The sequence below is a fragment of the Nymphaea colorata genome, chromosome 4 (assembly GCF_008831285.2).
Source record: "Nymphaea colorata isolate Beijing-Zhang1983 chromosome 4, ASM883128v2, whole genome shotgun sequence".
NCBI lineage: Eukaryota > Viridiplantae > Streptophyta > Magnoliopsida > Nymphaeales > Nymphaeaceae > Nymphaea > Nymphaea colorata.
In genome coordinates, this window is record NC_045141.1 from 10472279 (window position 1) to 10544367 (window position 72089).

Sequence of the window (72089 nt, forward strand, 5' to 3'; positions counted from 1 at the left end):
TAATATATGATGTGTTTGTATGATATGTCCACATGAAGCAAGAGGCTTCAACAAGAAACAAAAGATCTCAAGCTCATACCCTCTTACACAGACATGTACACTTGGGGAGACAGTAGACGCGCATGCAAACACAAACAGAAAGTTAAAGTTCATCCTTTTAGCAGTTATTTAAGATGAAGCAATACACATACATAGATAGTAAAAAGAAATGATAAGACGATACCAACTTGATTGCTGTGTAAAACAAGACAGGAGTTATGTATTTGCACAAGTGGGTGTATATGCTGCATAGAAATTTCAGAGGAAGGGAGATGGACCAGGGGAAGACTAGATTCATCATGCACTAATATTTATTATTTTATTACCTTTAGCACTTGAAAATATTATATAAAGATGACAGCCATTACTTTTAAGCTGCCCAAGATAATCTTGCAAACTGATAAAAGTATGCACCAGACTATACTAAAACTGTAATTCCCAATATCACCAGAACCTTCTCAAAGAAAGTGTATCAGTTGCAAATCAAGGCAATATCCTGAAAGCCACACAAGGTGTAACATAGTAATTTAGCTGGTAAAATTAGAGGTAAGCCTCATAAACTGCATGGCTTATATTTCGTCCTACACAGAGTATGTGGTCGCAGCTCTCTCCTCTCATGGATCTCTTCACGGTAAACATTATTCAAATTTAACTGTGTAAAATTAGTGCTTCAAGGTTCTGAATCAATATAACATCTGGCAGTTAAAAGACTCTGCTACAAGAATGTCAAAATTAATATTAGCACAACTCAGAAAACAGAGAAATAGATACTCACATGTTAGTTTTTGCATGATGCCTGTCATGTTTGAAGCGCCATGGCTCATAAGGATATATGAGGGGCAAAAAGGCTAGAGTTCCAACAATATCTTCCACCATTTTGTTCTTCGAAAATGACTTATGCGCACAATCATGGCCTATGACAAAAAACTGGAAAAAGAAGAAAGGAAATTTGTATAAAACTACCGAAAATAAAAAAATTATGTTGCTTCTGAAGAAAAAGGAAAAGTCGCTTACTCCCGTTACTGCAGTGCCAGTCCATGCCCAAGCTAGAGGAAGCAAGTACCATGGTGATTTTGCAATCATAAAAATTCCCAGAGCATAGGAAGTAACTGATATCAAAACCGATTTCCAAGATTTGTATTCATCAATTTCAAATACCTGAAATAAAATTTGTCAAGCCAATTGACACCAAATGAAAAGAAAGGACCCAATAAAACCCAAACAAAGCTCTTCCCAACCTCCTTTGGGAGTGTATCAAGGACATCCTTCAATGTGATATGGTCTGGAAGTGGTTCCCCAATATTTGTGAAACCATATCTCTCTGCCAAATTTTTCCTATTCTCTACACTGTCCAGATAGGGTGATGAAGCTGGAGCTGCAACTGATACTCTGACACAATTTCGCCTCAAGGTCATGGATGCACGATTTTCCATGACATGTTTGTCCAAAAGGCTTCCCCATTTAAGTTTGCCCGTTCCTAAATGCAAAAATATCATGTCATACGTAAGCAACAAACTGAACTACAGAAAGCTATCTGCAAACACACCGAAGTAAAATGTCATGCAGGAAAAGCAAAAGCCTCCTTAACCACTAAGAGAACTAAATAGAAAAAGAAAATTGAACTCGGTGAAATGTCATGCAGGAAAAAGAAAAGCCTGCTTAACCACCTAAGTGAAGAAAAAGAAAATGAAACTGAGAGTCGTAAGAATAATGGCTTCTACACTATCATCACTTCCAACTAAAATCATGCTTTATAAAAGGAAGAAAAAGAACGAGCAACTTGAAAGACTGGAAAAAAAGACAAAAAACAAGCCAGGGAAAAAATCGTACAACTTGGATTGCGGGTGCAAACCATTTGGTTAGCATGCCGGTTTTCCCTTCCATCGGCTGTACTGAATTCAATTTCTTATACGATTAATTTGCACCCTTAGCTTGCATAAGTAACAGGTGAAAATCTTAAAGCAAGCCACACTGCATCTCCCTGGGTATTCCTCGTTGACCCAGTTTGTCCAATTCTGCATCATTATCACGTATGAAATACAAACTCAAAGCATTCTATTAGTCGTTACCCTCGAGGTTCTCACAAAATTTGGTGGCAGTTGCATGCATGATCATTGGCTTAACTAATAAGATATATGTTTTTTTTTCTCTCTGCTCTTCCACTCCTTTTATTTGCTTTATGTCTGTAACATCAGGCAGTGAGCACGTTTACAATTAATATGTTTGGAACTTTTAGGTGAAACAGAAGATTTCACAACAGAACCTGATTGTCGCATATTCTGATTCCACAGCTTACAGTTCACCAAGGTGCTCTACTTTTCTGTTGGCCAAATCCAATTTTTCGCCTAGAAACATATAATATCTCTATCACTAAGGACATTTTCCAAATCTGTTTTCCAACATTGCGATTGAACGCCTACACCAACTCAAACAACAGAAGAAAAAACGGATAAACTCACACACACAGAGAATTGGAGAGAAAAGAAAACAATCGACACTCTTTATGTTGCAAACTGCAACTTCGAGCAAGCGTTATACGCTCGTCATTAAAAGAAAAACTGTGGAACAAGTAATGGATTGTCGTTTTTGGAAGAGGAAATGGGGGAATCACAATAAAAAAAAATTAAAAGGACCGTCCTCTTTCCAGCTGACAGGCACCATTAAGGAGAAAGAAAGGATGGGTTGTAATGAAATCGGAAATTAAGGCATTTATCTTTAGAGGAGAAGTTATTTAGTTTTATAAAGATAAGATGTGTCGAGGACAAAGGAAGAAGGAAGAAGAAGAAGACCCTTTTCTTACCAGCTGACCTCATTAGATACAGCGGACGTCTGTGCTGAGCTGCCTGAGGACCAGAGCTCTGCATCGCCACAACACCAACCAAGATAAAACACAATGTCAGTGGCATTAACAAAAATCATCTCTCTCTCTCTCTCTTACAACTTACCACTGAGTGGAATACACAGCCGGAGAGTCTGGAAGCCATTTGGGAGTTTTCAGAGAGAGAAAGAGACAGAGAGAGGTCTTCCCAGCAACTGAGACGGAGTGTTTCAATGACTTGGGAAGACTCTTCTTCTCGCTCCCCTTGAGCTTCTCCCTCGCCCTTTCCCCCCCTCACTTTGGAGCTCGTCGCCTACAGATGAACGAGAGGCGGAGAGAGCTCTCCCTCTCTCTCCCATTTGTCTTGCTTCTCCGGGGCCCAGCCTGCCACCATCCCGTGGCGGGCGGCCGTCGAGCTTGGATAGCGGGTCTTCTCCCTCGTCCTCTGCCACGAAAAAAAGACCGCCACGTGAGATTTCGTGCTGCAGAACTCCAGACCGGACACGACCCACCCGAGCCACTCTCGTGGACCCTTCATTAGTTTTTACCCACAAAACAAAATGAAATTTTTATGCAGGGAATAACAAAAAATTACCCTTAACTTCGTATTTTCTTTCATTTGTAACCGCTTAAATTAGGTTAAAAACAGTCAGTTAAATTAAATAAATTCAAGTTTAAACAGATTTTATGTTATATCAGCATGACTGAATGAGTTGACCTCACTTCCCACGTAGGGATGGAAGCAGGTCGCATGTGTTTTTCAAGTTTTTCTTTAAAGAATCTGTGTAGAACAGAATCCAGATCTAAACACAAGAGATCTTACTAAACCTGCCGACCTGGTACTTTGCTTTTACATGGAGAGGCTGAAGTTTGGTTGGTGCCTTGCTGGCGGGTTTGGTCAGCGCCAAAAACATTCACATTTTACATATGATTTCTTTACTTTTAAGCGTGGTGGGGCTTTCTGTGATTGCGATTTTCCGATTCTTTCATACTTGGTGACCATGTGAATCCGTCTCTCAAGTGTATCAAAGATTATTGTATTTGCATTGGACATATTTTTCCCCTTCCAACTTGTTGGTTTTCGTAGGGGAGGACATCCCCGCTTCAATTTTTTTTTTTTAAATTACAAAATGATATTTTGGTTTGTGTCAAAATTTAAAATTTTTAATTCGACCCTCCAAATGGTAAATTTCTAGCTCCACCCTTGGTTATTACGTAATTGATGTCAAAATGATACATCTACCCAACTCTAGACCTAGAGTGCAGGCGGGGGCAGTAGGGTTCCCTATCACTAGGCAATGGGTTACTGCCACTATCGCTTTTGCATTTCCAAAATCCTGGATATTTTAGTTTATTCCAAAATGACAACTAGGGGAGCTGGATTCCACAATCCTGCCTAGGTGGATGGTGCTCCTTCATTTTTACAAGGACGGACTTGCTTGAACTTTCAATGGCGTAAAACTTTGAGGATAGAACGCTCACCTCCAATGCCTATGCTTGCTTAAGCTTGTACTGGCCAGTAGATGGAACTTTAACTGCTTTTGGAAGAGTAAAAGCCTAACCCATTGAATCAATTTACAAAGTGGGCAGGTTGGGGTTGGTGGCTTGCTTTAAATCCTCTAACTAAAGGTGACTTCAAATTCATTGCCAACATTGTGTTTTACTTTGTGATTTTCTTCGGGTTTAAGACGAAACAAGTTGGGAGACTTCTTAGTTGCACTGCAAGTGGTTTTATAACCATGTGAGGACTCATGGTGAATATTATAATTCATTAGCAAAAGGAAGATAGTGTCATTAGAAAAATTTGAGATTTTTATAAACTAAGTTGAGAAGTCATCTTTGCCTGCACTTACCCTCCATCTTACGCCTAGTTTCCACAATGTGTTGTTGTTGTCTGCCTCCTCAACGGGCTTCCAGTCCCTTTCAATTTGATCTGAATTTTCCCTTGGCATGCTTCCCTCCCCTTATGCTGCAATTTAGTTCCTCAACCATTGCACGCTTCCCAGATAGATGGGCTTCCACCTAAATTTGATCTTACACTTATGGATTCATGCAAATAGGATGTTCCTGACTTCCTAATGAAATTCTCCTACAACCAAGTTCTGCTCAATGAGTTTGGTCGAGCTATTTTGTAGGCTTATCTCTAAGAAGGTTGGTCCCACTCAAGTTCGCGACTTTAGAGCCATTTCTATTCTAGCACTCCTTGTCATGCCGCTCTTTGCCTTTCACTTGGTGCTGCTTGTGCCCTCTCTTGCTAGTCCCTTCCTAAATGGCACCCCCTCCAGATTGCCATGAAAACATGGGAAAGACAAGAAAAATCTTAATGTGGTTCAGGGTACACATCCTTTATGTCCATGATACCTTCTCTCAACTTAGTTACCAAGAGATTGCCACTATGAGAATAAAATAGAGATAATACAATGGAATGAGACGAGAATGTCTCCATGACTTTGATATATTGTTGCAGGGATTATGACAATTTTTACAAGTTATTATTCTTTCTTTACGAGCTTGAACCTTGTTATTCTCACTGTGATGGTGCATCGCTTCATTACCTCCTTTATCAATATCTTTCAACCACTTTCCTTGATTGGCTGACCTATACAATTCTTGTCATCACTTGGTTTGGTAATTTTATCTTCTCTATTGGCAAGATATTGTTGCCAATCTCCACATTCTAAATCTGCATGCTTAGATCTGAAGCCAATATTTTACCATCCTCTTTGCAAATTCAAAGTCCAATCAATGATGAAAAAATTGAAAAGAGATTTAACAAGAGAATCACCAAGTTGGTGTGAAGATGGAACATGTTGAACTTGCAAATGGCATTGTGCAACATGATGACAAATAAAATGAACGTCGATCTCAACATGTTTACTTTTGTGGTGCATGACAAGATTAGCTGACATTGAAGCTTATCACACCATATGATAGGAGGTTGTTAAAGAGTGATATGGAGGTCTTTCAAACGAAATTGCAGCTGTAAAAGTTCTATGACAGTTTTTGCAACTAGCATTTTTTGGTTTCAGTAGTAGGTCTAGCTGTTGTTTCTTTGAAGTCCAAGAAAGTAAATTAGGTCCAAGAAGGGTATCATAGGCTGTTGTTGATTTTCAATCATCAAGGCACCCTACCCAATCTACATTATAATGGGCATTTAAAGCCCAATTTGAGCTTGTGTGCCGCATTAGAACATAAAAAAGAATAAGTTTAAGAGATCTAAGAATGCACTTGATAGTTTTTCAGTTGTCAACCATGAGAGATTTGCATGAACTGATGAACTTTGTTAACAATAACAACAATGTAAAGTTGAGTCAGTGACAAATATTGGAGAGCCCCTACTATCTGACAATATAAAGTGGCATCTTGAAATGGAGTGTTTTTTTAGTAAGCGTTCCTATGACCGACATGGGGGTTTAAATATGTTTGGTTCCATGCATATGTGTGTGTCCAAAGATATCAAGAGCGTATTTTTGTTGAGATAAAAACAACTCATTTGTTGTCAAGCTAGTCTAAATGCTCAAGAAATAATGCAACAGTCCAAGGTGCTATAGAGAGGACCATGTGATTGAAAATCAACTGTTAAGCATGGGAAAATGATAATCTTATTGATCAAATGTCACCAAGGTACACCATGATGTATATGATGAGAGTTCCAATATGTAAAACAAATAAATATGTGTTTATTGAGGTCATGTGAAATCTTGTGTCAAGGAGGGCATTACTAAGTTCATCATGCCAAGCTCGTGGAGCCTGCTTGAGGCCATAGAGGGCTTTGTTTAATTGGCACACATATGAAGGGTGTCACCAATCTTCATATCCTAGTAGTTGTACCATCTAAGACTTTTTCCTCAAATGCCCATATAAGAAAACATTGTTTACATCCAATTGTCTTAAAGACCAGTTAGAAGAAATAACGATTAACAAAGTATGAATATAGTTGGTTAATGAATGGACTAAATGTATCAAAATATTTAACTCATGTCTGATTGCACCCTTTAGCGACTAGTCATGCTTTGCACGTTTTTAGAGATCCATCAGCTTTTTTGACTTTGTAGACCCATTTGCAGCCTATGACATGTTGTCTCAACAATGAAAGCTTAAAATAGTGTAAAAAGAAGATGGTAAAAGATTAAACAATAGCAATAATGAAGTTAACGTCTATCATGTTTCATCTCTACACATGTTTTACAACAATCATTAGTTCATAGACTTAGGCACTAGGCATCATATTACTAATAGTTTCTCCACAACTCTTACATCTTGAATGATAGACTCAAGATATGCCCATCATTAATAAGAAATATCAACTTTCTCAGTCATCCCCCACTCCATTGCTCTCTTCACAAGGAGTTGTTTTGGATGCCACTGATGACTTTAGTCTTCCAATCTCCCTTTTCTCCATCCCTTTCTTCTAAGATCGCTATAAGCACTATGTAATGTCCAAGATCCATGGTTGGCAAGGTAACCTGCTCTCTTCTGTGAGTAAAGTCATGCTTGCTAGGCATATTACATGCCCTTTCCATCTTCTAGCTGCTTGGTTTCATCATTCATCCTATCAACCTTCTACCTTGCCATTCATCGAGGGTATTGATCAACCATCCCACAACCTTAGCACATTTGAACATTGCTCCTAGGCTCTATAATCTTGATATTGTTGTGCAATGGATCTCCATAAGCATTAATCTATCTTTTTCAATTCCTAATGATGGATGCTTGCCACCTCTGATCATCCATCCTTTTATTACCTTTGTCTTAAATACTTGCTCCAAGTGACCCACCTCCTTGTGTATTGTTTGCCCATTTCTTCAATCATCCTTCTCCTAGAGCACAATCTTGAATGCCCTGTCATTTTTTCTCGACCGGCTCGTTCCTACTTCTCCCTATTGGCCTCTATCTTCATTAGGGGTTTACACCTCTCCTACTTGCTATAAGGCTACCTTTAGGCCCACCATCGCCCATGTCTAGCTATGCTCTCTAATTTTTATATCCTTCCTTGCATGTATGTTTTTTTACTTATCTCATTCTTAGTGGTCACTTCGACACGTTTAAATATCTACAATGCCCTCTTTGTTCCTTAGCCAATTTCTCTGCCACTTTTATGCCGTCATTTTTCTTCCATCATGTCCTGATTGTTAGGTGTCATGTATTCAATTTCAAGCTCAATGAACAACTGAAATGCTTTCCCCTTCTTCTTCATTTTTTATGCATGTTTAAAACTAAATGACATATTAGTATAAAATTCAAGTTCATTGGACACATTTCTTAGTGTTCTTTGGTATTTATTAAATAACTAATCAAGTTTTTTGGTGTTCACTAATATTTTGAAATAGATGATACATTCTTTCAATGTCATTTTGCTCATTGCTCTTTAGTGGACCTCCATATTTTTTCAGCTATTTTTAGAAAAAGAAAACCTTTGGTAGTGAACCTTGGGCTCCATCAAGGTGTTTAGGCAAGACATTATTAGATGGTTTGCCATTCTCCACTTTTTCTAATTTTTGTAATCAATATCTGGATTAGGTAGTGAAACTATCATGTACTCAAGTTTGAACTTCCTATTTTAATAAAACATACATGGAAGAATACTAGGCTAAGTAATTGACCTTGTCAAGCATGACCAAAGGGTTTTTGAGAGTGGTAGTTGATTGCTTATAGAAAATGAACTCTTCAATGTGGTGTTGTTATTGGAGAGTTTGGAGTTGTTTGTTCAATGTGGTGTTGTTATTGGAGAGCTTGGAGTTGTTTGTTTACATTACTTTGGCACTATTGTTTAGTAGAAATAAAATGAGGAAGAGAGAGTTTTATGTGATTTTGTCCTAAGACTTACGTCCATCACAAATGACAGCTTTAACCTTATCTTTTGCATTCATCTCTTTACTAAATACATCAACTTATAACTAGAAAATTGCTAAGGAAGCCAACTTACAATGGAAACCATTTTGAAACATTTGATGAAAAAACCAATATCAAGAAAAACAAGGAGACATGTTTTTTCATTGTGGTAAGTAATTAAGATTTTAATAATTAGCTCAAAAATTGTATGATCTTCAAAATAGTTGACAAAATAGTTTCGATTTTAAAAAGTAGTGAATCAGCTTTCTAATTGTATCCTTTTGCAATAAAATGTGTCTTACAACACTCGAGACTATTGTTAACTTTGCATTTTATTTTAAATACCTACTCGTAATAACATATAACTTGTTGATTTATTACAGTGATCTCATGTATCGAAATGTCATTCCAACAAACATCCTACATTTCAAAGTCAATGGCGAAACACTCATGAGGGTTCTAGCTAAATAGAATAATGTGTAAAGGATGAATTGGTGTACATGGTAAAGGATAGACTGAATACATGTAGATGTTGGAAAAGTGTGTTTCCTTTCTACAATATTGTATCCATAAGATGAGTTCAAGAAGAGGTTCTTGTATGAACAAAGGTGATAATACAAGTGAACTAGTTGAAGTGGTTGTTCTTTTTAGATTGATTTTAAAATTAGAATACTCAAAACATAATCTTAGATTGTTCAAGGTTAGTTGTTGAATGTTGACATTGACAAGAATATATTAAAAGAAATTAAACGAAGGTTTAGTACTGGGTTGACCTTACTAGAAGATGAATAATTTAAAGGGAAAATTTTAGAAAGAAATTACAAAAATATTTTTTATGTGACTACATCATGACATAATTATTCCTTTCATTGAACTGTAAACTAGAAATCCATGGCAAGAACATTTAAAATCAAGATTGTGATTTTTTTACGGCACAAGCTAAGGAGAGAGAATAACAAGAAAAAACTCAAGTTTTTAATTAAACAAAGCTTCAAAAGGAGATCTATGTCACTGATAAAAGTGAATAATACGTTCACTTTGAAGTATTCATTACAAAATCAAAACTTCAATATTTCATTCATAGTATGGATTGCTCCATCAAACAAAAGCTTGTGTTAGTCAAAAGTTCATATCTTCTATTGAACTATTTTACTTGTAAGTATGAGAACAAGTAACACAATGTCATGTCATACTCTTCGGAGGACAAGAAGTACAATTTCATACCTTACTTTCTTGAATGAAAAACTCTAAAGACTTGTATTCACCATTGCCACTAGTTTGTGAACATTATTTCAAATGAAAATATCCAAAGCACAAGCTTGAAAGATCAAAACACATTTATGATTTCAAAATTGTCATATCAATCATTGGGTGTCTAGAATAAGTATCTAAAGAATTGACATGATGCCAATGATGTTCAAGTCTAACAACTGGCGAACAACACAACATCTATGAAAATATCAACTCTAGAGGTTGTGAGGTCACATTTTTTTTTAATCTTAGAATGTCATTAAGAATCAAATTAAATTTTAAAATTTTAAAAGCTATTGGTACATAATATTAGATATAGTCACAATGTCCCAACTGCAATCTTCACATTATCCTAGAGAATGCATGAATGTCTTTTCTAAATCTTTCATCCCTTCTTTACCCAAATATCAATTCCTATCCTCAATCTTATTAGAAGGCATTTGTATCCGATCATTAATCTCGTCATGATACATATATTGCAACATCAAAAGTTTGAGGTTGATGAACACCTTTGGCATGATTCCTATTTCAAGAAGTGATGCAATGTTCGAGGTTTTTCGTAATATTTATAGATGACCGACAGTTTATATATTCTAATCATATTTATGGTATCTCCCCTGAATGCTATGCTGGCCATAAGAGTGACCATGGTTGTGTATGGAATATCACTAGAATATTTGAGTTACTTGGTTTGATTGCCACTTAATTAAACATATATAGCTTGTTGAGTCTAGAGTTATGGTTTGAGAATAAACTTGAACTCCAAGTTGAGCTCATGAAATTCAATAAGAGAAGTAGCATATAAACAAGTTGCGATTAAAGTTATGAGGGTTTGCATACTCAATTAGGAAACTATGTATTATGTAAAGAACTATATTATCATTATAGCATAGAGAATTGCTATGAAATAGATTTAACCTTTGAATAACTATAAACGGAGTGTGTTCCCTTTTTAATGGATTAAATTTCTGCTTTGATTGCATGATGCAAGACTATGAGTGGGTTGCATAAGTTCTTTTAAAAGTATTTGATACTTGGAATGATGTTTCCAGACCTAAATAAAATAGAGAAAAATGAATTAGCTTAACAGAAGCTGGTTTTTGAAGTGTCCAAGTTAAGAATTAGGAATAGAATTTTAAATTACTAGGATTACTTGTCATGTGTATGTTCATTCTGATGTCTGGGTACCAGCCATGATCAGCTTGATCCAATCATCTTGAGGGTCGTAAGGGCTTGAGGTACATCCTTAGGTTGATATGCTTGATTGAAACAATGGTAGCATTTGAATGTCGTGTAGTTCATTAGACCACGAATTTGGCAAACAACTTTGTTCTTATTTTGATTTCCATTCGAATTATTCCTTTGCTGGTTATCACGAGTCTGAGTAGTAAGAGAGAATCCTCTTCCTCATAAGTTGAATTGGTCTCCATTACTGCACCTATTGTTGTATTGATGCCTCCAGTTAAATTGTTGGACCTATTGACTAACAAAGGTAATATTCTAATTTACATTTGCTCATATGCATAGATATCTTTCGTAGTTTTGTATCCTTGAAAGAGAGAGACACAACATGTAAGCATGACAGAATGGGTAGCTTTATCATAATAGTAACAAAGGCTTCATAACCAGAACAGTGACTACCGACAAACCAGAAAACTTTATCTTCTTCTCAAAGAGGTTTGCCAATGATCATCAACTTGTCACATATGTTTCTAAAGCCCGTAATATACTCGACTGCAGATTTTCCTTATTTTTCTATACATCTGTAACATGTGGGTAAGAAGAAATCTATGTCTTTTGGATTCTTTAGCTAAGAAAGCATAGAGACTGTTCCAGACATGTGAGGAGAACTTAAACCGAGGACCTCTTCAAAGAAGGAACTGGATGACCATCCTTTGAGCAAGTTATCACATTTTTTTAGGCATCATAATCAGGGTTTGGACGGCTGTGGTCTCTCCATTTTCAACATACCTAATGGTAGAGAACAGATCAAGAATTTTCTAATTGACAAACTCCATGAGGTCTTGGTTTCCTATAAGGCCAAGGATTTGGGTTTGCCACAATAAGGAGTTCTTGTGGGCAAGCTTAATTGTGACAAAGTTGGCAACACTAATAGTAGATGGTAGGGATACTTGATTGAACTAGAGGAAGAAGCTCTTAACGCCATAATGCAGTCAAGCACAAAACATCAACGTAGGAACATACTCCTTATGAAGGTAAAACCCTGATACCATGAAAGGGAAACGAGAGAAATGAAAAGAAAATAAAGAAATTTTTTTACATATTTCATAATAAATTCTTATGTCCAAACATCTCCCACCACAAATGGCAATGATGTTTGCTTTGTGTTATTGATTGATTTTTGTGCAAAGGATTTTCAGTTACAACTATTGAATTTTTTATTTCTATGTAACAGTAACCTTGAACACCTTCCATACGTGTACATAATGTTTCAATGCAAATCGTTATCATTGTGATTTTGCTGTGATATAGCTTTGTCTCTTTCCTTTTTGCCAGAATTTTTATTCACTAGATCTTTGCATTGATATGCATTATCAAAGATTAAACAACCTAGAGTACATACAAGTATTGATAGTTGATGGTTTTAAAGTTGTTTCTGCCTTTACTGGTATACAGATAGGTTGGGTCAGGATCCACTGAGTTAGTACATGATATGATCCATCAAATCAGAACATTTAAATGCATTAACGTCTTTATTTTCCATTACATTATGATTTTTGCAAAGGTTTAGATGGGATTGGCATACTGTAGAGATGTTCGAATAAAGTGACTTCAGAGAATTAGGGATCTAATTTCATTGTAGCATAAACAAGCATTTTGTGATACAGCTGTATAAGTGATGCGTAAAAGCTAAATGCATAGACAAGTATTTTGTGATACAGCTGTTTAAGTGATTTCAAAGCCAAAAGCACTTAAAGTGAAAGATGTACAAAAACCATTTTGTATATTCTCTTTAAGAAGCTTAATCAGGCTTAGCTTGTTTAAAGTTACCAAATTCAATTTTCAGTTTGAGCCCAACTTGATTAATAACAAGTCGGGCATGAGCAGTTTCAATTAGGGTACCCATAGGTTGGCATATCCAGTCCACAAAAGCACAAGAGCTTTGCGAAGGATAGGACAGTTCCATTCGCTCATAGGATTAAACCAACCAGATAAAGGCTAGGGCAAGACCCTCCTCCGTTAGATAATTTGACTGAACCTGTTCTGTTCAGTAATGGATCGTCCCAGTGGCAGAACCAAGAAATTTTATCAAAGGGGCACTAATCTTAGTTGAGTTTGGCGCTCATGAGGCATTGATGTAAGTTTTTGTGTGGGCACTACCCAAATCCAGCTCCATCATAATGAAGTTTTACGGTAACTGGTGTTGGCTGGCATGGGCATTGACGTGAGTTTCAAGGGTATTGACTTCCTAAAGTCACGATGGAAGCAGTTTCCTCATGCTACTGCTCAGTTCCTGTGAAAGACCTCTCCCGCTGAGGAGCGTTGGGGAATACGTTCCAATGAATCTCATGAAAACATATCCAGAGTTTTGTTGTTGAACTTGCATCTTGAAAGACCGGAAATGAAAACAATGATACCAAATAATGTGGCTTGGCAGATAAATACCAGATCTGCTGCTCTAGGCCGATTGGATCACTCACAGAAGCCAGTGGCCCAAAGGCGAGCTTTTTCCTAAGTTTGGGCGAGTCAACCTGTTCCTGATGGGAGTGATATATCAGCTGCAATCTTACGGCCTCCAGTGGCGCTGCCAATTTAGCTTAAGTTTCTGGGCTATATATCCCTAGCTTTAAGATTGACCCAGCAGGCATGTCGCCGGCGACCCTGACCCTTCAGAAGTTTTGGCCCCTTAAAACGTGCAACTCGCACGGCGAAGTATCAACATCCGAGTGTGTACCTGAGGTCTGAATCGAGGCTTTTTCATTGTCATTGGAAAAAAGAAAGAATTTCAAGCAGACAACGATTTGGTCGGATTGGACTTGACATTAATTTCCCTGCGGGGTTTGGGAACCAAGTTGTTTGCACCTTAGCAGCCAGAATTCCACCCACTACTTGAAACAAAAGCGTTGCAATGGCGGATGAGATAAAGAAAGAAAAACTTTAACAAACAAAATGACTCGTCAAAATGGGATTATATTCATACTTCCAAAACAATTCACTCTGAAGTGCTACACTATCATATTACATGAACCATCAGAGGCTACACGCAAAAAAAGGTGCAAAAGAAATACCAAAATGATGTTACAAACAAATACAGTGAATGTGGGTGTGCTTTACAAGGTGACCATCTTGAGTCCAAAATCCTCGCTTCTTGCAGGACTGATAAATGAGAACATGAATTAAAAGTCAGTTCCATCATATGGCCCACCACTAACAAATAAAATCATAGAAGATTACAAGCCAAAAGTGGGTTACCAATAGCTAACATGAGTCCAGAATACAGCTTTCAAGCATTCAAAAAAAGACTCACAGGCTTGACAGTAGGGTGCGCGAGGTGCAAACTCGGCTGATAGTTAAAGAGAGAGGCTTACAAGTGAGATATGCACCGTAATTTATTGAACTTCATGTACAATGTTGTTTGATGCAAGTTTCTTTAGGAGGGATGTGGTCCATGAGGTAACCAGGTCTTACAATGAAAAGCATATTACAGTTGGCATCAGAATACAAGGTAGATGGTTAAAGAGAGAGGCTTAAGAAGTGAGACGATGACATGGTTTCCTGGACTTCCTAATAAAACCCTTTAGAATGCACTTTGGTGTCTGCACCTTCACGGAGGAGTGTGGTTCATCAAGTAAAGCAGAAGGAAGATAGATCGATAGAGAGCGATGGTTTGATTGATACTGCATTCAGGTTTTAAAGGCCTTTGGAGTTTGTGCAGAAGCCCAATAATGCTCTTGTTTCTAAAACTGGGACCTTGTTAAGAGAGCAATTAGAATGATAAACCACCTGGCCAGTCTCCTAATCCTGATAAACCATCTGAAGGGTTTGCTAGTCCCTCTGAACGTTAGACTGAAATTTGGTTAAAATCTAATTGGGTCTGCCTAACCTCATCTTGTCTGTTGAAGAAAAGGGAGGTGGGTAGAAGGGACAAGTATCCACTTTTGATTTTCGAAATTGACAGCCCTGGGAGAAGTTTCAATTATAAGCAAAATTAAGCTTGATTGTTACTCACCAATAGTGGAGCTAGGATTGACATCAGAAGCCCTTGGCATCAGCTTTTAATCAGTTTCTCTAACAGCTCTTCGCTGCAAGGAAAAACCATTTTGGCCAACTTCCGTTGTTTGCATGCATCGTTAGGAGCACCAGAATCACGGACAAGGAGGACGGACCAGTACAGGCGGCATCATAGCAGTGGTCGTATATACACAGTTTAGATTATGATTTTTTGTTATTTCACACCCTTGACTGGTGATCCGAAGGGTTGCTCTGATTCTTTCTTTGGAGTTGAAACTTTCAACTTCTCATTTTCAGCTTCCCTTTGGGCTTTCTTCTTCTCAAGCTCAGCCTGTCTATTATTTTCTTCATGTGCATGTCTAAACATCCTCGCAAAGTTCAACAGTGTAGAAATAACTGCAAAAAGATTAACCAAATGCAATTTATACAGGACTATTATTCAAAATATATAAAAGGAATATAAATATTGACAAAGCAACAAATGCTATTAAAAATGACATCGTACATATTATTGATATATGAATATTTGCAGAACATCTTCCAGCAAGATTCACAATTTCACCTTTTACGGGTTACCTTGGAAATGTTTTAGACTTTAGACTAAATTTTCCATTGACAACATGTGAACTCCCACACAACTAATACCAAACCAGTGTCAAGGGAAACCTAATTGTGCTTCATCAACGTTCAGCTTTTCTGTGACACCTTTTCAGCAATTCATGAAGTGAAACCTATAAGAAATTACACTGCTTCTACAGTCAGATGACTAATTGTCCTGTTGATCCCCACAATGAGCTCTTGATTCACATATCAGGTGCAAGACTATATGCATGGGTATGGATCATTTCTTGGTTGCAGGTTTCAGGATCCATTCAGAACAGATAGTATCACTGTGCATAGTGAAGGGTATGATATGATAATATCACACATTTCAAAAGAAATTTGGTGATCCCTTCACTCTAAAAAATATCTAAACAAAGCAAAAGCTTAAGAAATTCATAAGGTCAAAACATATATATAACCTGTAGATCCTACACTTAAATTAGTGAGATCTGAAACTAAATTAGAATAATACCTTGTTCAAATGGGCAACGAACAGGGTCCTCCCCAAAATATAGGGCAAGCGCATCTGCATTTCTACCCTGAGAAATTGGATGAAACAGAATTACGAGACAATAACCTGCAATATAGTTCATAAAAATTTATTCAAGTCTTTTGAGGTACCACTCCAGAATACAGCAATGTCAAAGATCGGACTTCAGATTCCGCAGCAGCAAGGAACCCCCTTAATGTCTGAAAAATAACAAAGGAAAAATGCATCCATCCAGGAGAAAAATCATGAGAAGGCATAACCAAAGGAAGATCAGAGAATTCACTGCAACTTGAAACAGTATAGACGTACAACTCAAAACACCTTACTAAACAAGCAATCTTCAACAAAAAGTGATTGAATATCGACAAAGACAATGTATGACATCTTAAGCTCACAAAAATATGAACTTATAAAAGGTTATCGACATCCATGAAATTCCAGAGGCTTAAATATACATACATGTAATTCCACAAGTTTAAATATACATATTTCTTGATACAAAGAATATGATCCTCAGGTAATGATCATCAAGGAGAAAAAAAAGAACATCTATGCAATCATCCAAGATTAGTAAAACATAACATATGAGAGTAATAAAGATGAACACAGTTTAACGCGAGGTGTCAATAGGCCTAGGGGAGACTGCAGTTTTCTTAGGTGTACCTTGACTTGTGAACTCCATCCATGGGGCATCAGCATTACCATTTTAATTATTAGCTTTGTCACATGGGTACTGCTGTAAAGGCAGCGTACCCGTACCGGTCAGGTACGACACCGGTACTGTCCTGGGTACCTCTTGGGTACTGGTCAAACATACCCAGGGCCATATCCATCCGATTTAGGACTTTATCAAAGTTGACCAAGTCCTTTCCTATCCAAATTTAAGATTTCAACTTTGTTCTTTACACCATTTACACTCAGAAAACACATACAGAGCTGCGTTTTCATATTTTGTTCAATAGTTTCTTCTTTAGAAACTATAAATTTTGAATCATGAATGTGTTATTTTGTTTGAATTCTTATTTTATTTTTTATACATATATATATATAGCCGTACCCGCATATCCAAGTTTTTTGAAAATAGTCCGAATCATTACCCGTACCAGCACCCGTACTGGCATCTGTACCCATACTTGTGTGACAAAGATTATTAGATATGACTGTTGCAGCAGGTAACAAGGTCTGACAGAGATAAATTTTACAAATCAAGCAAAGGGAAAGAGAAAGCTGATTACTAGAAATGTAAAATACCAGTTTGACATGGCCTTAGATAGAGGCACCTCAAGTTTGAAGAGAAATGCAACCTACAAGTGCAAATAACTTAGTATGGTAGCATAAAACATTTGAGTTTCTAGGTATCAGAAAAGGCCTCAACAAAGCAGCTCTTTACTCATCAAAATCATTGAAATGGAGATCTAAGGAAATAAAAATTAGTCAGTTTGCTAAAGAGTATGAGATCCATTGAGAAATTGTCAGTATTCAAGAGGAAATTCAGCTTCTTCCTGGAAAAGGAAGACAAGTGTAGAATTGGCTAAGTGAATCACAGACAAATGGCCCTTGGGGTTTATAAATTCACTGGTTGGGAGTTGAAGCGAAACTAATCGAGTCTGGTGTGATAAGACCGCTTCAAATCATATTATTTCCAAGTTCTAACCATGTTCCATGACCAAGCAAAATATAACCAGATTAATTATCAATTATTCATGGAAAGATTAAGAAATGGGACAAATGTGTCACAGTGCATAGTTTTGCTAATTTGCTTGTATTGGTGTCCATCATGTGTAGGATAAGCTTTGTCACAAATAGAACATTATGGTCTTTTTCCTTTTACTACTATACCAAACAAGTGATCTATGGACAGGCCATTATTCTAACCCAAGAGCTTCAAGTTTTCAGCTTCCCTCTTTTTCTTTTCCATCCCTTCATTCTACTTTATTTCTTATAGTGAATTCCATTAAGCACACCCTTTAACAACACAAATGATGTTGCTGATTACAAGCACTTCATGATGAATACAAAACCTTGCAACAAAAAATCATGCAAAAAATATATGTACAAAGCATATTTTGTTTGACAGCAACATTGACTAATCATGGCTCTGATAACTTAAGGCAAATAAAAGCTATAACCATCAAGAAGAAAGCAGAAGAAACGTAGAAACATTGGAAAGCTTTTCACTAACCACAAGAATGCAAAGGTCAAAGGCCAACCTGTTGGAAACCATGTGAGACAGGACCATCATTTGCAGATGCTGTCAATTCTTGCTCAACCTTCTCTAGGCCTTTACTAATAGCTTGCATCTCTTCTGCCAATGTTTTCAATTGTATCTAAAAAGGAGTTAACAAAAGGAAGTAATAAGACATCTCCAAACTACAGAAATCACATACTTCCAGAGGAATCCAGAACTGGAAAGTAGAAGAGAGTACCTTTGATGCAGCCTCTAGGCTGATGAGGTCCTTGGGGAAATCTAGAAGTTCTGGAAGCTTATCAGCAAGCACCTGTATTTGACCCATAAGGAAAAGAAAGGAACGTGCCCATATGTTTAATAATCAACACATTCTGTTCATGCCATTTTACTAACTATATTCTTCAACGTGTATTGACTACTCATAACGAGTGGCTCTGTTCTTATTTATTGCATTTGCTGAAACTTCCTGTCTTTGCCTATTCATCCAAGAAATTTGACCATTTTGAGCCCCAAGCCTCCATCAACCATGTACTTATCCATGACCAATTTCAGGCTTGCTTCCCATTATTTCTTTTATATTGAGGCCCTTATCCCTCTTCCTACCTCGATTTTTATTCCCACTACCACTGAAATCCCCACTCCACTTCTCTCTCTCTCTCTCTCTCTCACACACACACACATGAATAAACACACATTCTCACCATTCTTTCTTTCAGGCCTATACACATTATCTGTTCTCTCTTTAATGTAAAAAACAAAAAAAGAAGATAGAAGTTTGGTGGCTGAAATGAAATACAGCAAATACAAGTGATGTTTGAAGGAGGAAAGGCAAAATGAAAATGATAAGATTAAACCCTTTCTTATCTGATGATTTTAGAATTACTCTTGCTTATTTGATTTGTTCAAGATAATTACTTGGTTATATATTTACCCACTACTTTTCTTAACACCATATCTCCTTTCTCTATCGTTTCCTCTTTGGATTTTGTATATTGGATTTGAACATCTGCATGTACCACTAGATCATCAGTCCACAATGAACATGTTAGAAGCAAAGTAACATCACTAGTGAGCACTATCTAGATTAAACCCTTTCTTATCTGATGATTTTAGAATTACTCTTCCTTATTTGATTTGTTCAAGATAATTACTTGGTTATATATTTACCCACTACTTTTCTTAACACCATATCTCCTTTCTCTATCGTTTCCTCTTTGGATTTTGTATATTTGGATTTGAACATCTGCATGTGCCACTAGATCATCAGTCCACAATGAACATGTTAGAAGCAAAGTAACATCACTGGTGAGCACTATCTCACAATGTAAAGGCAAAGGAAGTTTTAGGTTTTCAGTCAAATAATGCCTTTTTTCTTCTTTTTTCAATTATTTACTGTTGGTATCTCATGCATTATTAGTATGTTCAACATTACCGGATACGCACATCTCAAAAAATTAGGGTACTGACTGAAAAAAGCTGAAAGTCTGGAAGAGTGTTAACAAGCATGTATCTGGATGGGTCGTGGGTCAAAACCAATGTTGTAAGAGGCGATAAAGCAAGGCGAGGCGAGGCGTTAAGCCTCTCATGAGGGAGGCGAGGTGAGACGTTAATTGAAGCGTAAGCTTTATGGACAAATTTGTGAATTATATAATATTTATAAAAATAACAACAAAACTGAAACAAAATAATTACAATATTAAACAAATCATTAAAGAACAATACACAACACATGCAAACAACAATAATTTGTAAATCCAAATAAATACAATGTCATATAATTGGTTCTTAAACAGTTAAATGTCATAGAACTATTATTGAAAAACAAATAACCAAAATTAAGTAAACCAAGATTCAGATGATAATATTAACTAAGAGAATAAGTAAATAACAAATATTTGTGAACAATAATATAAGCATATTAAAATATGTCAATATAAAAAAATTTAAAAAATATAATTTTTTAATTTAGATGGTCACCGACTCACCAACACGATCAACCTATGCACCTAAGCACAGCAAATCTGATTTAGGATAAGATACAATGGATCGGACCACCAACCCAGCTATCAACCTATGCACCTAAGCACAGCAAATCTGATTTAGGATAAGATACAATGGATCAAACCACCCAACCCAGCTAAAACAATGGAGATTCCAAGTCCACTGCTGCTATAGACAAAAGACGTCCATCACCACTTATAATAATGTTGTAGTCTTTTGCTCCTCAACACCACATGGCAACATTGGGAGGAGGACCACCATCCATGGAAAACACGTCCAACTCCAAATGATGCCAAATGATGACAATAGCCAAAAAAAAGAAGAAAAAAGCGTAACATTATATTATGAGTGCAAAGATATGACTGCAATGCGAGAAGAAAATAAAATAGATTCAAGAGGGCGGCCCCGAAACTCCCCTCCGAGGGCGGCCCCAAAACTCCCCACCGCCTCCCCCTCTTTCTTTCGGCCATGATAGAAAGAAAGAAGGCATGAACAGTCGAGCAATATCAAAGAACGGGCAGAGAAAATGGCTTCAGGAGGGCTGCCAGTCATGGCCAGAAAACAAGATGGTGGACATGGCCAGCGCCAGCCATGGACTGAGAGATTGAGACAGAGAAAGACTTACAGTTGCAATGGAATGATGGATTTTGACGTTGGCCATGGCTCCGCCGCTCCACCAGCCGCAGCTCCAAGCCTCCACCCTCTAACAATTTCACAGGTGCAGGGATGGTTGAATTTTACAGGTGATTTGAGATTGATGATAAGGGATTTAGGAATACAAACCTGGTTAAAATTAGGGCTAAGTGTGAAGTCCCTTGACCATTTTTATTTAATTTTAAACTTTTTTTAATTAAAAAAACTAACAAAACTGACTTTGTCCTTGACGCGTACGCCTCAAGCGTGAAGCGTGCAACAGGTAGAGGCATACGCCTCTACCAAGTGAGACGCACGCTTCAGGGATGCGTGCGCCTCACTGCCCTACCTCAAGGCGTTTTTTAGAAAAAATGCCTTGAGTCGTGTTTTTTTTGGATGAAGCGTACGCCTCTTATAACATTGGTCAAAACTCGATCCATCCAGCTCTTAAGTGGCTGGTGATTGTCGTGCCATTAAGAAAGTTTTTAACCCTAATTTTGAGTTTAATGAAAAATTTTAGAGAGAGAGGACGGCTGCTAGTGGGCACCGTTCTTCTTCCTCACCCATGGTTTTTCCCCTCTTTTTGAAGGGTTTTCCACATTAAATCTGTGTATTTCTTCTCTTCTTCGTTCTCCATATTTCTACATGGTATCAGAGCTAGGGATCGAAGAAGATTTTTTTTTTCTGTCGCGCCATCAATGGAGCTGCTGTTGGAGCCATCGCTAGGGCTGTCACTTCACCTGCCTAAAGCCGCCACCTAGGTGCATAGTCAATGGAGCCGTTGCCTAGTGCCGCAGCCTGAAGCCGTCACTGGAGCTGTCGCACTCCTGTTTGCATTGCTTGAATGCCTGTGCATTGTGGATCATCTTTATTCCATACGGCTGCAGAGGAGAAGGGGGATAGCTCAGTTGAAAGGATGGATTGTGTGTCGTAGAAATCAGATCATCTACCAGTCCAAGTCACGACGATTCACTTGACCAAGGGCAATTACCTTTGCTGGTCTGCAGCCATTATGATGGGAATTGCTTGTCGTGACTGGATTTCCTACATAAATGGGAAGAAGAAACAACCTGCTGACTGCTGAGACTAATCCCTACTTGGAAACATGGTATTTTGAAGAAGGATGTTCGTCAACTCTGTTTTCACTGAAATTCAATCATTAATTAGTCGAAAAAGGACTGCCTACAATATGTGGATTGTCCTTGAACAGACGTAAAGGCAAAAAAAGAAAGATGTTCGTGTCTAGCAATTGATAAAGGATATATATGCTCTTCGGCAAGGAGATAAGACTATGGTTGAATTTTATGCTTCCCTCAAATCAAATAGGAAGAGTTGGATTATTACTCTGAAGATAAGTGGGAGTGTGCGGATGACCAGAAGCTGTTTTAGGAAAAGAAGTGGAAAAGTTGCATTTTTGTGTTCCTTGGAGGCTTGAAGGATGAATTTGAAGGCATTCAAAGTCAGATCCTTAACTCTGGGAAAGTTTCTAACATTGAAGATGTCTACTCTAGAGTCGAGGCTGATGAACAAAGGTGACTTGTTATGGTAGGCCAGGATTCCTCTGACACCATGCCTGTCATGCAGCCTGCCATGGTTAGTTGGGGCCCAGGATCAAGTAAGAAAGGCTGTCGGAGGTGCTCACATTGCAAAAAGAATGGTCATACTATTGATTTTGGTTGATCTCCATTCGGGAAAGAAGAATAACCCTGGCAAGAACCCAAGAGGAAAAAAGGTGGCTGCTAGTCTTGAGGTTTTTGATTATACTGGTGAAGAAAAGAAGATTACAACCGAACAGATTCGTGAACTTCAAACCAACTTAAGCCGCATTGATGTTCGCAAGAAGCTTTCTGATGATGTGAAGATCAATAGTGCCCTTACCATTAGTGGTGATAAAAGTAATCCGTGCATGGGTGAATGGGTTGTCGATAGTGGTGCTACAACACTACATTATAGGAGATCCAAAGGTATTTCAGGAATGCCAGCTCTCATCTGGGAAGGAGAGTAGCATCAGCTGATGGTTCTTCTATATTTGTGGCTGGAAAAGGGAGTTTTGTGTTGTTAAATAAATATCTAGCTCATAATGCCTTCATGTTCCTCACCTTCCTTTGAATCTTCTGTTTGTTAGCAAGATCACCAAAGAGTTGAACTGTAACTTAACCTTTTTTGCTGATCGATGTGTTTTGCAAGACTTGGTGACAAGGAGAAAGAATGGGATTGGTTTGGTTTTTGATGGGCTGTATCGGCTGCCATTGAAGGTTGTGACTGCTCTTATGACAACAACCAGTGAGAAAAATAATAAAGATGATTAGCTTTAGCTTGTTTTGAGATGGTGCTAAGTCCAATGAGTCATGGACATGGTAAAGATGTTAAAAGTGATGGAATGCTAAAGAACTTCCTATTGCCCTAAGAAAAGGAACTAGGTCATGTACCATGCAGCCTATTACTAAATAGTAACTTTGTGTCTTATTTAGATGTTTGTAAAGATTACAAATGTTTATATCCTCTCTTTTTACATTCCCAGGACTGTTGCTAAGGCTCAGGTGGATCCGAAATCGGTTCTTGACATGCAAGAGAAAATAAAAGCCCTTGTCAAGAATAGAATGTGGGAGGTTGCAGATATTCCTGAGGATGCTCATCGTGTAGGATCAAAGTGGATTTATATAATCAAGTATAAACCTTATGGATCCATGCAAAGATACAAAGCTTGGTTGGTCGCAAAAGATTTCAATCAGAAGTATGGCATAGACTACCTAGAGATGCTTGCCCGGTTGCAAAGATGAAGATTGTTCAGGTGATTCTTGCTCTAGCAGTTTCAAAGGAGTGGCAGATGTATCCACTTCATGTGAAGAATGCCTTCCTTGACGGAGATTTGGAAGAGGAAGTTTATATGAATATGCCCCTCAGTGGAAAGTGTTGCAAATTGAAAAAGGCTATGTATGGTCTTAAACAATCTCCTCGGGCATGGTTTTAACACCTCAAACTTGTAATGAAGAAGCATGGACATCATCAAGGTAATGAAGGCCACTCATATCTTCAAGGTAATGGAAACGACACAGTCTTTGTGAAACAGATAGAAGACATGGTTGCGCTTCTCTTAGTTTATGCAGCCTGGGTCCTTGTCAGAACCGCACTTGTGTCTAAGTGCATTTTAACCACTCGCTGACTTAGATTAAGGGTTCAGTTATATGGATAATACATCATATATCATAGCCTGATACCCTTAAAATGGTAAAACAACTGCCAACTCAAAAGCCAAAAGCCATAAGCTATGAATGCAACTAAAGTTTAGCTTAAGAAATAAATGTCTTTAATTAACTTCTGCCCCATGCATTTGCATGGCTTTACACTAGTCAGTTTATATGAATGAGTTCAACCAATCCCATTTTGGGCTGATGTTTTCACTTTTTCCAACCCCCCTCATACCAACTTTCTCTCTCTCTCTCTCTCCACCTATGTAATACGGGTACACGTCTTAAGGAGGAGTACCCGCACGGTACCGGTATGACACCGGTACCGGTACGGGTGCAGCGCGGGTGCTGCGTTGACTGCACTGGGTACGGTCAAGGCACCCGAGGTCATTTTTGACCATTTCCGGACTCGGTCAACTTTGACCAAGTCCAAAATTATCCAATTTTAAATTTTAATGGTGTTTACATTTTAACGTTTTTTATAAATTTCACGTTAAAATTTTTGAACAACCCTTAAACGAAGATCGTGTTTGTCGTCAACCATTGTTCTTCGTCTTCAACCTTCACCGAAAGACACTGACGACGAGCAGCGACAGCAGGCAGCGAACGGCGAACGACGAGTGGTGACGGCAGGCAGCGAACTAAGTTTTGGGTCGTACTAAGTTTTAGAGAAGGAAGAAGAAGAAGAACAAGTAGTTCTGGGTCGTACTGAGTTTTGGATTTTGTGGGGTCGATCGGAGGCGTTTCTTTGTTGGCGTTCTTGTTATTGTCGCTTTTTCGATTGGTGAGTGATGTGGAGCTTCTTTTTGTTCTCGTTTTCTCGTTTTGGTGATTTTTCTTTTGATTGGCATGCCGCTGTCCATTTTTCTTTCGTTGTCCTGGCTTTATCATGAGATATTATTGCAAGCATTGGTAATCTGTCTTTGTTACCGTGCCTGTTTTCTTCTTCATCTTTTGTTTTTAGTTTTTCTTTGATATTGATGAGTCTGCAAGTAACTATTCTCTCTCGCCAATACCTTGGATTTATTTTAGTGTTTTGATCCAGCTGGTTTTCAGTTTTATCTTTTCCTTTTCGTTTTCCTTTCCTTGTTTTATTTTCTTTTTCGAGCTCGATGTTCTAAATGTTATTTACTTTGTATAGTTGGAACAAAAAAAGCCAGAGAAAAGGGCGATTCTGGTTGTTCTTTTGTACATAATTGTTATTTGCTCTGACATATATATATGTGTGTGTGTGTGTGTGTACGGCCGTAGCCCTGCACCCAAGTTCTTTGGAAATGGTCCGTACCCATACCCGCACCCGTACCCTTGTGGCATAGCTCTCCACTCATGTTTCTCCCCTCCACAACCAATCCTCCCCACATTAGGATTAGTAGATGAAAAGGAAAGGCGGCCTGAAAAACCTGAAAACCAAATGGTACTCTCACCTAAACGACACCCACTATGCCCAACATTCCTTTCCTTTGTAAAAAGTGGCCCATTCACTAGCCTTTACAAAAAGAAGATAGGTGGACACGGTGGGAACCATATCAAGGGGCACCATTATCTATATATATATATATATATATATATTGTCACAAATCTCAACACTTATCCAAAAAATGTCATGTCAGAAACAAAAAAAACTAAGAAAAACAAAATAAATATAAAAATCAACACATTTTATCATAATATATCACGTGAATTCCTAACTTGTATTTTTGTATCTTTTATTCTGTTTTTGTTGTGTTATTTTCCATTTTATGTGTGTTGGGAATAATGATAACGTTAATTGGGTAGTTATTATAATTTTAGAAAAGTTCAAGAGTTGTGTTTAATGTTTTTCTAATGCCTTGTGTAGACTTAGATGCAATTATTTGTGCTGACCCTATTCTCCATTCAAAAGAATTTATGGTTTAACCTAATGATGGTTTTTTCTTTTCCTAAAACCATTGCAACATAGTATCAGAGCCGGCCATGTCCTAGGGAGGTCTGACGCCTACGTGGTTTTAATTTCTTCCTCTCATCTCTTTTCCTTGTTCTCTCCTCTTTCTCTCTTCTCTCTTCTCATTTCTGCCGTGAACCCTTCTGCTGTCGTGTGATCCAAGGTCTGATCGCCAATAGGCAATAGCAAAATAAATCCAGGCAATCAGATCTCGTCATCATTGAAGTCATCGTTGTCGGAGATCCGTTTTCAGATGTGTGGATTGCAGTAGTCGTTGAAAGCAACCTGCTGCTGTAAAGGTTGTTGAGGGTGGTAGAGATTAATGTCTGTCCACCATGTGCTATGAAGCAGTGATCTCCCAAGTGGGTAACAACTGAGAAATCAACTCCTGTCACTGAAAAAGGAAACTGCTAAAGTTGACGTGGAGACAGAATTAATCTTTTTCTGCCAAGGTTGACTTCTCAAATCTGATGTGTCAGAATTCTCCAGATCTGTAAGTGCAACTACATTTACATTTGGTCAGCACAGTCAGCTATTATTAAGTTGCTGATTATAAGCCTCTATTCATCGGGTATTTTTCTGTTTGGTGCCCTTATTGTTATTTGCTGCCGAACAAATGTTCCATCAAATGTGGGAATAATTTCTTATTCTCTTTGTGGAACCTTAGTACATCTTAAAGGAGCTTGTTCATGCTACACCTGCCTGTGTTCATGCCATCTGTTTTCAAATTTATTCTTGTTTAGTAGTTAGTAAGCTAAGATCATGGGAGACTCCAAGGCTGAACCAAATTCTGATGGTCCTGCAGATTATAAGGCATTTGCCAATCTGTTCTTGTATGGCTCCTCAAGCTGGATGCTAATAAGTATGAACGATGGTTGAGGACTTTCATGGGATTGGGCACCAAAAAAGCATATCTTGTTGGAACTAACTAGAAAGACGATAGGTAAGTATGCTACTTGGGTCGAAAACTGACACAATCATGTTATGAATTATTGAATAGTGTGCAACCACACATAGCAGATGGTCTTGTGTTTTATTCCACAACTAAAGAGATGTGGGACAACCTGAAAGACACATAATCGCAGGATAAAAATGTCAATCGTATCCTTCAAGTTGAGCAGGAGATTTTTAAGTTGCAATAAGGGGGTTAGACCCTATCCCAATATTATGCTTCCGTTAAAGCTACTCATGCAAAACTTAACTCTGCTCGCCCTCCACATTCCCACAATCAAATCAAGAAAAAAATATGCTTGCTCAATTTCTATCAGGGTTATTCACAGACTTCTCCGTTGCAAGGTTCACATTTCAAATCCTTACGGGTGAGCCAAGATCCCAATCTTGCATATGCATAAATATGTCTGGCAGACTTAGAGGAAAATTTAGTTATTTACCAATTCTTTTTAAGTCTATTGTGTACAAGAAATGTGGAAAATAAGAATCTCACCCACCATAATCCTTCTCTCTCATATTATTTGTCTATCGCTGGCCCAAAAAAATTCTTTTCCTCTTCCTTTTATGCAGCTACAGTCACCTCTTTTACAATGTTTTCATCTCCCATCGTTGTGGCAATCTCAGATTAAATATTACAAATTTAATTATATGAATTAACAGCTTTGAAATGTATTCAATAAATTTCCACGTACATGTTTAGTTGCACATTTGGAATTTACTTGATAATCTCTCAAAGTTATGTGTAGAAGGCATGCAAAACTTGAGGTTAATTTTTATGCAAATTTTTATTTTGTAATTCCAGTGTCTACACCAGAATGACATACCACATGTATGTGTGCGATATGCACATGCATATACTATCTTTTGTCTTATTTGTGATCAATATATTCATGTTGCATACACACATTTGCTTACTTTGATATTTGGAACCTTGATATGCATTTTGGTCTGAAGAGGATAAGCTACAGTTTCATCTTAAGCAAGAAATCAGACCAAACAAAGCTAGATGAACTTGGGCCACTCCATACCTTGCAGAGATAATGCATAAGTGTCATTTTGTTGTTGCGGGCACGTGTATCAGTTAGTTTCAACAGACTGTCCAACCTGAAGCCAATTGCGGAACCTGCCAATTTTAGACCTTATTATGGACCTTCACCAATTTTAACAGACACCAATCAAATTCTCTAGCAGAGAAAAAAAGTCAGGAACATGGAAGCTCATAAATTTGGTAGTAGAAGTTACAACTTCAAGATGCTAGTTGATTAACATAAAGTACATGAAACATATCCGGCCATTGGTAACAAGCATTTCCCAGCTAATTTTACAATACATGGGAAGACGCAGATTCTGTAACTTCAAATAATCTTCAGGTAGAAAGAGAAACACTAATCAACTTTCTAAAAGAAAATAGAGAGAATATGAGAAAATAAGGCAGTTCCTCAACAGAAAGTTTGAAATTGTCCACAAAGACAACTATTTTAAATTGTTGGAAGATTCCAGAAAAAAAACTTGTGGACAAGGCTGGACTTGGAAGTTCAGCAATCAAAACACTTCTTACACAGACATAAAATACGAATACAGGTCCCACAACAATAAGAGCCCTGAATATTGTGTATGTCACTCTGTCCCCTCTCCTCGTCCACCTCCTCTTTGACCCTATTGAATAACATTTACTAAGGAAAGAGGAGAAAGAGGAGAGAGAGAGACAAAAGCCAGAGTTGTTAAGATTGTTGGTAGTCATGATTTAGAAGATATGAATTTTTAGAATATAAGCACTGAGAAATATGAGCACAACCATGCTACTATAATTCCTCATCAAGATAATCAGACAGCTCACAAATGCAAATACATAAAATAACTTCTTAAAAAATGATTGGCAACTAATATTAGCTTCTCAAAAAGTAATTGGCAATTACTTTTTATTTGGCAGCCACCTAACTCTCTTTTTGAGTTGACAATCTTCATAACTCTCTAACTGGAATAGATCAGATGGTTGAAGTTTTGGTTGCATACAAAGTGCTCATGTTTCTAGGTGTTCATATTTTAGAAGCCCATATTAAAAATAGTATTCAAGCTCTCATTTCACAACCTTAGCCACAACTTATATAGGTGAATCCGTGGAAGGCCATCACTAAGTACAAAGAAGAAATAATAAATCATTATAAGAAACAATAAGGAAGTTCCTTCTTGCATGCTGACTTCTCTAAAGGTGCACATCATTGTAACTGAAAGAGGACTACCAGTAACATACTTGACCAAATGAGTGATTTTCTTGACTATTGCAAACCCGATGCTACCCCCATGAACTTTGTTAAGATGTGTTTATATTCAGTTTTAGGTTTAAGAGGGTACTTTTGTAATAACTTTTCCTTTAGATGGTTCTCTTGTAACTTCTCTCTCTCCTCTAGTCTATATAAAGAGGAGTTAGGGCAGATTTCGAGGTTAATCAAATATTATTCTTTCTAATCTTATCATGGTATCAGAGAAGCAGCCGTCTCCTCCTCGGCGCGCCGATTGAGCGGCGCAACCCGCCGCCTGACCGCGCCCATCGCTGCGCTTCCTCTGCCCGCTCGTGTCCACCCGACGCCTCCGCCAGTCGCTGTCCTGACCTCCGCCAGTCACAGTCGCTGTCCTGTCCACTCCGCCCGTCGCCGCCGCTTGCATCGCTGCCCTCTCCGTCCGTCGCCGCCTGACCACGACCGTCATCGCCCTAGCGTCATCGCCCGCTGCCGCCTGCTCGCGTCTCGCAGCATCTCCGCCCGTCGCTGCTATCTCCGCCCATCTTCGCTCCTAGTTTCTGCCTGCTCTCGCAGCATCTCTGCACCGCCGCTGCTTCGCTGCTGCCCTGCACCGTCGCTGCTCCGCCGCTGCCTGCCACCGCTGCTTCGCTGTCGTCTCTGGTATCTCTCTTCATTATTCTTCGTCGGCTTGTGTCTGATCAGTGTTGTCAGTTTCGTTCCAGCCGATCAGACTTATGGATTACTTCGTGCGTTTGACTGCTATTGCTCGATGATCAGCATGCTGTCTTTACATATGTGATTATATTCCTTGTTGCCTGCACTTCTTATTCCGTGGCTCGGTGTCCTCCTTTGTGTTGAAAGATGTCTGAAATTAGCAGTGGAGCTAATACCTCTTCCTTTGCATCGTCGGGAGAGATGAAGAGTTCCCCATTTTCTAGCATTATCACCAAAATGGATGGGGGAAATTACGAGATGTGGGCCATGCAAGTAAAAAGAACCTTGATCGCTCATGAGAAGGAACATCTCATATTGGAGCCCGAGCCCGTACAGAAGGTAGGAAAATATACTACTTGGTTTAAAGATAATTCGTTGGTTATGGTATGGATTGTTGGTACTCTTTCTCAAGACATTGCAAATGAAGTCTTGCATAAGGAAAGTGCAAAGGATATGTGGGATTCTCTTGCAGCCACCTATTCACAAGCAAGGAATGAAACAAGAATTATGCAGCTTCATCATGATATTCATCAGATGCGACAAGATGGTCGACCTCTTCATACTTATTATTCTAGTCTCAAGTCCATGTTTGAGAGACTAAATAGCTACTTTCCTGCATGTAAGTGTGAATAACAAAAGGCATATAGAGATATGCTTATGGTAGGGGTATTTCTCTCTGGATTAGACTCTGTTTATGAATCAGCAAAGAATCAGATGCTCACTAGTCCCTCGATTCCTCCTATTGATGAGGCTTATAGTAGGCTAAGCAGAATTCCAATCCCTGCGTCGACTGTTCTTGATACCACTTCTGCTATGCTTGCTACTCGTGGCAGAGGTGGGTCCCTCTTTGCCAGAGGACGAGGATACCGTGGTCGTGGCAATACCACGTCGCGCCCAGTATGTCAGTTTTGTCATCGCATTGGTCACACTGTGGATAAGTGTTGGCAGAAACATGGTCGTCCAGCTGTTGCAAATCAGACTGTATTTACTGATTCTCCAGAGCAGCCTAAGCCTCAGCATACTGTTTCCTCCAGTGAGTTACGTGCAGATGATATTATCTCTCAGTTGAGAAACTTGATTGGTGATAGAACTCAACAAGCTCCTGATCCGACCACCTCTACTATCACTACTGCTGCCAGTGCGTCTTCATCTGGTATGTATTCTGACTCTGCTACTGACACTACAGATTGGCTCATTGATTCGGGTGCATCGACCCATCTCTGTGGAGACAAGGCCCAGTTTACTTCTTATGTCTCTACTCCACCTGGTCGCTCGGTTATTCTAGCAGATGGCAAATATTCTCCAGTTGTTGGACATGGAGAGGTCCAACTTACTTCATCATTGCCGTTGCAACATGTTCTTCATGCACCAGAATTCCCACATAGCCTACTGTCTATCAGTCAGATTACCAGAGATTTAAACTGTCGTGCGATATTTGACTCCTCTTCTCTTGTGTTTCAGGATATACTGACGGGCAGGGTGATTGGCAGTGGCCGTGAACAAGGAGGTCTTTACAGGCTAGTGCATCCCTTTCCCTTTGCTGGGTCTACCTCTGCAGGGTCGTCCTCATCCTCGGCTTATACTTGGCATTTACGTTTTGGACATCTACCGTTTCAGAAACTGCTGCATGCTCTTCCTCAGCTGTCTCCTAAGTCCTCTTTTCAATGCGAGTCTTGTCAGTTGGGCAAACACCATCGGTCATCCTTTCCTCCGCGGCCCAGTAGAAGTAGCCCTTCTGTGTTTGAGTTACTTCATTTTGATGTTTGGGGTCCGAGTCGTACACCTGATCTTCAAGGTCATCGATATTATCTTGTTGCTGTCGATGACCATAGTCGTGTTAGTTGGGTTTTTCTTATGAAGCATAAATCTGAAGTGGGTCATGTAATCAAAAATTTTATCAATGAAATTCTGACTCAGTTTGATACTTGTGTCAAAATTGTGCGCTCTGACAATGCTCTTGAGTTCTATGCTTCCTCTTTAGAACAATTTTTCAGGGATAAGGGTATCATCCACCAAACCTCTTGTGCCTATACCTCCCAACAAAATGGGGTTGCTGAACGGAAACACCGTCATATTCTTGATGTTGCCAGAACCATTATCATACATAGCCATGTTCCCCATTCTTACTGGGGAGATGCTGTTCTCACAGCATGCTATCTTATTAATCGTATGCCGTCATCTGTGTTGGGAGACCTTATTCCTATCTCTGTCCTCTTTCCTGACAGAGACTTGTTTTCTGTTCCACCTCGTGTTTTTGGATGTGTTGCCTTTGTTCAGTTGCTTGGTCCTGGGCGAGATAAGTTGCCTCCTCGGGCCATCAAAACGATCTTTGTTGGTTATTCCCGCACTCAAAAGGGATATCGATGTTATGATCCTTCTACTCGTCGGTATTATGTGAGTGCTGATGTTACATTTTTTGAATCAACCTCTTTCTTCTCCCCCAATGGAACTCAATTAAGGGCGCCTGAATTGAATGATGAAGTCCATTTTCCTCTACCTCTCATGAGTTGTCCAAAACCAGTAGATCCACGTTTTGGGGCTGTCTACCAACGTCGTACTAAACCTGTTGCGCCTGTTCAATGTGCACCTGTGCCTTCACCCAGCACGCCCAAGGTAATTCCTGACACAAACTCAACTGACAATTTTTTATGTAATGATGACATAGGAGAATGTCACGAGCATGTTCATGCTCCTAATGAACTTGATATGCCCATTGCTCAAAGGAAAGGCAAACGCAGTTGCACTTTGCATCCTATCTCTGGTCATTTATCCATGGATAGACTCACCCCTATGTACCGACAGTTTGTAAAGGGGCTGTCGGCTATTGCTCTTCCACAGAATCCCATGGATGCTCTCTCTGATCCCAAATGGGCCGCAGCTATGCAAGAAGAGATGGATGCTCTTCAGTCTAGAGGCACCTGGACACTTGTTACTCCTTCAGCTGATGCAGCCATTGTTGGTTGCAGATGGGTCTTTACTATCAAATACAGAGCGGATGGCAACATTGACAGATATAAGGCTCGTCTGGTTGCAAAAGGCTATACCCAAACTTATGGGGTTGATTATTATGATACCTTCTCTCCTGTGGCACGACATGCTTCTTTACGGATTCTCCTTGCTGTGGCTGTCAGCAAGAATTGGTCCCTATCACAGCTTGATGTCAAAAATGCCTTTCTCTATGGTGACTTACATGAAGAAGTGTATATGCAGCAACCACCAGGATTTGTTGCTGAGGGGGAGTGTCAGAAAGTGTGCAGATTGCGAAAGGCGATTTATGGTCTGAAACAGAGTCCTCGAGCTTGGTTTCAGAAATTGTCAGAGAATATTGAGAATGAGGGCTTCAGACGCTCTTCGGCCGACCATTCCCTCTTTGTCAAGAAGACTTCTACAGGTACGGTGATAGTTCTTGTCTATGTTGATGATATCATTGTTACAGGGGATGATGATCAGGGGATTTCCAACATCAAGGATGTCCTTGGACAACACTTTGTCACCAAGGACCTTGGTGAACTACGTTATTTCCTCGGTATTGAGTTTGCCAGAAATCAAAAGGGTCTTATCATGTGCCAGAGGAAATATGTTACTGATGTTTTGCAAGAGACAGGGATGCTGGGGTGTCGACCTGCATCCACGCCTATGGATATCAATACCCGCTTGTATGATGATGATACTGAAGATGTTGATGCGAGACAGTATAGAGGGATTGTTGGGAAGCTCCTATACATCACTGTTACTCGACCTGACATTGCCTATGCTGTTAGCAGAGTGAGTCAATTTATGGATAAGCCCAAGAAAGTTCATTGGGATGTTGCTATGATGATTCTTAGGTATCTAAAGAATTCACCAGGAACGGGACTCTTCTTTCAGAATGGTACCTCACTCACTATATCTGTATATGTTGATGCCGACTATGCAGGATGCCCCTCGGACAGAAAATCCACTACTGGATTTTGTGTGTTTATTGGATCCAACTTGGTTACATGGAAGAGTAAGAAGCAAACTGTGGTTGCCAGATCAAGTGCAGAATCTGAGTATAGAGCTATGGCTCAGGGTACTGCTGAAGTTATGTGGGTTAGATCCCTGATGTTGGATCTTACTGTCGAAGTGCCTCTTCCTATGCAACTGTTATGTGATAACAAAGCTGCACTGTTTATTGCTAATAATCCGGCTTTTCATGAAAGAACCAAGCATGTTGAAGTAGATTGTCACTATACCAGAGATATGATTCAAAAGGGGTTTGTAAGTACCTCACACATTTCAACTACAGGGCAAACGGTTGATATCTTTACTAAGGCTCTTGCAAGGGGACCATTCCAAAGCTGCTGTTCCAAGTTGAGCCTATTTGACATATACGCTCCAACTTGAGGGGGAGTGTTAAGATGTGTTTATATTCAGTTTTAGGTTTAAGAGGGTACTTTTGTAATAACTTTTCCTTTAGATGGTTCTCTTGTAACTTCTCTCTCTCCTCTAGTCTATATAAAGAGGAGTTAGGGCAGATTTCGAGGTTAATCAAATATTATTCTTTCTAATCTTATCAAACTTAAAGTCTGCAAAACCAATTGCCTATGCTTATTCGAATAGCCTCAACTAAACCTAAATCTCTGTCCTATAATAATTGAAATGATCCATATAAGCTACTCCTCATAACTAAATTCAACAGGTTCCATAGTGGCATACTTGGGGCCATCAAAGAAATAACATTCTTCTTCTATAAGTATCATTTTTCTCCCTCTTTGCTTCCTAGAAAACATTGGGAGTCAAAAAAGTTAGTAATATCATCTGCGAAATTTACCAATACAATAAAGAAGTCAAGAGAGCTTCGTCACATGGCCTCTTCATAAAAGGGGCAGCACCAGCATCGTGGCTCCAACATGCACCCCAACTGCACCCTCTTCTATTCATGTTCAAAATTTTCTCCGTTCTTTCTTTTTCTTCCCCCTCTCCCTCTCTTTCTTTATTTACAGTAATAAAAGTAAAAAAAAAAAAGGCAGATTAAGCTAAGAAACAACCATATAATTATATATATTATAAATACATATATTTATATATATAATAAATACATGTAAATATACTCTTGCCGCACCCCCACACCCAAGATTTTTAGGATGAGCCAGACTACTGACCACTACTTTGTAGAACATGTATATGGTAAATGAGTTTGAGCATGAGTGCGTAATTCATGTAGCAATTTCGTGTCTTCTAAATAGAAAAAGTTTTGCCATGAAAGCATGCAGACAAAATTCTACCATGCAGCAAGGAATAGATTTACAAATAATCACATGTTATGAATTGGCAGAAGCATACATAAGTTTGTGCAGAACACAACCCACAGAACCAAATGGTAACATTATGCTTCGACAAAATTCTTGCACTGCCAATGCACCATTTTTTCCTATCACAACGTTTTGCACATACATCAACCTTGCACGCTTAAAATCTAACTGTAGGATGTTCACTTAGAAATTTAGTTCAGGCACCATTAAAATTCTTAGACAAGCCAATAAATAATGTTTTGCAATTTATGCTTCTGCTAAATGCTAATACACATCATTTAATATATATATATATATATATATATATATATATATATATATATGAAAGGTACCATATTCCTGATTTTGTTTCTTACATATCCAAACACTAATACTTTTCGTTTAATAACATGTTGTGCATCACTTGTTTTTATCTAAATAAGAAAGAGTAACTCTAAAACTTGATTCATAAAGCCACACAGGGTAACTACCTATTGTGTCTTAGCACATTCAATTTCAAGGACTCCTTATTTTCTTTCTCAGTGATCATCAGGTGGCCATTTCAGTTCCAGGTTGCTGCTTTTCATCTGGGTAAGGTTTTCCTAGCATTTAGCCATTGACTGCTTCTCATATTACCTACGTTATCAAGGCCTGGTGCCTGGAGCATAGGCACGCCTAGGCAAAAAAGGCGACTGACTTTTTTAATTATTTTTTTAGTTATGTTAACTATTACATAATAAAATTATGTACTTACTGACTGAACTGTAAACTTCTATTCCAGATGTGCCTATCACCACTAACATAGACGTGTCGTACAAAAAAATAAAACATGAAAAACTATTATGTTCTGTTCTAATTGAATGATTACACTTTGTAAGTAAAGCCAAAACGTAAAACATGAAAAACTGTTATGCACTTGTTTATATGACAGACTAACAATACATTTCCAGCTTGTTTAAATACTAGAAAACTGTTTTGTTCTGTTCTAGCCGATGCCTTAGTTTGATATACAAAAGAAGACACGTCATTCTTGTTTACATACTGGACACAATGCTTGCATTTCTTTGGATCAAATCCTATCAGAATCCAATGCCAGATACATACCTAAAACATTCTGACTCTAAAACAACAATTTCTCTAGATAAAGTACTGCAATATAAAAACTAAATATGAATTCTGTTGTAAATAACTGTATATCCTGTTATGAATTGAAATCCATTTTATGTAGTACCTTGTACACTATATCATCTTCATCATTTCAAACAAAAATCGTATCAAATCAGTAAATATATATACATTACAACAGATTGTATATATAACATATAACATACACTATAACAGCTTGTAAAATCAGTACATAACTTCCCATGGACTAAGCGTGCTGGCGCCTAGTCCATCGTAGGTGCACCTAGGTGCCAGCGCCACACCCATCGCCCAAGTGATGGGACTTAGGCAATGGATGTGGACTGATGCTTAGTCCACGCCTAGGCGTGGCCTAGGCGACGCCTTAACAACATAGCATATTACATATATGATTCAGTTCTCCTTCAAAGAGAGAGAAAAGAGATGAAAGTGATACCAAAATTCACCTCTTGCAGTTCCTTGATTCAATGCATTTCCTAAGGATAGGATTGTCTGCATAATCATCTTCAATTTAATAGAATTCTTTATCTGATAAACACAGAGCACCCATACAAGAGTCATCATGTGTTAGACTTGCTTGTAAAATTATTCCTAGCAATACACTTATAAGTAGGAGGGGACATGAACTAACCTCTTCAGCAGCAGAATTTACAATGTTCAAGTTCTTCCTCAAATCTGAGACCTGCAAAATAAAGCCAAAAAGAATGATAACCCTCGAACTCAAAAGACTGTACTTGGGCTCCACTGGCACTTGACATACTGATATAGTTGACATTGCATTAACAATGCTATGCTACAAAAAATGAATCATCATTATGTTATGAGATCAACTAACCTGGGAATAAAACTGGATTTTAAAAGAAAATACTCTTAGCTTGGATTCCACTCGAGGCACTTTCATTAACTCCAAGAAAAACTGTTCATAACAATCATAATGAACAAATTGAATGATGAGAATACAATAACATAGGTCTTCTTCCTTAAAGTGCTCAGTAATCGAAATGTACAATGACACACCACACAAACACCAAAAACTCACTACCAGGTCAAAGAAAATATAAAGTTCCTGCTTAAAATCATGAGCCAAGAGCCATAAAGTTCAAACCTTGTTGAACAACAAACTGAAAGCAGTAAAAGAATAAAGAAACTACTGGACCTGCTCACATTTCCCTAAACTCTCTGCATTTCCACCATAGCCCTGCAGATGAGACAAAATTAAGTTAGTGAAGGGTAGAAATAAGCTAGATAAATAGGGTCAATTGATGTACTAAGAGACATTAATAACTAGCCCTATATGAAATTGCAGAAGAGTTCATCCAAAAAAAATTTAGTTGGTTCAACCTTGAGCAGTTCCATTTCCTCTTTGGTGGGACAGAACTTTATAAGATTGTCCACCTGATCAACATCCAATATTGAGTCATCTAAGGCGAGCACTGCACTCTGCAGTTATGACATAATAATAATTAAATCTTGAACACATTCACTGATAAAAATTCTCAAGCTTAGACAAGGAGACCAAACTTGGAAATTCAATCCATTTAGCCATGTAAAGCAGCAGCTATTGTATGAGCACACTGTAAAGGAGAGAGAAATCAAAAGCACATGGATGCCCCCACCATGAACAGAACAATGTGAAGAATGCAGCTATATGAGAAACTGTCATAAACTCAAGGCTTTGTAATCAGGACCCATGTCTGTTTGTAATTAAGCAAAAAAACAAACTTCAACGACTGGCTTGGAAATCATCCCAAGAATTATGATTTCCTCCAATCTGTGATGTTCCAATGCCTATTCTCATCATCAAGCACCAAGAAGTACACGATGTAGCTACAGAAGAAAAGATTACAAACAACCACAGACTGGGTATTTTTCCAAGTTGAGTAGGACAGAAACCCAAAATTCTTAGTTGTAATTTCCCAGAACTTATTCTTGAGACATGACATTGCTTTATAGAAAACAAGCCAGTTAATGGATGCCCCAACGATAATTTTGTGTGACGATTGTGCTAAATATAATTCAATATTTTCAGGAATCCTTCCATGAATTTTTTTTTTTTTCTAATCTTATTTTCTTGTGCTAAAGGCATATTGGGGATCATACAACAGAACACCAATTAATAGACCTCGACATTCTATCAACAGGCTATACATCCTTTTTGCTACCCATTTCCACAAGATCATCTATTACATAAGCATGATATACAAAAATCACTACAGAATTTTTGTTGAACTAGTAACTTCCTGAGGACATGAGCATCAAATTAGAAAGTATGACTCCATAACTTATAACAATTAGAAGGTCATATCCATTGGAATCTGAAAATAGCTGAAAATTCATTCCTGTCACTGGTATATACAGAATTACTTTCCCATATAATATATACTGCCCAGGGCAAAGCATGCTAGGACATCTTCTTAATTATCTATTCATTTATTTCATGTACTTGCCCGTGGTTAACTATATAACATGTTTTGTCCAACTGGTGTGCAGAAAATCAACGAGATGGCTCAACAGTTGAAAACTTTTCCCAGCCTTATTGAATAATCTCCTTCAGTATAGGACTAAAGTTGTCCTCTGTATTTAAAAAGAAAAAAATATGAAGGGTCCGATTGAAACCCTTACTCCTCCATATGCATCTGTGTGCCCCTTTGCTCCTACAGCCATCTTCGACAACTGCAAGTTTGCCTTCGGCAACATCCTCTCTAGCAAGCTCATTGAAGTCTTCATGCAACCGTCCATCTCCCATCTAGCAAGCTCCCATTTTCCACCCATTCCACAAAGCATCCGGTCTCTCATTTTTCTTCAGTCATGCACGACACCCACTCTCTCTCACTCTCACAGTTTGGGGAGAACCCCCTTTCATCCTTTAAAAAAAACAACCAAGGAGACATCCATCTATTAAAGATGATACCCGGGTGTTGCCTTTAAAAATTTAGAGAACGAAGAGACCCTGCATTCCTTTTAAAAGAAAAACCCTCGATCTTATTTAATGTAAAATTTTGGACTAAACTAGCCTAATGCACAATTTTATTTACAGTAGTAGTAACAATTAAAATGTAAATGTAGAGAAAATAAGTCTACTAGACAGTTATTAATTATATAACAGATTTTATATATGTATCCACACCCACATCTGCACCAGCAACTGTGTAGCATAGGCCATGACAGACCATATTTGAAGGTCCAACCAGGTGCAATGACAATCGACAACTCTCTCTCTCTCTCTCTCTCTCTCTCAGCAACGTTGGTCTATTTTCTTTTACTTGACTCGACCTACTTGACTCAGCGGTTAGAGTATCGCTTTCATACAGTGAGAGTCATTGGTTCAAATCCAATAGTAGGTAAAACCAGCCGAAAACCCCGCTTGCCTCTCGCTGCCTTTTTTTCCAATTTGTTTTTCGAGTCTCTAATGCCCTCCTATCTTTTGCTTTCCGCCACTATCGCTCTTCATGTTTGTGGTGTCACATTGTGCTGCTTTTGTTTGGTTTAAATTGCGTAAAGAGCCTCACATTTCCAGCAAGAGTATCTCACCCCGCATATGCAAGGTATATATTAGATGTCCTTTTTGCTGCCTTCTTGCTGTTTTGCTGGAATATTACTGTTTTGCTGTTGTTTTTTGTTTCCTGCTATTTTGCTGTTGTTTTTTGTTTCCTATTGTAAACTAGAAGTTAACAAAACCCTGTAAAGTCACAGAACTAGACTAACCTGCCAGGTCACAAGTTGACAATGGAAGAGCCCTGCCCCAAATCACCAGGTTTAAAACACTCATGGAGACAAATCTCAACCATCCAACCATACTACAAGATATGTGGTCACAAAGGCTGCCAAAAAAGTTGCCAACTCACAAAGACCGGTTGTTAACATTAATTTGTTCAAAAGTTAATTTACTCATGTGAGGTTAGTATACACTATACACAAGTGACATATTGGGCTGGGGTCTATACTGGCTTCAGCTTATATATCTCAAAGAGACAAAATCATGAGTTATTCAAGTTTTTCTTATAACTCTAGGGAACATCTCAGCAATGAAAAATTTCCACAAAACAAAAGAACAGAAAAATGCTCCTATTAAGGAAATAAATGAAAATACTATCATAATATTTTTATCATGATATTATCACGGAACATTTGCATTTCATGTATCCTGAATATCTTGTGAAAATTTACCTTTTATATTATTTTCTTAATATCTCACAATAAAATGCGAGGCATTCAAAATCTCACCAAAAAATCCGTGACCATGATATACAGCTAATCGAGCCTATAGTCAAAATTTACAACTAAAGTCCTAAATCCTCACTTGTGCTCTGCTTCATCTGAGTGTGGAGGAAGAGAGCCGTCACCAGATCCTCAACAATTCCCATCAGCACGTATTTGGTACTTGATAAGTTGGTAGTATGGGGCATTTGTTAGATGAATTCAGGGATAAATTTCATGCATTTTCAGAAAATGCTCCATCATCATTTTAAGTCTGCTGGAGTTCTCAAGCCATATTTTGAATATTTTTTAATTTTTGACCAGACTGGATGCTTTGCCTAGGCTGAACAAAACCTGAAAAGAAGAAAAGGGATACAAAATGTGGGTTTGACAATTAATTGTTGGAGACCTAGTCAGGGTGGTGCTGTCTTGTTGAATTTGAGGAAGCAAAGGATGATTAGAGCACTTGGCACAAGTATATCAATAAAAAAACTGAGCAAAGGAAATACCAGCTGATCCAAAAGCTTTAAGGACTTAGAGCAAGGACTTAGAGCTGATCCAAAAGCTTCAAGGACTTAAAGAGAAGCGTAATTCTGTGTAAGGATTTTTATGCAGGAAATAACAAGTCCGTAATGGCCTTGATCGGTTGGACACATGCATTACAGATACATGGTGTAAAACATACTTGGTACTGCTTTTTAGTCTTATCATATGTATTCAGGTTAAGGAGTTTCATGGTTCAATCTTGGAGGAAAAAGCCTCCATTTTTGTTCAAGACAATGTATATAACCTACACATTGAAACAGCAACACAAATGCACGTAGGCTAGATAAGAAAGATGTCCAAAGGAAGGTGAAAAAACATCCAAATGACAAAAACAGAAAAACTGAGAACTGCCAATATCAATATGATCCTCAATTAACAGAAAGCACTTGAAGAATAATAAATGCTTCGTTGGGCTTTACAGGAAACACTAGAAGTACAGCTTCTCATGCACATTTATACAATCCAAAAAATTAGCAATCTGAAGTTGCCAACGGGAGAGCAATCTAACAACCTATGTTACATGTATGCTGTGAATAGGCCGCCTCACCTGAATTAGGTGCGCAGGGGGTGGTGCACATCAGCTGCTGCTGTTAACAGTTGATCATTTTATATTTTATGCTCAAATGCAAATGCATATGTTTTTCTTTTTTTCATTTTTACAGAAAAGCTTATTTGCTTCTTTTATATATATATATATATATATATATATATATATATATATATATATATATAGGCCATGGTGTAACAGCCATCCCCGAAAGGAGGCTGAATGTGCAAGATCTGCAGGGCCTTAACTAGATCATCCGGCCCTCAACGACGACCACGCCCATGCAACCAACAGAAATGGAATCAACCAACTTGATTGATGGGCGCATTTCCATTTGGTTCGCCGAATATCAGCCTGCTCCTGAAGAAGATGATGAATCAAACATCACGGAGCATACTGCACTTGCCCTCCTCGACGACGGTGTTGAAACAGAGGAGGAAGAAGACGAAATGGCCTACTATCAGTATCTGGCCATGGAAAAGAAGGAAGCAGAACAGGTGCCCAAGTATGACACCTATGACAACGATTCGGAGGAATTCCAAAATCCTTGGGCTTCCTGCGAACAGGAGAAAGTCTTCGTCCTGGATGAATATGAATATCCCCAGATGAAGGAACTTTCATCCGTCATCGCTTCTGCCACATCAGGGACTACATCGGCGCAGTCCCCGTATAACCCCCCAGCAGACGTATCCATGAGCATGACCGGATACGCCCCTGCAACAGGAAGGAATATCATGGTCCTCAGGAAGATATATATATATATATATATATATATATATATATATATATATATGTTAAAATAGATGTAATGGGGAACCGGGTCCATTTCTGGACCCGGTCCCATGGGGCACGGGTACCGAGGCCGGCTCGGTACCCTAGGCGGCATTCTTCTCTCCCTCCTATATAATCTTCACTTAAGTGTAATTGTGTGATTAAGTGAATAGAATTTTCTCTCTCCTAGGGTTGCGGTGTGCACCTAGGTCAGAGCTTCCCGTGGTTTTTTCCTCTTTCTGAGGTTTTTCCACGTATATCGTGTGTTCCTCTCTTCTTCTTTCGTGTGTTGCATGTTTCTACATGGTATCAGAGCCGTGAGATCGTTCGGCTTCGTCTCGTATCTTCGTCGTCGCCCTTGCACCGCTGCCGCCTGCGCCGTTAGGGTTTCCCGCGCCGCCGCCATTGTGATCTTCTGCGCCGCCGCCGTCAGACGATCCAGCGCCGCCGCCTGTTGCCGCTTGTGACTTCCGCTGCCGTGGGTGTCTCCTTTTCCGCCGTCGCACGATCCAGCGCCATCCCCTCTTTCCGCTGCCGTGGGTGTCCAGCGCTGTCACGCCTCTGCGTCGCCGCCGTCGGGCGATCCAGCGCCGTCGCCGACACCTAAGGTTTCGTGTGGTGCTGGTGTTTCAGCCGCCACCGTGCTGTCTTGTTGCTGCCTGGTGTTGTGTCTGACTTGACTGCTTGTGATGGCGGAAGAGATTGCACCTAAAAGTGATATGGCCTTTGACGCGGGCAGCGCTCCCAAGAGCGAGATCTTGCCAGTTCAGGTCACGCCCATTCGTCTGACTAAAGACAATTAATTCTCTTGGTCTGCTGCTCTCGAGATTGGGATAACGAGCCGTGGTCGTCTTTCCTATATTACAGGCGACAAACCGGCGCCCAGCAAAACTGATCCTCAATGGGCGACGGGGGTGTTGGAAGACAGTCAGGTTAAGGTGTGGATCATCAGCTCTGTGTCCGCTGATATTCAGCCTCTTATTCTGCGGAAGCCGACTTCGTTTGATATGTGGACTGTGCTTGCAAGGATGTATGGTCGCAAAAAAAGGGTTCTGCGTACGTATCAGATTAAACGCAGTATTTATTCTCTGAAACAGGGTGACCTGTCTGTTGCCTCCTTCTATGCAGCCCTGAAAACTAAGTGGGAGGAACTTGATTATCATGTGAATGATAACTGGGACTGTGGTTCTGATCATGCTCGGTACTGGGAAAAGGAATGGATGGACCGGACGTTCCTCTTCCTTGGAGGCTTGCGTGATGAGTTTGAATCCATTCGGAGTCAAATTCTCAATTGTGATGAGATTCCTGGAATAGAAGATGTTTATGCCAGAGTGGAATCCGAGGAACAAAGGCGTCAAGTGATGCACATTGACCCCAGTCACGGGACTGGTCCCTCGGCCTTTGTTAGCCGTTCTTCTGTGTCTGGACCGCGCCCTGTTAGGCGATGTACACATTGTCACAAATCAGGACATTCTGTTGACTTCTGTTGGGATCTTCACCCTGAGAAGAGACTTGTTCGTGGTCGCCCTCCGTCTAGTCGGCGAGGTCCTCTTCTGCAGGACTCAACTCAGAGTGGTTCTTCAAGTGGTGAAAAATCGAGGCTTTCCCTTGATCAAATCAAGGAACTACAAGCTTACATCAGTCGCCTTTCTACTACGTCAGAGGACACATCTACGTCTGATGGAGCTAAATTAGCTCAGGCTCTTGTTGCTACAAGTGATCAAGGTAATTCCTCTCCCGGTGATTGGATTGTTGACAGTGGGGCTACTCATCATATGACCGGGGACCCTAAGATGTTTCAAGAATACAAGTTGACTTCTGGGCAGCAGCGTGTTTCTATGGCTGATGGTTCTTCTATTTCTGTGGCTGGAAAAGGGAGTTTATCATTACTGAACAAATATTGTCTTCATAATGCCCTGCATGTTCCTAATATTCCCGTGAACTTGTTATCTGTCAGCAGTATTACCAAAGAGCTAAACTGTAATCTAATATTCTCTGCTGATCGTTGTTTACTGCAGGACTTGGGGACGGGGCAGAAGATTGGGATTGGTTCGGCTATTGATGGTCTCTACAGAATGCCAGTACAGGTTGCCTCTGCTTTGATTTCAGCCACCAGTGGACAGTTATCTGACGTGGAGGACAGATCCGCTATTATGCGCTGGCACGAGAGACTTGGTCATCTTCCTTTTCAGTTGATTAAACAATTGTTTCCTAAGATGTTTCGGTCTGTTTCTTTGGACACCTTCGCCTGTGAAGTGTGTCAGTTGTCTAAGCATGTTAGGGCCTCGTACCCTATTTCGTTCAATAAAACCAGCCGTCCTTTTGCTTTGGTTCACTCTGATGTTTGGGGTCCTTCGGGAGTGCCCACTGGTCGTGGTTTTCATTATTTCATGACTCTTATCGATGACTACTCTCGTTGTACGTTCGTGTACTTGTTGAAAAAACGTAGTGAGGTTCCCGGCATTGTCAAAAACTTCGTTGCATTTGTTGAAACTCAATTCCAAACCCCTGTTCAGACCCTTCGTACTGACAATGCTCGAGAGTATGTCTCCCTATCCCTTGATGACTTCTTGCGAAGCAAGGGTATTATACATGAAACATCCTGCAGCTACACACCTCCTCAGAATGGCGTGGCTGAAAGGAAGAACCGTCATTTGTTAAATGTCACCCGGGCCATTATGTTTCAACGTCATGTCCCTAAGCGGTACTGGGGTGATGCACTTCTCACTAGTGCTCATCTCATTAACCGTATGCCTACTCGTGTGTTGAATGGTCATTCCCCTCATTCTGCTTTGTGGCCTAATCAGAGTCCCTGGCCTTTGACCCCTCGGGTGTTTGGGTGTGTTTGCTTTGTCCATGATCATAGTCCCACTATCAAGAAACTTGATCCTCGGTCCATCAAAGCGGTCTTTTTGGGGTATTCCTCCACTCAGAAGGGATACAAGTGTGTTGACCCTAGCACTTCCAGAGTCTTTGTCTCCCGGGATGTTACCTTTCATGACCACGAGGCCTACTTTCCTGCGAATCCTCTTCCGGGGGAGTGTTTAGGTGAGAGAGTGGACGAGTATTCTTCGCAGAGAGTGGACGAGTATTCTTCGCATCAGTTGATTCAGTTCACAGATTTCTTGGATTACACGGCTAGTTCTCCGAGTGTGAGTGTGGTTGACACAGTCAGTGAGGACAGAAACAGTCAGATGGAAGGGGGCCCTGTGGAAGAACAGTCCCGTGATCATTTGTTTGGTCAGGTTTACAACAGGAAGAAGAATGATGTGATGGAGGTTGTTGATGTCACCAATCCCGATCTTGTGAGCTCCCCGGATGATCCAAGTCCAATGAATGAAGATCTTCCCATAGCCCTACGCAAAGGCACCAGGTCATGTACTTCTCACCCTATTCAGAGATTTGTCTCGTATGCTAAACTCAGTAAAGACTACAAGTGCTTTATTACCTCTTTATCTATGGCTGTTATTCCCAGGTCAGTGGAGGATGCCAGGGAGGATCCCAAATGGCTACAGGCCATGACAGAGGAGATGGACGCCCTGGCAAAGAACAATACGTGGGAGGTTGTTGATATTCCTAATGGAACTCACTTAGTTGGTTCCAAGTGGGTGTTTACTGTGAAGTACAAACCTGATGGCACTGTAGAACGCTATAAAGCTCGTCTTGTTGCAAAGGGGTTTAGCCAGAAATATGGGATTGACTATCTTGAGACGTTCGCTCCCGTTGCTAAACTGAAGACAGTAAGGGTCATCTTAGCTCTGGCAGTACAAAAGAAGTGGAGCATGGACCAACTTGATGTCAAGAACGCCTTCTTGAATGGTCACCTTGAGGAAGAAGTCTATATGAGCATGCCGCCTGGATATGTGCAGAAAGGAAAGTGTTGTTATCTCAAGAAAGCATTGTATGGCCTCAAGCAGTCCCCTAGAGCGTGGTTTGAAAGACTAAGGGTTGTGATGAAGACTAATGGATATAAACAGGGAAATGGTGATCACACCCTCTTCATCAAGCAGAGAAATGGTCTGGTGAGCCTCCTACTAGTATATGTTGATGATATGATTGTCACAGGTGATGACGAAGAAGAAAAAAGGAAGATGAAAGAAACGTTAGCTGCTGAATTTGATCTCAAAGATTTGGGTAAACTGAGGTATTTTTTGGGAATTGAGATTGCTAGATCTGAGACTGGTCTTGTTATGAGCCAAAGGAAATACACTTTGGACCTTCTAAAAGAGACAGGTAAACTGGGATGCAGGCCCTTTCTTACTCCAATGGAGTCTGGCACAAGGATAAGTATCAAAACTGGGACGATCTTGGACGAGGAAGGAAAAGGGAGGTATCAGCGGCTGGTTGGTAAACTCATTTATCTCACCCTTACTCGCCTGGATATTACGTATGTTGTGGGTGTGTTAAGTCAGTTTATGCATGCCCCTACTGATTGTCATTGGAAGAGTGCTGAAAGAGTATTGGGATACTTAAAGAATGACCCAGGGAAAGGACTGCTCTATACTCGACAAAGTCAACTCAGTATTGAAGGATACTCTGACGCCGACTGGGCAGGTTGCACAGATACTAGAAGGTCTACCACAGGATACTGCATCTTTCTTGGAGGTAACCTGGTGGTATGGAGAAGTAAAAGACAAGAAGTTTGTTCCAGGTCCAGTGCTGAGGCTGAATACAGGGCGGTTGCCATGGGGGTTACAGAAATGTTATGGCTCAAAATTCTGTTAGCAGATATTGGGGTGAAAATGGAAGAGAAGATGAGGATGTATTGTGACAACAAGTCGGCTATTAACTTGGCAAACAATCCAGTCTTGCACGACAGAACCAAACATGTGGAGATCGATCGCCATTTCATACGGGAACGCATAGATTCTAAGGAGTTGATCCTGCCCTACATGAAGTCTGAAGATCAAGTTGCTGATGTTTTAACTAAGTCTTTATGTACATCTCAATTTGAGAAAAATGTTAGCAAGCTTGGCATGTTTGACATGTATGCCAAGCTTGAGGGGGAGTGTTAAAATAGATGTAATGGGGAACCGGGTCCATTTCTGGACCCGGTCCCATGGTGCACGGGTACCGAGGCCGGCTCGGTACCCTAGGCGGCATTCTTCTCTCCCTCCTATATAATCTTCACTTAAGTGTAATTGTGTGATTAAGTGAATAGAATTTTCTCTCTCCTAGGGTTGCGGTGTGCACCTAGGTCAGAGCTTCCCGTGGTTTTTTCCTCTTTCTGAGGTTTTTCCACGTATATCGTGTGTTCCTCTCTTCTTCTTTCGTGTGTTGCATGTTTCTACAATATATATATATATATAACATAGTCACAAATAACGTTTCGAAGTTTTAAACGGCAAGGTTTTTCTCGGATATAATACAGCGAGCTTGAAAAAAAGGGAAAATATGGTAAAATTTTAAAAATTTAAAAATTTAAAAAAAAAAATTGTTCCAAAAGGCAACAAAAAATTTTGAGTCCTAAGGCTTCCTAGAAACTGTATTTTTGTAAAATCTGACATTGAGGTTATAAACTAAAAGAAAAATGGTTTGAAATTAAACTAAGAGAACCACAACAAACGAAACTATCCTTAGAACTTTGAAAAATGGGATAATACCAAAGCTAATTATCAGTTAATAGCTAAAACTAGCAAATGAACAGGTGTTGATGTATTGGATGGTGCAGAATATTACCATCAAATCAGACAATGGCATTTTAACCTTCGTAAGCATGATTTCGCAATTGTTAGCTCGTCTCAAATCTATCTGCACACCAAGCACAACACATATCCAATAGAAAATGTTATTTCATAAGCACATCGTCATTCTCAAAATAGCTGTGGCGACTTGTTAAGGACATAATGGTTCCTATTAGTTAGACTTTCAAAAAAGTTATACAGTTGATGAAGCAGCAAAAGAAAGTATATCAAGTGGGCTATTATCAAACTCCTTAGGAAAGAATAGAGTGTATCCAGCCTGGAAAAGTGCCACAGAATTTGTGATGAATGTGAAATGCCAAACATTTGATTAACAACACTACCAACTGTCTTCTCCAAATTTCTTAGTTCTAAAGCAAAAAAAATTGACCATGACTCAAGTGCTTCAATATGATGATCATCAGGTCCTGGAAAATTCTTATTTGTTAAAAAGAACTATACAAATTTTCATAAGAAGGTAGAAATAGTATTTGCAGGAAAAGCTGAAATTTGTTATTCCCACCTTTAGAGCAACTGTAGATTAGAAAATGTGGTTGCCTCATTAGATAAGGTTGCTAATACTTTGATAATTTTAACTAGAATAAAGAATTCTCATATTTGATATTTGGATTCAAGATATGTCTGTGTGACCTTAAAACTTTCAGCATGGTTTCAGAATATCAAAGAAATTGTGTCATAGGATCTTTGCATTGAGCAGGCCAGGATGGGTTTCTCAAGTCGGAGACAAGCTGTGGTTAGATGATTATCAATTTAGGATTCAGCATAACATTGACATGGGGGAAACACCAAATACGAATCACCTACCACTATATCTTGAGCTTATCAAATATTCTGAAAACAATGTGCATACTCTTAAAGCCCTAAACATGACTTCACAAGTTACGAGAATCTGACTACATTAACAAAAAATGGTCTTCAAAAAGCTAGGGCAAAACAATCACCGCCATCTAACTTAAAACAAGATGCTAAATACCTTATTCCTAAAATTTGCAACTAGAAAAACATAGACCAAAATCAAGCATTTATATAAACAAATTTAAAACTAAATTGGTCCATCATTGATCTTAACGATATCTTGAACTAAAGGCTGCAAACTGCTGTATACATGATAGAGCTTATAACATCTAAACCAGGAAATCATAATACAGGGAATGTTCTGCTAAAGTTGGATTCCTAAATACAAGTTCATTTTTCAGTTTCACTGAGTTATTCATGAATGCCCAAAAAAGTCAAAATGCCAAGACTAGAATACAAGTAGAAGGTTCATCATATCCAGTGAACTTTTTTCTTCATCCCAGCCTGTTGGGCAATCAAGTGAACTTAAAAAGCATAAACAAAATGGAAGGAAAATATAGCATTTAGTAGAGGGATATATGAGTACCAAATGGATCTTATCAGGTTTATGACCAACAGAATGTCGGCGTCTTGCTTTTTCTCCCACACTGCCTTGTTCAGAGGCAGGAGCTGCAACTGAGAAAAGACTCTCAAGCTCTGACATGTCAAACTCTGGGGGCCTACCAATGAAAATTAGGTTGGCAAGAAAAGGCTTTAAGTCAGTTACCAATGCCATAAAAATTTTTGACCTACTTCAATTTAACAATTTCTATATGAACATGGATAACCAAGAAAAATAAATATTATGGACATAAAGGGAAGTGATACTTGATAGCCTCATCTTGCTTCTGAGATTCTGCCCACAAGCTTCCCTGCATCGCTCTTGTCACTTTAACCCAGTGCAATGGTTTTAATGAAGTTTTCTTTGATGTCTGTGTAGGACGAAGCATAGGGCTGGGGGCCCGTGCGACTCCACGTCCTTTTGCTCCTGACATTGAACTACTGGGTGCTCCCATCTGTGGTGAAGCTCCTGAACAATTCTTTGTAACTTTAGCATATAATTGGGATTTGAAAATGTACTTTGATTATGATTATCATTAAACGAGGGAGAGGAAAAATCTGAACCTTGTTGCTTTGAAGAAGCAGATGCAGAACGGGGTGGAGGAGGAGGTGGCGGTGCTGCTCCTGTTGAACTGGCCTTAGAAGTAAGTGGTGGTGGTGGTGGAGGTGGAGGATTAGCCACCACACTTGTTGCACTGGAGGCTTTAGAAGTCAATGGAGGTGGTGGTGGTGGAGGGGGTGGATCACTGGTCATTGTCACCACTCTTGTTGCACTGGACGCCTTAGAAGTTAATGGAGGTGGTGGAGGAGGAGGGGAAGGACTAGTGGCTATTGCCATGACTCTTGTTGTACTGAAAGTCTTGGAAGTTAATGGAGGTGGTGGCGGTGGAGGTGGGGCATTAGCTGCTATCACAGACATCTTTGTCACTGGAGGAGGAGATGGAGGGGGTATCTGGGAGACCTTTTCTGTTGGCTTCAGTGGAAAAGGTGGTGGTGGAGGTGGCACAGGTGTACAAGTTTTAGTAACAAATGGGGAAGGGGTTGATGGAGAATAAGTTGCATCCAAGACAGCTTGTGTATGTTGACGTTCCAAAGGAGATTGTGAGGAAGGTGAAGGAGGTATTGAGCCATGATCAGTCACAGATGGCAATAGAGAAACAGAAGATGGTGCCTGAGATATGGACAAGGCAACTGTTACTCCAGAAGAACCAGAAATAGTTAAGTTAGGGGCCACTGGAGCATAGGGGGGAGGAGGTGGTGGTGGTGGCGGTGGTTGTGATCCAGCCATTGATGTTGGTGTGGATTGCAATGATGGTACTATTCCTGATCCAGATGCTTTAGATGAATAGACAGTGACTGGTGGAAAAGATGGGGATAGTGCAGACTGGTGCATGTATGACAAGTCTGCGTCTGTCCCAGGCTTTTTTTGAGAATAATCCTGGAAAGTATCATATGCAATTTGAACCACATTTTTCCCTCGTTAGTTCTTGCATAGTAGCATGACTAGTTTGAAGATGAATAGATTTTGTACAGATGAACTCACCCTGTCACCATCTAGACTTGCAGAAAACACTGAAGTCTTCAAAGAAGCAGAAGAAACTTGTGTATTCTTGTCTGCAGTGACTTGTGTATTCTTGTCTGCAGTGTGTTCCTCTAGAGGACCTGAAATACCAAGCATGAAAAAAGTATCATGAGGTAGGCAAAGGTGAATCATCCAGAGAATTACAATGAGAAGCTAGAGCAGACGGGTAATGGTGGTGTACTCTGAGACAAGTCCTTTGACCGAGAGCTAGATGTTGATAAATCACACGATTGTTCCATGTCAGACTTGGTTCTGCTCGGAGCAGCTTCATATCTTTTAGGTGTCTCTTCTAATGGATGAAATGTTTTCTCTTGATGTACATCAGGCTTTAACTTCTTCACCCCATCCTGAGTTTCTAAATTGTTTTTAGCAACATTCTTGTCCAACTTCTGTTGGAAAACATTGGATGGTTTTGTCTGGCTAGGCATACAAACTGCAGCATCTCCTTTCTCATCTAGCCAATCCACACTGTTGAAGATCTCTTGAGCATTATCAAAAGCTTCCATTGGAAGGCCCTCTTTCTCTTCCACCCCCGTAGCATCAACAGTGCTAAAGGTTGAACCAGTATCCATGTCAGACAGGAGAATCTGTCCAACAAAGAAAACAAAACCAGGTTAAATATCAAAGCATGCCATGTTCTACACCTTCAGAAGAACAAAATTCAGAAGCTAAGATGGTACAGCCAGGATAATTGATCAAACTGACCTCTGCTCTGAAGTCCTTAGGAAACCGGTCCTTAGCATCCCATAGTATATCAATTTCATCACGGTTGAGCATCAAAATATTTGACCTGATAAAAGATGTATTGAACATGACCCTGAACATCATCTCTTCACGTTGCATATCCTCATCCAAGTTAATACATTCTAGGACAACATCACCTTGAACATGGCAGCGGATATCAACCTTAACTAGTTCACAGTCTTCCTGCAAAACAAAAATCATCAGAGACAACATAGATTTGTGCTGAACTTCTTCTTGTTCAGCTGATCACTGCAAGCTGATTCTTATATTCATAAACCAGCTCCATTAGTTTACTTTATTTTCAATATGACAATATCAGATCCACTTCAAACTAAGGTGATAGATAGATGGCCAAAAGTGTTGACCAATGTTGTTAAAGTTGGTTTTGAAATTGAACTTCTTTTCAAAAAGATTCAGGAAATCAGATGAATCAAATCAAGTTGGAACCATTTTTGAATATGTAACCATCTAGTTTTCATATTTATAATTAAAAATCAAAAGAAAAAAGAGAACTAAAAAAAAGTTCTAAAATTATTTTAAAACATTAAAAATATGACAACCAATCGAGAGATACATAAAAACGATTTTCTACCAATTCTATCTGAACAGGCTGACTCTGCTCAATCTTAGTACACTGGTCTTCACATGGCAAATAGACTTGATCGCCAAAACCAAAAGAGCAGGGACAGACAAGCAAACCAAAACAAACCAAAAGAGTAAAAGTAGACACTACCTGACGATACAGCCGAAGGTTTTTTATTTTCTTTGACACTGAGAACAAAACTTTGGTACTTCGATTTGTAGAGCTAAATGTGTCTTGACCATAGACACGAAATAAAGGCCTGCATCCACCTTCTCCATTGAAGTTGGGTATGTCTCTAAGAATAACACAATCCAAAGTGAGGGCCCTATCAGCAGGAGGCCATGTTGAACCTACATTCCTCCTAGAAATGTAATTCAGATATCGTAACTGAGAAGGCAGAGGGTTCAATGGGGACAAGAGCTGCAATAGTTCTCGAGGTGCCTGCTTGTATATCATATCCAAAGTCTTCTGTTCTCCGCTGTATTGTTTCCTGTAGATCAAGAGCCCTGCCAGCATGAAAGCAAGGACAGGCCATCCTCCACGTTCGCAATGCATAAGCAACACATTATGCTGCCCCTCCAGGGACAACCAGCTTTCGCTGGACCTCAAGAAATGGTGTATCATCTCCAAACATATCAATGGACACCCTTCATATTGCCGAGGGTAATCCATCACAATCATATCATACTCCGACAAGATGTCGATTAGCTGGCTTCTCCTTTCACCCTCTCTGAAGTTGAAAACCATATAAAAAGAGTCAGGAAACTGCTCGCCAAGTTGCTTGACAATGCCTCCCATATAGCTTCTGTACATGTCTTCATCCAAAACATCCGTGGAGAAACAACAATCAAACACTGCATACACAGAAATGGATGACGATCACAATCAAATCGTAGCCCCACCGATGAGAAAAACACCAAATGCTTGTGAAGAAAGAGAAACCTCATTGCAACTTATTTCTCAATCAAGAAGTGTGCAGCACAAAATTTACTACCGTTGCAGCCGTTGGTACTACACCATGTATTCAATAGTTCTAGAAACCCCAGTCGTGCGCCATAATTTAGACTATTTAGTTTCCTAATTTAACCTACTTTTCTGTTAAGTGGGTGCATGACATCCCCTAGGGCGCCTACTCAGTTTTCTAATTTATTTTACTTTTCTAGGTAAGAGGGTGCAGCACATTCCTCAGGCAAGCTACAATCTTACCCAGCCGTCGTTCGGTTGAACACTGAACCACTACAAACCTGAAAAACTTTCTCGTACGAAGAAAAGGGAGGCGACAACGCAAGACCTGAAGAGACCCATAAATTTCCGCAACACTATAACAAAATCTCGTACAAATGCAAACCCGTTTGTCACTCCACCATCTTTGGCATTCCCAGACAGCAGAAACGAAAAGAAAAAAAAAAAAAAAGGAAGAGATGTCGACATACCATAGACTCTCTCTGCAATCTCCAGAAGCCCATCAGGCGGCTTCTTGTAGAAGAACTTCCTGAACAGCGCCATTTGCTGTGAATCACGCCATCCTCTTCATCCTAAATCGATAAATCGTCCCATAAATCGAAATCACCAACCAAACCGCCGTCTTAGGTCGACTAAAACGACGGCAAACCCATCAATCCACCAAGCCAATTTGCTCACTTACTCAATTCCTTGTAGAAACGAAGAATATCAAACGAGATTGCCAGAAAGCACGATCCAAATTCTTGCCCTTCTCTTTCCGCGCCCGAGATTTCCACCGTAATCATTTCGCATCCTTGCTTACATTAGGCTTTGCTTCAAGACGAAGTCTGAAGATTTCTCCTCCCCGTGTCAGAAAGGTACCCAGTTTCCGGAAAGATCCGGAAACGCTTCGACCTTACCCGATATGGAGGCGCTTTCTTCTCGAGTGCCCGTAGATTGATTGTTCCCTGGCGACAATGGATCTGACGGCGACGAACTGTCGGTTGCCGTAAATTAAGATTCAGAATTTGGTTTTGGTTCGTCACCCTCAATTACTTGTCTTGTAATCTTGTATTCAGCTCCCGTCTTAACGTGGCTACCTATCACATCTCTCTCTCTCTCTCTCCCTTTTCCGGCTTTTGTTGGCTACGTCGTCGATGAATTGATCTCTCTTTTTCTCTCTCTAGTGCCTCTCTCCTCGTTGCCTGTTAGGTTATTAATGAGTTGATCTCTCTCACTCTCTCTCTCTTCCTTTTGCTTGATGGTGTCATCATCGATAAAGCTGAAAAATAAAATACTTTGGTCAGACAAGAAAACGTTTTGCATATAAAGAATACGTGGAGATAGAATATATGAATTTTGCAAATATTTCTGAATTTAAAAAATTATTCAGCTACAGTTTTGTTCTAGACAACATGTTTCCTTTTCAATTAAAAATTGGTAAAGTCTCTTTTTCACGTTGATCCTTAACTTCCATTATGATTTTCAAATTCGTGCTCGCCACTTGCTTTTATTCTTTTTACGGCAATAATCAAGTACTTTACAAAATTAGTTTGGTAATGCCTCTGGCAAATACTTGTATATCATTTTTAGTGACTGGTCAGTTTATATCTTTACTGTGCCTTTTTTTAATTGACGGAGATATTAAATTACACACGTCACGTAAACACTAACTTGGAAGACAAAAATTATTAAATTTACAAGCGTCCATTTGTCTGTGATTTACAAGTCATAAAATCTATTTAAATAGACCTTTTTCCGAAATTGGGTCAAATAGGAAAGGGGGATTGGCTTTCCTCGAACGAAAAAGCGGACATGCTGAAACCCTTTGCAAGTTTCTTTCTGTTTTTTTTGTTTCTTTAAAATGCTGGTTTTCGCCATCTAAATACATCAAACGCACCATCAATAAAAGAGAGGGCCCCTGCTGGGGTTGGCAAGCCGATGGGAATACATGGACATTATTCTTGTAGACGGTATCTAACTAATGGGTATCATACCCTACTCAAGTCTTGAAACAACTTATAACTCTAGAGAAGAAGCATAGCCAGAAGAAATTTTTCATGAAGTGGGTCGAATTAAACTTTTTTAATTTTGATTAAGTTCAAAATATCATTTTTCAAAAATTTTATATAAAACAAGTGATTTTTTTTAAAATTTATATGTCAATTAAAAAAAAAAAAGACGTGGGGTCAAGGCCCATGCAAGCCCTACCTTCCCTCCACCTCCATTTAAAGCCAAGAGAAGGTTAGAAGGTTAGAGAGCATTAGGAGAAGGTTAGAGAGCATTGACTCTTCTTTCGACAACTCACACGCCCTCAAAAAGAAAGCAAAAATGAAGAACTTAGGAAGGTGATAAACCTGCCGGTCATGTCTCAATTGGATATGTGAATAAATGTTTAGGAGCAACGATTGGCTCATATATTTAGGCTGATAGACTATCATTACTACTGCTGAATAATGACAACAATAATAGTGCAATTTTGCAAGATTGATTTAATTACATCTTAAACGTAAAAAGTTTATTTTATTCCTTATTCTAAATGCACCAATGATATATTGTCCTACATTTTACACATTTCTTGTAAATGTTTATTTAGAAGAGATTTATAACCTATAAAAATATATACATGTTTGTCAAGTTTTTTTTTTAACTTATAAAATCGTACTCTCTTCAATGAACTTATTGAAGGGTGATTTGTAGGATGCGAAGATCAGGATCACAGTTTTGAGCCTTCTCAAACTGGGATGAAACTATTTTTATCTTAAGTCTCCACATTAGTTGTTCAATATATCAAATTGAAATTTATAGCATGTTCCTATCCGTGTTTAGCAAAATGTAACTATAAAGGCGTAGTCTATATGATTGATCTACTAACCAACCATCACAATAAAAATACTAATAAACTATTTCATACATTTGCCCCAAAAATTGGGGTACATACATAGATTATAAATGTTATATTGTGTTCTACTTCTTTAGGGCAGATACATTGTATTTTAGAATATGAAACAATCTTTGGAACAAGTACATGAAACAATTTGTTATTGTTTCAATTGTCAAGTAGCTCATAAGGGGTTGTGACAATCAAAACAGTTTGCTATGTTTTGTGAATCTGCCTCAAATATTAAAGTTGATTTATAAAATACTATATTATAATGTTTTATAAATTTGTTTTAATTTTTGAATAAATTCATGAAATAGTAACATAATATCATTGTGTCAAATAACTATTTAAGAATAAACTTTTTTTATTTTTGATGCATTAAGTGAAAACAGTTATTTATTTATTTATATCAATCTTGCTTATATACTAACGAAGATGTTTGGATAGCCGAATTGACAGAAGTGACATTGAAAAGACGGAAAAGAAGCACCCTACGAAGTGCGAACTGAGGGTCCTGGTCAAGGGCCAACATGCTGCCTTGTAAGAGGGCTGTTCACAAAAGTCAATTCACTACGAGATATATACATTTACTTAGAATTTGTGGAACATAAGCAGTGGTAATAATGATCGCCAGTTGGCCAATCAGTTTGATTGTTTCAACCATATTTATTGTATGTAACAAATTAAAAAAGTATAGAGGAGCTGGAAAGTTTGATTTTACGTAGTAGTTTTTTTTATGTGGCAAATTAGCAAATCGTAAATAATTTTTTAATAAGTTTACAAGCTAATATATGTTTATGTTTAAGCGAGTATGTGTATAAAAGAGAAAGAGAGTATTCTAAGTATAAAAGAGAGAGAGAGTATTCTAACTTTGTAAAATGTGCCACCAATTTCTGTCATTTGATTGTGTTTTTTAGTATTTACAAATTAATTTTTAAAAATAAACTGTAAAGATATGTAGAATGCTTGAAAAGAGAAATAAAAAGCCATCAAAATTTGGTAGTTAGATTGTATATTATAAACCGGCGGGCAAGCTAAGATTGTCAAACATTTAAAAATCTGATCTACACATCGTGTTTCCATGATTTTTTAACGTATAGTTTTTAGACCTTCTATATTCATCTTCATGGTCGAACTTGGTACACGCATGTTGTTGTTTATGTTTTATGTACTCACTATTTTAATTGTAAGATCTTAATAAACAAGAATTAGTCAATTAGATTGTAACAATTCTCAAATAAATTATTTGCTTTCTTTGCATTGTTCATAGCTAGATGATAACTAAGTCACAATTAAATAATAAACAAATTAATTTAGATCAAGTGAAACAACTAAATAATAAATGAGTACATGACAATTTTGTGTCACGCAATGGCACTAGGGTCCCACATAACTTGAACTTCTAGTATAACTAGAAGTACAGCACTTTAAATGGAAGTTCACAACCTCATATACTATATAACTACATTTGATTTGAGATAGTTGCAGAATTAAAGTAGAAGATGGAGGTTTAGTTGGCAAAAGCCCAGCTTAATACTATTTAAAACAAAATATAAGTTCACTAGTCGTAACACCAGGCATTAACATGTGTCCTTAGAATATTCCCTATATTTTAAGTATTCATCTACCATGATGGATAATATGTTGTAACTAAGACATGTCATTTAATAAGATATTGAATAAATTTTTTGATTGCAAAAAGAACGGCAGTGTATGAAATGCACCACATTTTGCATATTAAGTGCACACGTTTATCCATGCTTTATTAGTTAAGTTAAAATCCATGTTTATGTTGGTTTAGATGTGAAGAGACTTTGGCTTCACTAGATTTGGAGATAAATTGAGGAGTTTAGTACGATTACAATGCACTAAAGTGAATTTCTGAAGCTTTAGAATCCACAACAACCTTGACGTGGTACCCAACTCTACACCCAAATCCAAGCCCAAGGAAAAGCATTTGAAAATCCTAAAAAGGCTTTTCTTCTATCAATTGGCACCACTTTCATCTGGAATTAGGATAGAATTAGTGTTAGTGATTGAAGTAGTTTCTTGCATAAACTTATGTACTTTATTTAACGTATGTCAGGTTTTTGTTATAAATAGCCGGGGAGGGGCTTGCATCCATCTTCATGTTTGAGGAGAAAGTCCCTCGTCAGTGCCATCATATGTAGCTCTCTTTAGTAAGCGTTGTATAGTGTTTTGTTTCTTCTTCTTTAAATTTCTTTTTCTTCTTGTTTTTCTCTATTCTCTTCTTTGTTATTATGGTTGTTAGTGAATGAATTTGAGCAAGTTTGTGGCATATATATAACTCAGATTCAACAGCACCCTCTACCATCGCAAGGAGCTGACCGTGCTCTTTGTTCTCTAATGTTCTTCATTATTCTCTTCCATCATTAGTTCCCCCTATCCACAACTGATCTTGGACAATGCAACAACCAGCATCACGGTTGTCCTCTCTGCAAATCAGAATCGGAAACTCGACTCCATCTCTTCTTCCGCTGTACATGGCGTGGGGAAATTGTTGCGCCTCTTGCCAAGATCTAAATTAAATAAGAAAGAAAAAAGAGGTTGGGCAGGAAAGAAAGAGTCTGCTGGGTCTTTCTTTGTAAAGAAATGCCAGTCAACCCGAGGAGCTGCTTGCGCCGGAATGATGAGTGCCATCTGTTGGATAGACTGCCGGAAGGGGGTGCAGAGGGTGAAAGAATCTCTATCCCGGTTCCGACCGTGAAAGCGGATTCAGGAGCTTGTCCTTTTGTCTCTTATTAAAAGAAGCGGCTGGGAAGTGGGAAGTCCAGGTTAGGTAGGTATGGTAAGGGCCAGTCTCGTGTTTGAGGAAGCAGTAGAAAGGGAACCTGCTTTTGGAACTAAAAAGGCTCTTGTTCACTTGTCAGTTAAGCCGCCATTAAGATAAAGCCTTCCCGACCCTACTTGCATTAGGTGGTTGCATGTATCCGTTTGTTTCTTCTCTTTCTCAAGCGGATATTTATGTTTTGTTTCACAAAATCCTAGCAATATTACATGTTGGATCAGACCTTTAATTTTATCTTGATTTTACATGTTTTAGCTAGCTTTTGAACTATCATAAAAGATAGAATGAAGAGCCCGCCCCAAAGGGTGAAAGAAGTTCCTCACCACCTAGCTACCAACCCTCGGCTGATTGTTGCTCACAACAAAGTGTAGGAAAGATTTGACTTTTCTTTTCCTACAGTATTTGGTTGTTTTTCTCCCACTTAGCTCTATTTTACATGAAATCTATTGCATATTTTCTTATCAACAAAACAATGTTAAGATAGGTTTTGAGCAATTAAAACATCGATGAATGCATGCCAAATTATATTAAATTATCATGCATTTTATGCATCATCAAACTTCCCCATGCTTAGACATTGCTTGTCCTTGAGCAAGAAGAAAAGAAAGACAGCAACAGCAAACTACTGCAAAAAGATAAACTAAATGCAAAGAACCTAATGTGCCACTCAAATAGTCTAACTCACTTTCGTGGGAACCACAGTTGCATTTAGCTTATGTAACAAGCCCTTTATACCCCAGTGGGTGAGTATGGTCTTGGGTTTCCAGCAATGTTACCCCTTGTCATCATTCATTATTTCAAAAATCATCAGGCATATAGAAAAATTCAATTTCAGCAAAACTACTTCATGCACATGTAAAAACAATCTACGGCACTACGGTAAGAACTTTTCAAAATCATAACTTGTACCCTTCACCTTAATCAACTTTTCAAAATCAATCTTCACCTTGAATTACCTTGGTAGGCTACTACGAGGTTCTAATTCGCTGGTTGTGTGTAGGATTGTCATCAACAATGTTGTTCCCATCAGACGTCCAGGTCCTTGTAGCAAGCTTTCGGCTGGTAACTTGTAAACCAGTTGACCTTAGGATATCATGTGTAAAACACCTCTTGGTCTTACTTGCTCAACCCTAGAAGGCTTTGAGACACGACACAACTCATACAAATATGCATATTCATTCTCTTTATATTTGAGGCAGTAGATGTGTCACCTCAACCTCATTTTTCTATTCAAGGATATGGACAGCGAAACAACTGCACTCCCCCAAACTCATACCTTTAACCATACTCTTTTTTCCTTTATACATGACTTTTTTATGTGGGGAATATAAGAGGTGATTTTCAATGAGAATCAAAGAATCATATATTTTCATTTCTTTAAATTTCATGTAAACAACACTTCTTTCAAAGCAATTAAAAAATTTACATGGGGCTTAAAATTCTTAAGACATGCCGAATTCATAGCTAACAATCTATATCAAGTCAAGAATCAATTTTTAGATAGTCTAAATCATGTGATTTGGGTGCCACCCCTTCCCCAAGCTTAGAATGTTGCTATCCCCAACTATGCCTTCCCCACGCTTATGACTTCACAATAAATAGAAGGAAATGTTGACAAACACAAGAAAATATTGGAAGAAGGTATGACACAACCTGATTTAGTGAAGTTTTCTTTAAAATTCTCTGCTTGAAAATCCTTGAATAAGTAGCTCAATCCTCTAACAAGTATTTGCTTTGTAAAAAATAAAATACTGAATGCACGACCTATTTTACAAAAAAATAAAGAAATCAAAACAAAGGTAGCAAATAATCTAATTAAGGCGTTACATATGACCAAAAAAATCAACTTAGTTCTGGAAATATCAGCCCATGGCCAGCCTACTCTGGCCTACTACTCCCTAGAAAGCTCCTCATGGCTCTCCCTCTGCGGCAAAACTCCCTTCTCCATGCTTATTCCTCTACCTATAGGGTTTTGCTCTGGTTGGTTGGGAAAAATTCCCTCTACCACTTGCTTTAAAACCTATGCAATTTGTCCCACCTGAGTCTTAAGTTTAGAAATAGCTTGGATGTGGGAGTTGAGCACCTCATCATATTTTTGTCATGCAGTATTGTTGTACACTTTCATGTCTTCTATGGCTTTCAATAACCACTTCTCAATAGAGGACTGTTGCTACTCTGCTGGTGTTGCTGAATAATATGAAGATGAGAAGGCGATCAGTCATTTTGTTGAAGGAAATACAATTTCCAAAAGTTCTGATTGGGATTTGGGGTCTATATTGTGGATAGGATAGTCCAGGAGAAGGCTGTTGGGGAGGACACCAAGAGAAATTGGGGTGATTCCTCCAAACTGGATTATATGTATATGAATATGGGTCATTCTGATGTTTGGAGAATTACAGAGTGACCTGAACTTGTTCGGCAACAAGTTCAGGCAACTATGGTGCCGAAGGGCATTCAATGATGGCATGCGCAGGGCTAGAGTACATGGAACATATAGGTGAAGGCTGATAGGAAGAGATAGCATGAAACTAATCCAACTTTTGTGATAACATGCCAATCTTGGAATTAGTTAAGTTGAAAAGATTAGCTTCAAGCACCCTTCTCTTCTTTTGGATATTCTACACACCCCTCTCAGCATGAGGTGAAGATATGCAATGAAGAGATTTTTTTTGCAAGTATATTAAATAATCTTCATACCTCTTCCTCTCTCTTCAACAAAAACAACCCACCACAAGAAGAATCATTCATCTATTTGTTAATCAATACTCTCTCTCTCTCTCTCTCTCTCCTCCCCCCTCCCCCCCAGTATAAGAGTGCAGGAACTTAAAATGAAATTCCACATTCTGATTTTCAACTAATGTTCTGGCGTGCAGACGGGTTAACTAAATAAAACACCTGTACTTTCAAGAAACTAATGCAGTCCAACAAAAGAAAAAAAAAAACTCCAATGACATCTAAGAGGACTGTGACTAGACTGACCAAAACAGAAATCAAATAGAAAATTATGAGCACATGATTAGAGATCCACCATTGTCTAGGTTAGAAGTACAGAAGGAAATATCAGATTTTTATTACAAGAAAATTGCTACGTTACATTATGATACATCGATACAAAATCTATTGCAAGCAAGCTATATTATCCTAAGTCAAAAATCTGAAAATGCTGCCATATAATTCCAAGAAAATTAATTGACTACAAGTTGGAGAAAAACCAACGCTTGTTGCCACAGCATAGGTTGTTAGCAAAAATCTTGACCTAAAACCCATCCATGCTATAAAAATACCAGCCTAAAGCTAGTAAATTGAATATTAAAATAAAAGAAATTGTGCTGAAAATGGTGTAAATATAGAAATAAAAAAGATATTGAAAGACATGACACTAAACCCTAAAACAAAAGGTAAGAAAAAGAACACCTACCGGTTTGGTGCTTTGACGAAAGGGGGGAAGACATGATGTGCAGTTTGAAGTTCTTGATTCTTTAGTACGTATGCTTCTAGTTCTTGGTTCAATGCTTGGATCCAGATTAAAATCTATTTGACTTATTGAATTTGGTACCAGATCTCTTGCAGTGCTGCTCTGATGCACCAAATATGTGATATTTCTCCCAATTTCACTCTATTTTACATCAAATTTATAGTATAATCTCTTACCAGTAAGAACAATGTTAACATAGGTACTTCGCAATTAAAACATGGATGAATGCATGCTAAATTATATTAAATTATGATGCATTTTATCATCAGCTACTGAATCAAAGGCATTGGAAGCAAACTCTATGTGGACCTTGAGCATCAAGAAAAAAAAGTCATCGGCTGCAAATGGGTATTGAAAATCAAATATAAGGTTGATGGCTTTATTGAAAGACCCACTTTGTCAGCAAAGTTTGTACTCAAAATAGAAGGCAATGATTATATAAAAACTTTTGCAACTACAGTCAAAATTTCTATCATTTATTATAATTTAGCCGTAGCAATCCAAGAATGGTATCTTTTCTAATTTCAAACCTTTTTTCACAGGAATTTCAAAGAAGAAGTCTACAAGAATTTTCTTTTCACACAATATGAGGTTAACAATACATGTTGATTCAAGAAATCAATATATGTTCTCAAACTGGCATAAGCGGCAAAGGTCTTTCGCAAATGGTTCTAAGTGTTTCCTTCCTCTATGAAATATTAAATTGAGTTATAATTTGTGAGGTCTTCATATCGTTAAGGTGTATGTTGTCTCTTCTAGATGCCCTTTATGGGATAAGCTTGATAATAAATTAAATTCATTGTTGATGGTCAGACACAATCTCTTGAATTCTGCAATCCATGAATACATATATGGCCATGCGAATATATAAGACGCCATCAAGGACACTTAGATTTTAGCATGAATAAAGCTTCTACTTCTCTCTCCCTCTGACTAAGTACCAAACCTTAAGAAATATGCAGTTTTTTCACCAATGTAACAACTTAGGAAATGTGCATCTTCTTATTATTTTCAATATCATAGCACGAAAAATGCTTTTTAGAAGAAGAGGATATGAGAAATGTGCATTTGAATGCTTAGTAGCTTAATTTGCGACAATGCTTTGCAAATAAGAAAACATAAATTAGCAACACACCCAAAGGTCATTTAACTATTTGAGGATAAACTTCTTCCATTCAAAATTTAAGGGATATTTATTTGATTTATCAAATATATAGTATCCATGAACTCAATCCAATATTTTTTTTTGGAAAATTAGTTGACAATATGAATGCTTGATTTATCTCCAAAAGATGTCTATTTTTTTGTACCTGGAAGCACATTTTGTTGGAAGAATCTTAACAATAGTCTACTGAAAAGCGTCATTTCTATTCTGAGAGTGTCAAATAGTTGATTTATATAATAAGCTATATTGTTCTTCAAAAGGACTTTGATATTGGCGTTGAAGTATACTTTCACCATGGTGCAGAAATTCTTGACATGCATGAAGGTATTGTCCTTCAAACGCATGAAATAAACTAGTAGTGGAGGCATGTGTAGGATTATGTGCGCAGTTGCCTACAGAGTCCCACCTCAAAGTTATTTTCTTCATTTACATATTGTTGCCCCTTAAAAAACTAAAATCTCAGTACTACTACTCCTCAGCAGATTTTTCTGGCTCCACACCTGAAATGAACTCATGTTTACTTAGTAAAAATCATTAAGAAAAAAGAGGCATACTATTCAAACCACAGATAAACAATTGTGGTTGAACACCATATTTCAAATGAATGAAATTTAATAAGGGAAAAGTGCAAGGATCTCATTCTTGCATGCCAACAAATAGCACATGAATTAATAATAAAAATATAAATTTCGTCTTGACATCTTTAGAGCCTCGATAGACAAATTCCCTCAACTAAAGGTGCCATAATTTTATCCACATTAACTAAATCTTTAGCAATCAATGTCTTGCACTGATAATGAAGATCATATCAACAATTCATCATCTTTCTTTTGGTACGATTCTCTTGTCTAGAAATAAATATTAATAGGAAAAATATTGACAAGTTAAGGCATAGTAATCTTTATGATTGATTGGACATCAAAATTAAAATTAGACACAATATGCAACTCCTTACTAAGAAAGTTGTTATAGTTTAGCACACGTGATTCGTCCAACTTCATATATAGTTAATTAGCTGTTTCTAAATTATGAGGCTTTTTCTATCATTGTTTCATATATTTATGTTTCTGAATTTAATAAATGCAACCAAATAAGTGAAGATTCCAAAGAAATAATTATTGCACAAAAATAATGACACAATTGGTTAATGAACTCCAATATAGCAATAGCGTGTAAGTGATTTTTAAAATATGACAAAATCAGGAGTATTAGCACTTAACACCCCACATGAAGTAGGAATTATCAAACTTCTTTGTATGATGACTTCTCATTCAAACTCTTCAATATGACTTTGCATTTATTAGGACATTGGATGGGTGAGAAAAATAGAACATGAGAATATGTTCAGATCCTTGTAAGTGTCTTGCGATCCAATCCAATGCCACATACTTTTCCCTTAGCATTTCTCTTAGTAACTTGACATAGTTGTGATACATTCTTTCATTAAAGATTGCTCTTTGTGCTATTTAGCTATGTTGGCACTTAACTTGGAGATCTCCTTGTTTCTTTTTCATAGAACCTATTCCCTATTATTTTACCACATCTTTTCATAACTATGCCATCCTTTTTGTGATAGATATAGGTTATTTTTTTGTTTGAATCTACTTTTATCATTGGCAGTGTGATCTTTCTCTATTATTGGTTGAACTATTTCCTATTTATGAAGTAAACTTGATTATTTGTTGATCTGAACTAATAGTTCATGGTGTATTTATGGATCATTTGCCTAACCTCCTATCTCATTATTGTGGCATTGATTGCAATAAATCAGCAGACTCATGTCATGCAATCAAGTGAGTGAGCACAAGCCAAAAAACTCCTATATATATCAAGCGAATGAGGGCAATGGGCTGAATAAGAAATTTTTGCGAACCTCATGCAAGAGGTTATGCCTTTTACTTTTGTTAAGGAAAAGTCAATGAACAAAGAATGAAATGGAAAACAGAAAAATAACTAATCTTCCACAGTTGATCCATTCTTGGTGAAAAACAGGAAACAAAAAGCAACATCTTTAGAGGGCCATTCATTGTGGATCATTAGAGCAGGAAAAAAATATACTGATATCAGGAAATTCATTTGGAAAATTTCTATGACCTTCAAGGTAGCTAAGGAGCCATGGATTCCAATTCTTGATGTTTGAGATGAGATAAATCCGTTTGATGGATATCTCTGCATTCTATTCAATATTTGATTAAGAAGGATTGTGTTGGAATGAAATCTGCTTTCAGGTGTCTTTTCAATAGGAGACAAGAAAATCTCCTTGCCTTTGTCGTTTCTCATGCCAAAGATAGTTAATTGACTACCATATGAACTGCATGATAAAATCTAAGTGCATATTTCGTGCTCTTCACATTTTGTCTAGTCACTAGGGACAAACCCCTACTTGAGCCATATCCTGCATTCCATTAGGTCTTCAGTATTAGCCTTTAGGAGAAACAAATGGTTCTCCACATGCCTTCCTCAAATTCCTTTTTTCTCTTCAGCAATGTTCTCATCTTTGTCTTTCAACATACGTAAATTTCTGATCATCCAGATGCTCCATATAACTTGTTGGAAAGTCATCTTCCAACATTAATTTATTTAGCCCCCCTTTTTTGAAGTTAGATGTAAACCACCATCTCATTTCTTTAATCACTTCTTTGCAAGGGCTTCTTCTTCAATTTTTTTTGGAGATCATTTTCCACATGTTTGCAGCCAACAACAGGTAATTAGAACATGGAAAGCATATTCTTTTCTATTCTCACAAATGAAGCATATGTTAGCCATCTCAATTCCTCTGCTTTGCAGTTGATCAAGGGTGGGGAGTCTATTGTTGATAGCAACATAGACAAACCATCTAGAACTAGGGTGACAATCCTTCCACTAAATAAGTTTTTTCCATTCCTTAGGATTGAAGGAAGTATGTACAATCTTATTGAAGTCGGAAAATTTGAGATAGGATGCTTCATTATTACCTAATCAAGAGCACATTGGGTTTATTTGCACACATAGGCATATGAGTCATCGTTCTTGAATTCATCTTTTAAAATGTAATAGAGTAGAGGACGCAGACCATTGAATAATTTTATCAATTCTCATGAATTCCTCTGAAGTTAATTGCAAGTATAGGTAGGAGGATGGCCAGTGATCGTGCCAAAACTTTATTTTATGAGAGCCAATTGACCAACAGATTTTTTCTTTGATTAGGTTTCATGTCCATAGGATGCTCATTAGAAACCAAGAAAGACATCTCCTTCAACCAATTGTCCATAGACTGCAACAATGGAGATACTTTTTGTTAATGAACTAAGATTAAAAAATTTCAATCGTTAGCCCAGCTAATTGGAAGGGGCTTTAGCTTAAGACTTGTTTGATGCATTAGCTCCCCAAAGAAATATGAACACAGCTAAGCTTTCTCCCCACCACCTTCGGAAGCTGAAATATGTTGCACCAAAATCTAATGGTTTGCAAAACAACGTACTTAAGTAAGCATAGGCTCCCAACGTAGGAAAGCAAGTTCGCTTTCTAATTGGCAAGGTTTCTTTCAACTTTGATCATAATGTTTGCACACCATTCAAGCTTAAGATTCCCATGAAAGAGGGGGAGACCTAAATACTTGATAGGAAGGCTATCAATTTTTCGTCCTAAAATTGCAGAGATACAATAAGCAATATTCTAATTAATGTGGAAGAAAATTATTGAAGATTTGGTTTGGCTGAATTCAAGACCAGATGAAAGTTGAAGGTTTGATAGGATAGACTTAAAATGAATGATGGACTGAACCTTAGCTTTGCAAAAAACTACAATGTCATCAGCGAAAACTAATAAGCCTGAAACTTTTCCCTCTAAACAACATTCTTGGAACATTTATCTTTCTATGGCCCACTAGATTATCAATCTTTCTTGCAGAAATTTCCATTGCAGTGATAAACAAATATGGTGACATGGGATCACCTTGTCTTATACCTCTTGTCATATCAAAACACTGGCCACAATCACCATTCACAATGGTAGAAACTGATGCAGTTGAAATGTAAATCATAATTTGATTAACCCAATTTCTTGAGGATCCAAAGTAGAGCAGAGAATTTCTAAGGAAATCCCAATTGACCTTGCCATATGCTTTTATGATGTCAAGTTTTAGATTGACTCTACCTTGATTACTGTTGTCTAAAGAGTCGATGATCTCATGGGTTGTTATAGCATTAGCTTGCAAGCTGTGCCTTAGCAGAAAAGTCACTTGTTCTTTCCCTAAAATTATTCTCAATGGCATTTTCAAGTGTTCCACAAGCAGTTTAGAGACAATCTTATAAAAAAATTGCATAATGTGATTAGGCAATATTGTTGAATATTTTTGACATATAGACATTTTAGAATCAGAACAACATTGGTCCAGTTGACCTTATTAACCAATTTTTTATTGCGAATAAAATTTTCTATCATGTTAAAGATGCCTCTACCAATTACATCCTAATGGTCCTAGTAAAATGAGCTAAGGAAGTCATCAGGTCCTGACACACTGTCCTACTAAGGCTTAAAATGACTTTTGTTACCTTTTCAATGGTGACTACTTTCATTAAATTGTGGTTCTCCACTTTTGATATAAATTCACATTCTTTAATATTCTGAAGCAGTTCGCCTGAACCTTAAAAAACTCCAAGCAATTCCTTAAAAAAAATTGTTACAAACTTCTCTAATGTCGTCAGCCCTCTTGCTGAAGTTGCTATTACTTTCAAGGCCATTAATTGTGTTTTTTTCATCTCTCTCCCTCATGCAATAGCTTGGAAAAATGCTACATTTCTGTTGCCTGCTTCCATCCACTTGATTCTAGCCTTTTGGCGCTAGATTTGTTCTTCCTCATCTAAAGTTGAATTATATTCAATTCTCAAGAAATGTTCTAGCTCTATAGTAGAAGAATCTCCTTTGTCCATGTGAACTTGAAGAGCCTCAAGTTGTGACTTTAGTTGCTTAATTCTATCTGAAACATTCTCAAAACATAATATGTTCCATCTAGAAAGAGAAAACCTTGTCTTTTCCAGTTTGGACAGAACTTTAATCGGCAGTCAACCTCTAAGATAACGAGACCAGACTTCTTGAATAGCGTATCTATAGCCTTGGAGTTTACTCCAGCAAGAAAAATATCTAAAAGAATGAGATCTGAAACTAGAGATGTGATTTCTTCTCACTGAAACAAGTAAGGCATTTTGATTAGAAATAGAATGAGGAAGCATTGACAAAAAACTTTTCGAACCTGCAATTTTTTCTAAAAAATTGTTAACAAACACCAATCAATGCGACATAGAATCAAGTTCTGTCCTTCATGATTATTCGACCAGGTATATTTCATTGCCATATCTTCCACATGCTCAAGACAACAATCATAAAGAAATTTAATGAAAATCTTGCAAGATGATTTGTTAAGCTTTCTTCCAGTGTTATCATTTGAATTTCTCAAGGAATTAAAATCTCCAAGAAGAATGAGAGGCTTATTCACATTGAAGAGCATAGCAGTTAGGTCTTCAAATGCAGCTTTCCTTAAGAAAGGGTCTATTGGTAAATAAATATCACAAACAAATGCTTGCACACCCTCTTCCTAAAAAATCCAGCAATGGTCAATTACAGTCACATATGCTTTAACACAGCTAGGATCCCAGCAACCTAAAAGACGAGCTTATCTTGGGCAAAAGAACAATTAAAAATAATTGGGTACCTGGAACATTCTCTTTTCCAAGGAGCAACCCGCTTCTTAGATAGCATGGATTCTAAAATGAAGTTATGACCAACTTTAGCACCATCCGAACCAACTTTCTAACTAGACCTTGGAGATTCCATGATAGCAGCTTCATTGGGAGGCTCGACATTTCATTCGTTCCAATTTGAACAGCCCCTTCGACAGGGTTGTCATCAGCTTGAACATCATTTCTCAATCATTTTCTACCAATAGGATCTTCTTTGTCAATGGATGCAGAAGACCTGTTGCTAACATCCTCCAATAGATGCTTCCCCTTTCTTCCTCTGCTAGCTCTTACCCTGCTACGGTATAAATTAGAAGTCAATACATATGTGTTCTCGTCGGTATCATTCTTGACTGAGAGCTGATTACCAGGCATTGAGTTGGCTAATTGGTGAGACCTTAGTATAGGACGTGAAGCTTGACAATGAAATCTTAAGAGGAAAATTTTCTTCCTCTTGCTCCATCAAATTCTAGTCCTCAGAAGAAAAAAGGATTTTCACCTTGAGTTTTCACCGTCTCAGGTGAGGAATTGGATTTGGAAGGTGAAGCCCGATGATCCTTCATCAATTTATGCTCCTTTGTAAAAGAAGTACCTGCAACAACTCTCAATATATCATTCTCTTCATGCATTACATCATTCTTTTCCAAATCTCCTGAAGGGTTTGAGGGACCTTCGTTGGCCAAAACATTAAATCGATTACTCATATTTGTCGAAGAGATTTTGGATGTTTAAGTTCCTTTTGCTTCCTTTGCAGGGGTGAAAGAATTTTTGGCTGCTTCAAATCTACATTCGTTGGCTAGGGTCTTTTTTTTTCTGGGTATTGCTCTGGTGCATGAGAATTAACCTCACAATTTCTATAAAATCGAACACCCTTATATACAGTCAATTGTTAAATGATTTTCTTGTTTCCAATAAGGATTTCAATTTCTAATGAAGCTCTGTTTTGATTGGAATATAATTCTAGCGAAAGAGTGTCTGGAAACATCTCTTATTGGTCCATCACTGCAAGAAAGTTGCCTTTAAGGAATAAGCAACTCCTTGAAAGATTCTCCAATTTTAGTAAATAGGATTTAGCCCAAGGAAGCAAATCCACAGAGGTGTTTTCAATTTTGGATCAATATAGTGCTCTGATTATGGCACCCATTTACATGTTGGATAAGCTAGAAAGAAGGGAAGGAGAAACCTATTGAATGTCTGTGTAGGTGCCCTAATAGAGGTCTTGTTCTTAGTAGGTACGTCCAATAGCGAGTTCATGTAGTTGTGTACTACACATTCTTTAGTTGAAAGCCTCTTTGTCTTATTTAGTTAGTTGTCACGCACTAATTAGGGATTTTTATTATTTATATACTGAGGATCGACTAAAATTGAGTGGACGGTTACAAACACTAAGGTACACAAAAGACTAGTAATGGAGATAATGTAATGTAACCAAATAGATATTTTTATATTTCTAATTAAGGAACCCAGCCTTCCTATTATTTTCCCACATCCTTTTCTAAGTATGACCATCCTTTCTGCATTAGGAGTAGGTTAAATTTTTCTATTGAATCTGTCTTTACCAGAAGTCATATGATTTCTCTCAGTTCATTGTCGAACTATTTCCTATTCTGCGGGGGAATGTCGATCTATCTCCTCAACTGGAATCAATAATTTTTAGTATGTTTATGATCTTTTGCCTAACCTACTCTCGTTACTGTGTGATAGATATAGCACTAATCGACAGAAACTTAGGTGACTTGAGAACTTGGCATCTTAGGTTCCACGATTGTAAGACTGTTTCTAGAACATAACTGAATTTTCTCATTTCTCATGTAACAATTTAAAAAATTTCAGGATCTTGTTAGTTGGGAGGTGGCAATCAAACTCGTCCCACCTCCAACAATCTCTAAAATATAACAATCATGTATTTGTTTTCCCTTGATCTACTTTGATCTAAGATCCTCAAGATTTGAGATCTATAACTCTAAGTTCAGATCCCTACATCAGAATAATTCAACCGTTTTAGTCTCCATGCATGTCAGAAGTCAGTGCACCATCACAAGGTGGTTCAATGACATCCGTGGGATAGTCACATACACAAAATTTTCCTTTACCACTAAGAAATATATTGGACTGAACTATGCCAAACAATTCAAGGTTAATGTGCTGGGGAGGGTTAGTGGAAGAGGGGCAATTAAGCTGAGATTGTTAGTACTGTCCTCCTACAAGACTGTCATCTTTACATGTGAAGGTGATAGAAATTAAGAGACTTAATGGAAAGGAGGGATGAATAAAAGGAGCACAAATATAAAGTGCAAATACAGGCCAGCGCCTACGAATTAAGAGGCTCAGTTCATGTACTGCACTACTATCATTAACCATAATAAATATTGGCACCATGACAACAAATAAAAACCTATGGATGTGCTTGGCTACAAAGATTAGCTGCCCTAAATAGAATTCCGCTAAACTAGTAAACTAACATTAACTTGATTAAGGACACTAAAAGAGCAGATCCATTAGGTGCTAATAGAATGGTGATAATTATGGGCATAAACCAATTATAAGCCTGCCACACCTACCAACAGGCTTTATGA

The 72089-nt window shown here is 38.3% G+C and overlaps 2 protein-coding genes across 6 annotated transcripts in view; both read right to left on the reverse strand.

The window, feature by feature from the left end:
• The window catches only part of LOC116252711 (omega-6 fatty acid desaturase, chloroplastic), a 9520-nt gene extending 6320 nt beyond the window's left edge, over positions 1-3200 (reverse strand). Inside the window, exons 1-5 of the mRNA XM_031627169.2 lie at positions 2985-3200; positions 2840-2897; positions 1278-1516; positions 1054-1197; positions 815-966 (exon numbers count right to left, since the gene is read on the reverse strand). Coding sequence (XP_031483029.1) covers positions 815-966; positions 1054-1197; positions 1278-1516; positions 2840-2897; positions 2985-3023 — 632 coding nt within the window. The 5' untranslated portion in view covers positions 3024-3200. The remainder of the gene's footprint in view (positions 1-814; positions 967-1053; positions 1198-1277; positions 1517-2839; positions 2898-2984) is intronic.
• A 10872-nt stretch (positions 3201-14072) lies between these two features.
• Positions 14073-54659, reverse strand: LOC116252713 (formin-like protein 6). 5 transcript variants are annotated; one of them, XM_031627174.2, is made up of 22 exons: positions 54170-54658; positions 53958-54059; positions 52675-53378; positions 51903-52124; positions 51379-51784; positions 51159-51277; positions 50180-51053; positions 49883-50084; positions 49602-49734; positions 48198-48269; positions 37799-37897; positions 37614-37655; positions 37293-37373; positions 37089-37139; positions 36904-36985; positions 28137-28231; positions 18653-18724; positions 18437-18553; positions 16358-16426; positions 16209-16275; positions 15132-15529; positions 14073-14278 (listed from the first exon to the last, which is right to left on the reverse strand). In XM_031627174.2, the coding sequence occupies exons 2-21, from the start codon at positions 54028-54030 to the stop codon at positions 15348-15350; spliced, it is 3762 nt and encodes a 1253-aa protein (XP_031483034.1). In that variant the 5' UTR covers positions 54031-54059; positions 54170-54658; the 3' UTR covers positions 14073-14278; positions 15132-15347. The 5 variants fall into 5 exon arrangements, with proteins under 5 accessions (XP_031483034.1, XP_031483032.1, XP_031483035.1 ...); XM_031627172.2 differs by having other exon boundaries at positions 53958-54658; XM_031627175.2 differs by lacking the exons at positions 14073-14278; positions 15132-15529; positions 16209-16275 and having other exon boundaries at positions 16357-16426; positions 18437-18531; positions 53958-54659.
• Positions 54660-72089: the final 17430 nt, after the last annotated feature.

Bases quoted from the DNA above. Each gene is read 5' to 3' on its own strand.
- LOC116252713 (XM_031627174.2), bottom strand. From the start codon at position 54,030: ATGGCGCTGTTCAGGAAGTTCTTCTACAAGAAGCCGCCTGATGGGCTT. The intron at 53,379-53,957 runs GTATGTCGACAT...CTGTGTATGCAG, and splicing joins GATTGCAGAGAGAGTCTATG to TGTTTGATTGTTGTTTCTCC. The intron at 37,656-37,798 runs GTTGAACCAACT...TCTCATCTGCAG, and splicing joins AGGAAATGGAACTGCTCAAG to GGCTATGGTGGAAATGCAGA.